The sequence below is a fragment of the Gastrolobium bilobum genome, unplaced genomic scaffold (genome assembly GCF_033153095.1).
Source record: "Gastrolobium bilobum isolate Gb01-03AN ecotype WA unplaced genomic scaffold, APGP_CSIRO_Gbil_v1 utg68007, whole genome shotgun sequence".
Taxonomy (NCBI): domain Eukaryota; kingdom Viridiplantae; phylum Streptophyta; class Magnoliopsida; order Fabales; family Fabaceae; genus Gastrolobium; species Gastrolobium bilobum.
Window position 1 is genome coordinate 1 of NW_026898787.1, and position 60424 is coordinate 60424.

Genomic DNA, 60424 nt, shown 5'->3' on the forward strand with positions numbered 1-60424 from the left:
TACATAATAACTTTTATGATTAAAAAATTCATGTATGAATTTGGTGATAAAAATGATTAATTATTAGATACGATTGGCTTATTTAAGTAGGATTATTAAAATAATAATAATCTATTTAGCTGGCTGATATAACACAAGTTTAGGGGCTTTTTGACCCTTATGTCCCTTAATTAATAATTAATTACCAAATTGCCCCTCATTCAAAACTATTTCAAAAATTTACCCTCCCCAACAAACATAACACCAATCTGCCCTGTTTGACCGTTGACCACGAAGCCTACATGGGTACACCATTACCTACCCGGGTAAATTTTGAAACTTTTTATCTACCCGAGTATGTAGGGGTGTACCCGGGTAGAGTTCTTGAATCTGGGAAAATGTTTGAATTATTTACCCGGGTACGGAGCAGTGTACCCGGGTAAATCGCGTCCAGAAACCCCAATATGTATGGGTTTCGGCCATTGTTGCGAGGTATAGGGTTTTTGAAACCCCAAATTGGTTCCTATAGTTGTTTACTACAATGGGAGGCATTTTGAAGGTCCGAACGGTGTCCGATTTGAAGGAAAAACAAAAACGATGAAAATCAAAGTGGGCACTACATGCAATGAACTGAAGGAGAGAATTCTTCAAAAAATGGGGTCAGAAGGCATACATTCCATCCACCGCATGATAGCCAGGTTAGAGACTGTAGTGGATATGGATACAATATACTACATTGGAAACGATATAAATGATGATGAAGATGTGGAGTTCGTAACAGATGCGTTTGTTGAATGGAAAGTATTAAAATATATTGAGATATATGTTGAAGTTGATGTTGGACAATCTTCATCTTTACCGGTGCATACAACCACTACTGCACACTGTACCGGTCAAGAAGATACAGTTGTACGATCTTCTGCACCTCCTCAGGTAGCATGGGATGAGGATGAAGAGGATGAAGACGAGGACTATGTGGACAGCGAAGATGAGGGAGAACCTGAAAGTGCTATTCCAGAAGGTGATTCGTCAGACACTGACGTGGACGGTAATTTTGAGGCTGACATGAGCGCCGTAAGTCTCGGTACCCCAGCCTTGTCACCACTTCATGTCGACCCAGTCAGTAGTGGTAAGTTATTAAATTTGAATATTTGCTTTAGACAATTTATTATTTGTGGTAAGTTATTAAATTTGACATGATCTTTAGATGCAGGGTCTGAGGAGCCATTCTGGAATGAAAGCCAACATTATTCATTCATTAACTGGGCGCACCCTAATGACGAGTTGGAGATCCTATATGGCGATGATGACTTGCACGGAGGTTGGAAGTTAGGAGATCCGTTATTTGTGCAACAAGAATTTGGGTCCAAACCAGAATTGCAACATGCTGTGAAAATACATTGTATGAAGGGGCGCAGGACAGCCATAGTTGAAAAAAGCGACGAGTCAAGATTTGTTATGAAGTGTAAAAACCATGCTGACGGTTGTCCCTGGTATATGAGGGCAATTAAGCCGAAGAAGGGAGCTAACTGGGTGGTCCGTAAATGGGGTCAAGGTCACACATGCCTAAATCAAGGCCTAGCACAGGATCATAGACAGTTGGATTCAAATGTCATTTGTGCGGCTATAATGAGTATGTATTCTACTGTTTATTTAATGATTCAGATTAATTGAGAATATGGTAAAGTTAATTTTTTTTTCCAGATATGTTAAAGGAAGATCCATCCACAAGACCAGCTCTGATACAGGAGAGGATACAGGGAACATATGGATACAACATAACGTACAGGAAGGCCTGGAAGGCAAAAATGAAGGCCATCGTTAAGTTGTTTGGTGACTGGGAGAAATCGTACGCATTCTTGCCAAATTGGCTGAAGTATATGACGGAGGTGAATGTGGGTTCTGTGTTCAAACTTGATACAAATCAATGTTTTGATGAACGTCGGGTTTATACAGACAGGGCCGTATTTCAAAGGGTTTTTTGGACATTTCACCAATGCATTGAAGCATTCAAACACTGCAAGCCTATAATTCAAATTGACGGCACTCATCTGTATGGGAAGTACAGAGGTATTCTATTGATTGCAACATCTCAGGATGGAGATGGATTTCTGCTCCCTATTGCCTTTGCTGTTGTTCCTCCAGGTGAGTAAATAATTTTGCTTTGGGGTATGTGAAAGCATGTGACCCTTCTTTGCCACTTCATACTGTAAATAATTTCTGAGCTCATCCCTATTGACTTTGTTGTTGTTCCTCCAGGTGAGAGGTTGGATGATTGGTCCTGGTTTCTTAGCCTTTTACGTTTTCATGTCACACATAGGCATGGTATTTGTCTAATATCCGATCGTCATCGAAGCATCATAAGGGCGGTGAAAGACCACGGAGGGTGGCAGCCTCCATATGCTTATCATGTATTTTGTCTACGTCACATCGGAAGCAACTTCAATACCCGTTTTAGGAATGTGGAATTGAAGAAAACATTGATGAAATTAGGTAATGTACGGTATAATTACTCACACTTTCAACCATTTGAAGAAAACGTTGATGAAATTCACTAACCAATGCATATGTCATGGTTTTTTTGCAGGGTACACATGTTCAAAGATAAATTTCGACATTAGGTACAAGGAATTTATCGAGAACAATCCTGAAGTTGCTTCATGGTTGGATGCGATTCCGAAAGAGCAATGGTGCAGGTCGTATGATGAGACAGGACGTAGGTTTGGTCATATGACAACTAACCTATCTGAGTGTGTGAATAAGGTGCTTCGTGGAGCACGAAATCTGCCTATATCTGCATTGGTCAAGATGACATTCAGTAGACTCGTTGAGTATTTCGTCAAGAGACGTGAAGGGATTGAAAAAGATATCTCACAAGGTTGGATAATTTCAAAGAAGGTTGAGGCAGCGTTGCAAAAAAATGATGAATTGGCTGGCACTTATCGTGTGAGGATATATGATAGTGAGCTGTTATTGTTTGAGGTTGAGGATGCCTACAATCAATCTACACACGAGGTCGGTGACATCATGAGAGTGGACTTAATCAATCGTACATGTCAGTGTGGTAGGTTTACAGCAAGGAGGTATCCCTGCAGTCATGTATTAGCAGTTTGCAAGGTAGCCAAGCTAAACCATTATGATTATGTGGATCATGTTTTCAAAATTCCAACCATTGCTAAAGTATATGCTGCACACTGGTTTCCTATTGGCAATGAATTGTTGATTCCATCCGTTGTTGGGCCTACTGTAATTCCGGATGCTCAGTTGGTACGTGCAAAAGGAAGACCAAAGTCTTCAAGGATTCAGAATGAGATGGATTGGGTTGAGTCTCAACCCTCTAGCAGTCAGAGCAGATGTAAGCATTGCAAGCAAGTTGGACATAACATTCGTACATGTCCATTGAGACTAAGACAAGCATGATTACGTATTGTTTTTGTGTAGTACTTTGTTTTGTAATGACAATCACTTTACGTATTGTTTTGTTTCCTTGAACCCTAAACTTTATCTTGTATTAGTTATGTATTGTGTTGTTGAAATGTTTTGTTGAACTGTATTCTTGTGTTGTTGAAATGTATCCGTTAAGTTTAGCGAGTCACTAGTTCCGTATTGTGCAATCCGAATGTCTACCATACCCATTTACCCCTTCCCCGAGTCAGTTAAGGTTATTGTATTGCACAACAATTACCAAGATGCAACAAAAATTGCCAAAACAGCATCTGCTACTGCATCTGCAACTGGTCTACCCGGGTAACTCGTAATGATATACCCGAGTACATCCTACCCGGGTAGACTAGTTCGTGGTACCCGGGTAGACCAGTTGCAGATGCTGTTGCAGATGCTGTTTTGGCAATTTTTGTTGCATTTTGGTAATTGTTGTGCAATACCTACATACGGTATGACTTGGGGGTGGATTGATTTCGTAGAAATAGGATGCAGTAATCAAGATGTGCGCCAATCAAAGTTGAACATGAAAATTAAAGTACTTTGGGTTGAATTGATTTCCAAATTAATTATGACAATATTAATGCAAGGTCTCATACTAATGCATAGAACCAACAAGTCTGAACGTGCGCAAAACGAAAATTTCATTCATTCAAATTTTGAACATCCAGTACAAAAACATCCATGCAATGTAGGTAAAGTTCCTAAATGTACCAAAATGACTACATTACATCAAACTAAATCAATTATATGAAACCCTATGGACACACTAATCCGATGCCGTGTCCTCCCCATTCTCTTCATCCGATTGTGTGTCATCCCCATTGTCATCATCCTCATCCTCCTCCTCCTGAGTATGGGCACCCTCGCCAATTAAACCCTCCAAGCGTGAAACCCTTGTGTCCAACCGTGCAACCCTTATGTCCATCTGGTTTCGCCACTTGCTCGTGCTCTGTCTATATCCTCTAAAGTCAGTAGTCAGATCATATAAGGATGCCATGACATGATCAAGTGTCCATCCACCCTCAGGAGGAGCTGGTGGTCGCCGACTGCGGGTGGGACGTGTCGGTCTGACATCAACCTCAGCAACGCCATCATCATCGTCATCATCATCAAGGCCTACATCATAAACCATGAAAAACAAACTTCAATACCACATTAAAAATTAAACAACACAAAATTGCATAAACTCATAAAGACCAACACATCACCTGCAGGTGCATCCTCCATCTCAGCATCGTGGTGGAATGGGATCTCAGGTGGTTCTGGTGCCTTCTTCCACGTCCAGATACCCGCTCTGTTCGGTAGGATCCCACACTGCTTCAGGAGCCTCTCACCAAATATAGCATTCCAGCCTCTGGCGGTCTTCAAGGTCTCTGTTGCCATAGGCACTCCAAATCTATGCAGAATCTTCTGCACCAGAAATGCAAAAGGCAATTCAGCCTTCTTTGACTTGGCTGCCTTCCACATCAGTATGCATATGTAATGCCTCCAGTTCACCTGCTGACTGTGAAGGAGGGCCCACAGGATGACAAAGTCCCCTTCCAGCACCTTTGAGTGATTATGCGGGCGCTGGAAAATAATATGTGTCACCACATAATGAAGAATGCGAGCAGAAACTGACAAGTTGCTAACAGGATAATGAGCAAAATGACCGGGCTCTGCGTCTGCCCTCCTAGTCTCTGTAACAATGGTCTCCCGGTTATAATCACCAAATATATGATGGCTGTCTCCATCATATAGTGCTGCTCCTGTGACACCATCAAAATCGAACCCCAGTAGCTCCGTCCAGATAGGAGCAGTCATGATGATATCAATCCCGCAGACACGGGAAGTCAGCTCGCCTTGCGAGTAGCCAAGGTTCTGGTAGAAGGCTCTTACCATAACCTCCGAGTATGGGCACCGCATCTCCGCCAGGTGAAGTAAATGTGTCTGCTCAAGAAGCGGCACAATGTCAAAACGCTCTAGGTTGAAGAATGCCGAATCCAGTGATTTCGGTTCGCAGATCTTCCGGGTCATGAAAAACTTCACGAACTTCTCGTGTGAAGGAATGTCATCCTCAAACAAATATCCGAACGTCAAGTCCGGAGCCTGACTCGAAGCAGCCTGGGGCTGAGAGGATGACGACCCATCGTGACGACTCTTGGTTCTTCTCTCGGAATGGGTCACTGGCAGCTTTGAAACGCGTCGAGAGGTCATTGTGTCACACTATTAAACTGAAAAAATAACCAAAATCAGAAATTAGATACATGTTAGGGTTAGGGTTAGGGTTAGGGTTAGATTCAGGGTTAGGGTTAGGGTTAGGGTAAGCGTATGACATACAAATTGATAAAATAATTCGGACAGAATCAAAAGATATAAACGAAAATACAATGAATCAGAACAGAAATCATAACATAATTGAAAAAACTGAAAAAAAAATGCACCTTTGATCGATTTCAATCGGTAGAAGGCAGAGAGGTTGCAAGGTCCGCGAATGATGATCACAAACAAGACGAATTAGTGCAAGATTATGCCTGAAATCGCTCAAGATGACACTCCTCCAGCAGCTCTACTCGGGTACCCCTTTTGTGGGTTTTCGAAATGGGGCTGCTGGGGTATTTTAAAACCCTACCGTCGATGTTTACCCGGGTACACTGCTCCGTACCCGGGTAAATAATTCAAACATTTTCCCAGATTCAAGAACTCTACCCGGGTACACCCCTACATACTCGGGTAGATAAAAAGTTTCAAAATTTACCCGGGTAGGTAATGGTGTACCCGGGTAGGCTTCGTGGTCAACGGTCAAACAGGGACAGATTGGTGTTATGTTTGTTGGGGAGGGTAAATTTTCGAAATAGTTTTGAATGAGGGGCAATTTGGTAATTAATTATTAATTAAGGGGCATAAGGGTCAAAAAGCCCAAGTTTAGGTATAAATGTGAAGGAGAGCCTATATTTATCAATAATTAAATTTATCATTTTTTATCAAATCAAATCAATGATTGTCATATGATATAATTTTTTTTTCTCTCTTCTGTGATCTTCTGCACTCTCTCTTAACTTTCTCTTTTCATTATGTTTTAGTCATCATTATTTAACTTATAAAAAGGGTTCGTTTTTTCTGCAGTAAGTCCAATACAACATTATTTTGGGACGGAAATCATGGTGTTTTTATAATTTTAATTTATTTAGGATTATTATAGTCTTTATAATTATATTTTTTTAATCTTTCAATCTCAAAACGACGTCATTTTGAGAGTAAATACAAATAACTTATCTGCAATAACTGCAGAAATATTTTTTTGTTATAAAAAATGATAAACTTAATTGATAATAGGGTAAACTTCATTTTCACCCATTGTGGTTTTGTGATTTATCATTTGACCCCCCGAGATTTTAAACTTATCACTTAGACCCATTGTGCTTAAATGATTTATCATTTAACCCCTCGTGATTTCATATTTTCTCTTAGACTCCTTGTGGTTAAAAATATTTTCACTTAGACCCTTGTGGTTTAAAAATAAAAATTATAAAAAATAAATAAGAGGAAAATAAATTTTCCCTCTTTTTTATTTTATATCCTCACCAAATGCATTTAAGGTTTAAAAAATAAAAATAAATTCTAAAAAAATTAACTTCTTTTTATCAAGAAAATAAATTCAAAACTCAAGTGTGGTGGCTTAGTTGGTGGCATGGGAACTGAGTGGTGGGAGAGGACCTCGGTTCGAATCCCACCAAGACCATCTGAGGAGGGACATAAGTACCGTAATCCTTGGACTCGCACCCGAACCCGTGGAGATACCAGGTGGTTCTGATTCGCTTCAAAAAGGTAATTATGATCAGTTATCAAAACAAAATAAAAAAAAGTTCAAATCAAATATTTTTATTTTGTCTATTTAAAGAAAGTAAATATCTTATTTTGATAGTACATGTTTAATTTATCATAAATAATATTTTTTTAATTTCATCTTAAATAATATTTTTAATTTCAAATATATTTTTAAAATAAAAAAATTAAGATAATTTATAAATTAATTTCAGAATAAATAACTTAAAATATTTTCCAAACCCTAAATGCATTACGTGAGGATATAAAATAAAAAAGAGAGAAAATTTATTTTAAATATGCTTTTAAAATGTTTATTTTTTAAACCACAAGGGATTTAAGTGAAATTTTTTGTAACCACAAGGGGTCTAAATAAAAATTTGAAACCATAGGAGGTTAAATGATAAATTATTCCAACATAGTGGATCTAAGTGATAAGTTTAAAACCACAGGTCAAATGATAAATCACAATAGATGAAAATAAAGTTTTTCCTTGATAATAAGTATAATCTTCCCTTAAATATCATTGTGTAGTAGTTGGAGATGTGGAAATGCTTCCACTCCATGTAGTTGTGGTTGTGGTTGGATTTTCGATCAATATTTTTTAGTAATAAATAAGTCTATAAAATTTTAGTTAAAAAATAAAATGGATAAATTGAGAATGATTATTACAATTTTTTTTAATTAAGGTTTAGCTTTACTAAAGTTACTTACATCCAATTTAGAGTTCATATAAGTGAATGTGCATATTTATTGAAAATTTTGATCTAAATTTACAAATAAAAAAGAGGGTGAATAAGACATAAAGCCGTATAACTGTATAACCAATTAAATTTTATTAATTTGTGAGTGTAGTAGGCATGTTTGTTGCTAGGAGAAAAATTAAAGCGAAGAAAAAAAAAGAGCAAATTATCTTGTACAAGGATGAAGATATATATTAAATGAGCAACATTTTAAGAACTAAAAAGTGATAATTAGAGTGCAAAAATATTGCTTTGTTCGTGAATTTTTGTGTCAGTATAATTCTGTAAAAAAAATGAAAAAGTAATTTTAAGTATTATAATGACACAATCTCATATTATATTATATTTTATACAGCTGATGGTAGCATGCGTCTAAATGCACTGAACTGAGGACAAACTATGTTGAAGTGATGGAAAATTATTGCTCAACCTCTAACATATAAAATAAGTAGATTATAAAGTCTTAACGGCACGGATTTGTGCTCTCTTAAGTCAACTATCCCTTTGCTACGTAACATATGAATAAGTATTTATCTTTTTAAATGACATAATTTATATTATTTTATTTTTATAAAAAAGTAGAATTTATAGTTTTATTTTTTTGTCAACTCCCTTTCCTTCATGATTTATCTCTTTCTCTTACTTAAAATGACACAATTTTACGTCCTTTAAAATAATACACACTTTTCACGTGACATATAAAAAATAAGTAGATTATAAATTCTCCCACGCAATTCTCCTATTTAAAATGGTTTCGATTACTATACTTTTCTTTCTCTATTTTTTTGGTTATGGGTTCTTATATTTTAACCTGTTTGAGTTTTCTTCTTACTGTCAAGGTTTTGGTTGTTATATATTTTTAACGGGACAGATTATATTTATAAATTTTTTGTTTAAAAATTCTTACATATTACATTATTTTCTTCCAGAAGAATACTAAGTTTCACTATATTCTCCCAGGAGAAGATAATGTAATTTGTAAAAATTTGTCAAAAAAATTTGTAAATGGATCATTCTTCATTTTTAATTATTTAAATTTAAATATTTTATGTTTTCTTATTGATATATTAATTAATCTCTATTTTATTTAAAATGATTTTTTATAATTTTAATTTATTAAAATATTAATATTCAAATAAGTAAAAATATATGAATTGATATAACAAATTATAAAATCCCAAATCTGAATAAATAAAAAATTATAAGAATCAAATATTATTTAAAACTCTACAATAAATTAAATATCATAAAGGGCAAGGACATGCATGGGTGTTTAATGATTCCATTCAGTCATGTTTGATCTTCTCATGAACTAAACCATTTCATAAAGATTGCATACGACCGGTTAATTAATGTGATCCATCTAATTCATATGAATGTAATGCTTAAGACTCAAACTAATATAAAATGCTACTAATCCGCAAACACCCCAGCTTAATTGTGTTATACAAAACTACAATCTTCAACTAAATTGCTTTTCATTAATAATTCAAAAGTATTTTCAAAGGACTAATGCTTCAAACCAAAGAGGAAGTAAAAAGAAAAGAGTGCAACCAATCATTACTGCACAACGCATTACCCAAATTCTAGATATTTTTGCATGGTCCTCAAAAGTCAAAATTAACGCAAGCCGCATGCGCATCACTCCGTCATGTTTTTTGTTCCATTGTAAGAAAAGAAGGAAACAAACAAGTATACACTAGCTCTTAAGAAAAACTAGTACTCCAATATCAGCATTAAAATGAGGAGGGCCATCCATGGGTTCACCTATATTTATTTTGTTATCATCCTTGCGAGCATTGTTATTAAATTCGTCTCTGCCGGACTGGGTTGATTCAAAAATCGGTGACTCGGTGATATAATTGGTTCGAGCGAGTTAACAGATCGGCCATGCAATAAATTTAATATGAATTGATGCAACTTGATTGATTTTTGACAAAAATCGTCCGATTTTCTTTAAATTGGTGAGTCAATCAATTTTCACTTAAAAAAAAAATTAAATTTTGTATTTTGTGCTAGTATCGCGTGTTTTTACATTTGTATCGGCAACTCAAGTTCCTAAATTGCAATATACATATGTATATTTAAGTATTTGAATATTTTTGTTAAAGTTTGAGTACAAAATATAAATTTATATATATTTATCTAGGTCAACTAATTTAACCAATGACTCAGTAAATCAGTACTTCAATTGAGTTGATTAACTGACCGGATTTAATAAGATATGGCTTGCAAGAACGGTAATAGCCTTGTTCATTTCCCGAATGGAGAGTGAACCACAAAGGTAACGTAATTTAACATTACCTAATGGATGTAATAATATCGTGTTTGGATGGACTGTGTGATGTTCTTTTTAAATTTTTATTTTATTTTATTTTATATCTAATGGAATAAATTAATATACTATGGAGTTACTTTTTAATTTTTAATTTTCAACTATTAAAATCCGAGTAAATTAATTGATGAAATTTAAATAATAACAAGAACTTTCATTTTTCTTTCTTTGGTATTCCTTTTCGTGGGGATAACTACATGTACATTTGACAAGGATATGCTTACTTTTAAATTGCAGAAAGTTGAGGGAAGCTTCAACAATATACAATTGACAATCGAAACAAGTTTAGATCCAAAAAGCCCCCACAAATACTTGCTTTTGAGAGGTTGCTTTGAGCCATTGAAATGGTTGGAAAATGGAACAATAAACGAATACTGCATCGAGAATTGATGTACAAGCTACTTTTTTCTTTCAAACAACATATAATTAATAATAATGAGACAAATGATCCGTTTGATAAGTCTTATTTAGAATATTCAAGACACTATTTTTTCAATATTCATATCATTGTTTTGTCATGTATGCTCTTCCCACCACAACTACTCAAAAAGGTTTGTATCGGTGAAGTCAACCTTTTGGTTCCCATACTTTACCAATCTTTACTCAAACACTGCCTTTTTGACAACATAAGGTTACTTCTGAAATCTCACCTAAGCTATAATTAGGAGGCATATAGAAAGATGGAGATTATATACCATTACAGTTAGATGATGTTCACAAATATATATAAGATACGAAAATGATGTTTGGAAATAAAATTTTGTACACTATTTTTTTTTTTTTAAAAAAAAAAACTTTAGTTAATGGCATTTATTATGTTACGGTAATTATTACTTACCACATTATACCCGCCGCATTGCTAACTGATGTAAAAATAGTATATAAGAATTAGTGTGCATATATGATTGTTGTATAATCAAAGACCACATTTTTTTTATTTTTTTATTTTTTTATTTTCTTAACCCAATTTTGAAAAGGAAAGATTGACAAACGAGTATGGAAGCACATGACTTCAATCAAAACGATAAGCACGTATTTACCAGCCAAAATGAAAAATAAAATAAAAAAAATCATAAGCATGTGGAATATTTTCTGTGCAGTTTATTTGTTTATATGTATTCCAGACAATAGGGGCGTTTTTCTCCAAGTGAAATGATGGATTCTATGTATTATAGTGTTTGACAAATGTTGTATGTCCTATCTATATGGCTGCCACTTCACAATGGTCCCATAGTTTGGTGGCTGTTGCACGTAGTGTTCAACAATCGTAGCCTGAAATGTTTGATTTGGATTGTTCAAACTTACTACATACAAGTATTTTTATTTCTCCCATTTCTAATGAATGATGATGCATGTGCTGATTCACACAAAACCCAATGTGTAAAATAAAGTTTAGCTTTCAAAGTAATAGCTATTACTAATTAGGATTTCAAATTTTCAATGTATAAATCTTTGATAGAGAAAGAACTAAGCTTTCCACACATACATCCACTTTGAAGCAATAACCATCATCCAATATTCCAAGGTTCATGTGTTAAATTATGTGGCTTAGGATCACATCAAAATCAGGTCTCTTTCTTGGGAAAACAGAATCACTACCGATTATTCCTATACCCATCACGAAGGGGAATTAGCAGGGGTCTTGGTCACTCATTGGCCATTGGCCATTGGCATGGGTTAGTTGGTTGGTGGCAAAAAAGTTGGGATTGGGAACTCGTTATGTTTTCAACGAGAGAAATAATATATGAAGAGATAAGAAGTTCACAAATGAAAAAAAACCTTAACAAATAGTGATGTGAAATGATAAGATATTAATTTGACAGTCTAACTTGAAGGATCAAACTTTTTATTTTAATTCAGATATAACTATTGATTGAGTAGGACGTGTTCATTAAAAATTTATAGACTTATAGGATGTTCATATGACCGAGCTTATAGGGAAAACCTTTTAATTTAATTTCATTATTTACCATTTTTATAAGATATTCAAACATCATTTTCTTCTTCGATAAGGTGACCCATTGCATTCATCAAGTAATTTCCCTTTCAAGATATAAACATTTCATTTCATAACGTGGAACTAGAGAAATAAAAATTTTCACACTTATGTTTAAAATTAACTCCAACAACCATTCCCATCTTTCATCGGCATTTCCATCACTGCTCTGAATTATAATACTATCATAATAATGGTAGTTAAAATTAGGATTTTACTTAAAATTGAAAGGAGGATAAAAAATCATAAAATGTAAAATCTTAACGTAAAAAAAAATATAAAAAATCATAAAAACATTTGAAATTTTGATAAAATCATTTTCATTAAAAAAATCATAAAATCATAAAAACACAAATTTAAATCAAAATTTTAACTACCAAGATCATGATTAAAGACATAGTGTACATATTCACCTTTTTGTTATGAAAGTACATGAGCGAAATGATAATGATTTTGTATTGTATGTAAGCCAATTCAGATGTGGGCTTGAATAATGTGATTAGTCATAACTCATAACCTCGGTGCCCATCATATAGAGCCCATGGAACTGCTTAAAGTGGGCCATTGTGGTTCACTGGTCATTCTTGGACTTTTATTATTTTGGTCCCTATAAAAAGTTCATACATTCAATTGTTCTCTGGAATGTCTTCAATACATTACAGGACTTCTATTTAGCAAGAAAAGAAAAAGAAAAAAGAGTCTCATTTTAAATGATATAAATTGCATCATTTTATAAATATAAAAAGTGTGAATCCTACACTTTTTTTTCCCAGTAAGTCTCACCTCTTTTGTGTCTATGAAATGTTTGTCAACTTGTGTCGTTTAAAATGACACATCTTTTTTCAAAAAAATTATATATATTTGAATTGGACTTTGTTTCGAAGATGTATTACCTAAAGGAGTTGAATCTTTTACCATTTCCTTTTATAAAAATAAGAGATAGTTAAGCTGGAATATTCGAAATAAGGCAAGTGGTGCTATGTTTCATTATTGACATTAACTAGCAGCCTTTTGTGTTAATGTGACATGGTAATACGTCATTTTTACATGAAGAAAATTAATGAAAAAAACTGCTACATCATCAAAATTTACTTCACGTGAAAAATATTGCCATATTGGTAAAGCGAGTCTCTCGTTAACATCAAATTAATATGAAAACTTAATCATATTAGTTTAAACATGGAAATAATATTGCAGTAGTTGAAACAAAATAAACTAAAATCAAATTTATTAAAAAAAGCGAATAAAGTCAGAAAATCAAAACTGTAATTATGAGTAAGAGTAAGTTTTATAAATAAATTTTTATTTATGCATGTTCTATCAAGTCGAACATCCGTTAAATACTCAAATCATTATTTGATATGTGTAAAAACTTAATTTAAAACTACGTGCACTTTTTTTAAGGTAAAGTTCAAATACCTTTTATGTGATTTTTTTTCGATTTATATTCTGATTTATAAATGGAAATATGTCAAAATTACCCCTCGACGATAGCATATTATTCAAGTACCTTATGTATAGAAAAGTGTTTGACTTGTTTGCCTTTGCCATATTTTGGTAAAAAATCAAGTATTAAGACTCTTAAGAGTAACAGTTAGAATGGAAGTATTGGGTTAGCCATAACTTCCTATTAATGCAAATTATAAATAAAACAAAGAGAGACGAGGAAAAAAATCACGTAGAGAAGGGAATCTTTTTCCAGTATCAAAGTATTGGGTTATATAGCTACGTCTAAAACCTGGCTAATTTTCAAAAAAATTGAAACATGAATTTCTATGTTTATTTACTTATGCTTGAAACGTGGTTAAATTAGTCAGTGCCAAGGTACCTGCTGGCACCAACATAGCTCCGTCACTGCCCACAACTAATGCTTATATAGGGAGGAAGAAGGTTTAGGGTTTTTTCAAACCCCTTAATGGGCCTTGCACATTGAAGTAGAAATAGGCCCAACAATACTCGTGTTGCACTTCTAACGTAGTTGAGTTGGACCATCTGAGTTTGTATTAATTTCCAATTGAGTTTCTAGGATAAGAAAATAAGAAATGGAAGATCTCTTGGTTCCTTTATGCAGTATCTACTAAGTTCAAGTTTCGAATTGATATTTATTTCCTCATCTACTCTTTCTTTTTTTCTTCTTCATTTCCCTACATCACATCTAGGGGTGCTAAACGAACCAGGGACGACTCGGCTCGTAAAGGCATGAGCTTACATGTCTAAAATTGGTTGTTGGAATCAGACTTGGACTTGTATAAAAGCTCATTTAATAAAAAAGTCTCAAGCTTTAATTCAGAAACTCGACCTTAGAGCTTCTCAGGTTGGCCTAGTATATAAATATTTCTTTTATATTTTTTATACTTCTTGTAATAACCCTCTCTCTCATCAATTTATTTCACCCCATTTTATTAGTTTAACAGACTTTTTGAATGATTTTGTTCTATATTATGCTGTTTGGATATATATTGAATTTATGAATATTTATGAAATTACTAGTGCGGTTGATTGTATATTTTGTTTGAATAAATTTTTGTTGTCATATTTTTTTTAAACAAGCTAACATGCTAAACCATACTTTTATTTTTGGTAAATAAGGCAGGCCATAGGCCGACAATTATATTTATAACAGATATCGGGATTAGTCAAGCTGACACATTTAAACACAGTCTTAGCTTTTTAAGATCAAAGCTCAGCTCGGCCCGTTAATACCCAAAATTCACATCCCCTTTTGAACTTTGTTAGGTGTAAGAGGATAGGTTATTTTCCACCAAGGATGTAATAGTTATAAAATGAGGCACAAATATGATGAACTAGAACTAAAATGAAGGATCAACCGTTTGAGGTTTCAAATAAGGGAAATGATAGTCTCATATTACATAAGATATCTATCTCATGTTATACATCCATAGAATTTTGTGCCAATTTTTTTTTTTTTTTTAAATTATGGACCTCACATATTTGTATCACCCACGTGAGATAATACTCTCATGTAACATGAGATTAATAAACCCTTTCAAACGTGTATAGGGCATGGTTTGGCTGTGTGGGTTTGTACGTTGTAGTTTAGCAAAGTGACAACAATAGAGAGAGTATGGTAAAAAAGATGGCCTCTCAACGGAAGAGAGAGTTATATATAGCGTGGGAAGGATTTCGTGGCTTAGAGAGAGTAGGCCAAAATTATTTTGACCTATGAGCCCCACACTGATCTGAAACAATGTAGGTATGAAGAGGTTCTTTGTCCTCTAATGAGAGTGGAAGGTTAGACATGTTGGATAGCTCAATATAACAACCACTCTTTCTATTGTGCTTAGTGATATAACCACCTACTTTGAAATTATCTAAGAAAAATAAAGCCAAGAAAAAAAGTAATAAGGCTGAGTTATGAGAAGCTACAAAAGCCAAAGTATTCGGTAGCTTCACTTGTCCTCCATGTCTTACAAGAACAGGAATAAAAAGAAAACTATACTAAAGAAAAGGAAGTGTAACGAATAAGGAAAAGAAGGTAGTCACGCATGCTTTGAATTTCTATTCCAAAGAAAAAAGATATATAGCGAATTAGAAAAGTAGATAGCGATGCTTTGAATCTCCTTTGGAAATAGCCTTCTATTGTCCACTTTTGTTTACATTTTCTAGCTTTAATAATATGGTTAATTCAACTTTGTACAACCATTATGTAATCAAGTTCTGTGTGGCCTAGCTTCTTTCCAGTTGGGAAAAAGCATCTCTAATTCTTAATGGGAAATGTTATAGTTACTACTTTTTTTCTTACTACTTGTTACTACTAAATCTTAACCGTTGATTTCCGTCAATCTAACGGTTATAATTTATTGGATCACATTTATTAATTAATTATTAATTCTAGTAAATTATAACCGTTAGATTGACGGAAATCAACGGTTAAGATTTGGTAGTAACAAGTAGTAAGAAAAAAAAATAGTAATTATAACCTCTTCCATTCTTAATTATTATAAAATATTTTTAAAAGAGGATAAAAAGTAAAATAAAAAAAGAACGCACATATCTCTCGAGCAAAGCTACTTCTGGGTTCCTAACAAAAAACACGATCCTCACTTTCATCCCTTACAAAAAAATCAATTTTTGATTTCTCTACAATTCTAGTTCTTTGAAAATGTGATCCTTCACAAATTCAATAAAAATCTAATTTAATCCCTAAAAAAAGATTAATATGGATATTTTTTTTGCAAAGGACAAAAATAAGAACCGTGTTTTTTGTTAGAGAACCATTTGCTGTAGTCAACATGGAGACATGTAAAGAATTAAAGAAACATGTTCTCAAAGATGCCTTGTGATCGAGTTACCTTTTCATCTTTTTTCCCCACTAGAAGTTTCATTGTTGCCCTTGTTCTAACATCCACCATAGAAAAAGCTGCATAATCCGGAGATTGTGACCAAAAAGCTTGTCTTTATTACCTTCCTCAATATAATCAGACCAAATATTTTATCAACTTGTATCGACATTGCAAAATCAACGCTTAAATTAATGTGGCCCATTCATTATTTTGATTTGTATTGACTAATGTAAGGTTAGGTAGGTGGTATTTTCATAATTTAAAAGGGCCCATTACAATAATTCAAAAGTGAAACACAGTAGTCTTTTTGTTCACATGTATGAATGTTCTACTAACCTGCATACAAAGAAAGCTTCACATCTGAGTCATAACACCAAAAATAGTTTGTGTTCTCACTGCCTTGCCTCCATGGAATTGGACATTGGAGTCACTCACTCAGATCTGACTCTTGGTATATATATGCTAATCCTTTTCAGAATGTTACCTTTTTATTTTCAATTTCCTTTTCTGAGTTTCACTTGTTTCCAAAGAATGCTACTAGCTGGCACCATTATTTCTACTTGTTTATGATCTTAATTTGCTTATTATGCTTGTATGTTGTTGCTTCAGCAGAGTCCTGGTTTTCATCTGATACATCTACTGGTTACCTTGAAGATGCTATTGCTGACTGGGGTATTTGGTTCAATCAAAACAACTTACCATCCTACTCTCAAGATCAAAATGTTAACTATGTATGGTTTCATGTTCTCTACATTTGCTCAATTGTTGTTCCCAATTTTCTATTGTCAACTTCTTTGAAACTTGATAAGATATTCAATTAATGACAGAAAAGCCAATATTTGGTAGAAGTTGATAAGGAAGATCTATTTCCAACTTTTGCTTCCACAACAACCCAAATCCTTCATGGTATGCCCCTGGTATCATTTTCAGTCTTGCTTGATTTGGGAAATAACTTCATTGTTAAATGTTTATGGTAATTAATCTAGTCCAATTTTTCTTCTTCTATTCCTTTGCATTTTTCCCAAGACTGTTTGGCTGCAGATTCTGTGGCCATAAAAAAAGAGTCTATAATTTGCAATAAATGACTTACCTATAAGTTTCAATTGTAGCCTACAAATTTGTTACTAATTTTGGTAGAAGTGGTAGTAATTGAAACATACCCATCACTGACACTGCAGATTATTGCTTTACAGATCATACAAAATTCAGCAATAGGAACCCATCATCATCACAGAATAATACACATGCAGCTGCAGTCAAACATGATACTTCTCATAGGAGCTGTGCATCTAGAGTGTCAGAAGAAAATGATGCTTCAGTTTCAAGTATCACATTCTTTTTACTTGATTTAGTCATTTCATGCCTCTTTCCTCTTTATTCTTTATCTTTCTTTCTTCATTTTGTTTTCAAAGCAATGGCTCACTCAAAGTGCCCTTTTGTCCCATTTTCATATGGTGTTATCAAGGGGGTCATTGGAAGAAAATAGCTTATCCCTTTGAGTTGGTGAAGCCTGGAGGAGTTGAAGGGGTAACAACCCTTAAAGATATAAATCACCAGCTGTTGATGAGCCCATTAAAGCCAATTCCACATCCTGTGGGAGACTCTATAACTCATCCATGCAATTCAGCCAGAGGTTTTGGTATTACAGGAAAAGCAGTTACAGCCCTTACTAGGATTCACACCCAGGGTAGAGGCTCCATTACCATTATCAGAACCAAGGGTTGAATTGAAATGAAAGCTCATGGATGTATAATATAAGTCCTTGGTTTTTGTATTATATTCCTAGTGATGCTTTGATAGTTTATACCAAATATGCAAAAGAAATGTACTGAGTAAAAAAGTCAAAGGTGTTTATTGATGTATAAAGTTAATTTGAAATTCTGAATGGTGAGTTATATTGATAAAAAAAAAAGTTCCCCTAGCAATTACTCTGTTGAACTATAAGGTCTTTGGGAGTTTTCAACAAGATAGAACAGGGCATTTCATATCATTGGCTACATATTTTTTTTTTTTTTTTGATAACAATTGGCTACATATTTAGGTTTCTAAACTTAGATCAGCCATTAAGCAGCCAAGGGATTAGGTCATGGAGTCACAGGTTCAATGAGTAGTTCATTAGTCAAATCGTATATGTAATAAATAATAATTAATGATAAAAATTTAAGTTATTTTTGTGAGGTGTGAGCTGCTAACATCTTAATTTGTAAGAAAATGGATAGTTTGAAATACTTCAATATCCTTCAATTACTGCTTCGATACATATGTATCATAAAAAATTCAATGAATTTTTTTTATATAAAATATTATCAGAATTAAAATTTAATTTTTTTTTAAAGTATTACTTCATCTGCAAGACTGCAACCACTGGAGTTACTCATAAGTATCTAATTTTGTGAAATTTATTACATGCCAACATAGATTTAAGATTAATTTTCAATAAGTATGCAATTAGCCCATATAAATTAAGCAGTATTGAGTATACATTTTCTTAGGCATTTTGTCTTTTCAAACACTGAATCATACAAAATGTATATGGGAATCTTTCATTGGGATTATATATGTGGTATTGCAGTAGTAGTTGTCTGAGTTGATGCATTAGAGCAAATATATCCTGAATTTTACTACAAGATTCAAAAAAAAATCCCTATCTCTATAACATAAGCTAACAATTTTACTACAACATTATTACCATATTTGTAGCTCACCAGTCACTGTCATGAAGCATTCTCGACTGTGTTTGATGCCAAAAAATCACAATTTGTTTGTACAACACATTAGTTGCCAAAGAAAAATAAAATTGTTATCATTAAAATAATATATCTTTATCATTACCAAAGAAAAATAAACTTTTTAGCAGAGAAACTTTATCACAAAGGCTTCAGAATGTAATAATGATATTTTAGGGTACATTTGGATGGATTTTTTTTTCTTCCAAAAGCTTCTTTTTTTCAAGAAAAAAAGCACTTATCATTTTAAGTTCGTTTGGATGTCTACTTTTAAAAAAAGTAGAAGTCACAAAAAAATCAAAAACTAACTTTTTTTAGAAGCTAAAAGTTTTAACTTCTAAAATAAACACAAGTCAAAAGTCAAATATTTTTTTTAAAAAAAATTAAATATTCTTATAAAAGTATAAATAGCTTTAACTTTTGTAAAAAGCAATTTTAAAATAAGGTACAGATAAAAGTTATTTTTTCTAAAAGGCGAAACAAACATGTACTTAATCATAGAAAAGGCAATATGATAGTACTCTTTTCACCGTCAAGTCCTAAAATGCTGACTATTGTTTTCAACATAATAGAAAAAGATTTAAAAAGAAAAATGTATTGAGACACTCTGTTATAAAATTTAATTAAGAAACATTTTTATTCTTAAAATAAACATTAACAAACGCAGCCAAATTATTCATGCATATATCTCCATGGGGGAAGGATCCGTCGACCGGTCATACATTTTTGATTGAAATATAACTGGTCATACATAGTATAGTTTGTAAACAAAATTTTTATAAATATAACCAATCATACTTAAAAAAACTATTACTATTAAAACCTTCCTCGTCTCCATCATAGGTCATCAAATGTAAACTATTACTTAACTTACATCCAAACCAAATCAGGCCGGGTTTAAACGGATTAAATTCAATAACCTATTTTCCGGCCCAGCCCAGCCCAAACCAATTTGGGTGCACATTGGATAATACGGGAGCAAATGGCTTCTATTAAATGGATCATAGTGTGTTTCAACATATGTGCATTGGGTTATGGGTTAGACAATTTAGGCAGGGTTAAGTATGAAATGGATTGAGTTTAGAGAAACGGGCTTGTGTTATGTGAATTTTATTTTATTTTTTAATCTTAATTATTACCTGATTTTAAAATTGTCTTCTTTATTAAAAAAATTTGGACAAAATTAGGTGTTCAACCATGTCATTTGCATTCTCATAACACTTCATTGAGAATTTAATAGCTAATATATAGCTATACAAGTAATGAAACTTTCTCATTCGGTTTTAATTTTTTTTTTTGACCTTTTTGTAATTCATATATTGAATTGTTTACGTAAATACATATATCTTTATATTTACGAGATCAAACGTCATCATTGTTTCAAATTAGTTGGGATCCGCAGTCAAATAAATACAAATAAAAAATAAGAAAAAATTGAGTAAAGAATTAAATTTATATATAAAAAAGAGATAAAAATAAATAAATATAATAAAAAAGACTTATCATATATGAGATATAAAATTAATACAATATACCTTATCTATTCGATTTTTAGATCGCTCCTTCAATCTTTAAGATTAAATTATAATATTGGCAAAGGAATTTATGAATTTGAATTTGCTAATAGAATTTGAATTTGCTAATAGAATTTTACTTATTTCTAAATAAATTTCTTTTCCTTTTGGTTAACGTGTTATGAATTTACTATGTATAAATTAGGACATGACCAATTTATACCGGCGTAAAAATAAGAAATTTCGTACTAATTCTTAGTTGTTGATTCAATTTTATCCAATAAGTCACATAATTAATCAATTAGAAATATTAGATATAGGTAGGATGAATACGAATATAAAAAATAGAACTTACACTCCAATAAAATGATTATGTCACTGTTTTTTTTTTGGTAATCTGTCACTGTTTGTTTTATTATAAATCCAAAGTAGTTTGTGGCTATATAAATTAGTATTTTTTTAATTAATATATTCTATTCCATTATTTAACTTGTTTTTCGTATGAAAAAAAAAAAAATAGGGTGAGGAAATGTTTGCCCTAGGCTAGAATTTGGACAGTCTCATGTTCATTTTCGTAAGACTTGTAAATAATCTAACAACAAGAGACTCTTAAATTCAAACACAATTAATGAGTTTGTTATTGGCCGAGAGTAATTGGTGTGACAACTCTGATTGGCCTTGTTCCAGTTTAGTTTGTTTTACTTTTTGCTGGTTTGATATGCGTAAGCTAAAAGTACACCTTACACATACACTTTGTCCAATGCCTTTCTCAGCCGAACAACAATAAAGTTGAGAGCAATACATTCATCTAATTAAAAGATGGAAAAATGTTGCGGTGTAAATGGGTTACGTCAGTACAAGGGCCTATAACTTTGTTTATATTAGGTTAGATTTAATTTATTACAAATAATCAAATATAATAAGTTTAGGTTTAAAAAAAAATCTATTTAGAAAACAAGCCAAAGACTTTTTTTTTTACATATCAAGCCTATAAGCTTAGAGGCCAACCTGTATCATATTATTTTTTTTAAATAAAATATATAAATTTATTATTTTAATAATTTTGAATGATAAAATAACACTAGTTATTTTTTTAATTATGGAATGTTTAATAAGTTTAAAAGGCTAACAGGCCCAGGTCAAAATTTTTATTTTTTAAATATAAATTAGACTAGATTTGTAATTTAGGCCTACACAGGCTAACAGGTCATGCCAGACCTAATTTTTTTTTTATTTTTACATAGACCTGGCCTATTTAATCTAAAGCCAAGTCTAGCCTATTTACATCCCTAGAAAAGTGTACACAAACTTAGGTTATTTTCTTTTAAGAGAAAGATAGACATAAAAAGGTGCGGGTTTTATTGAAAAAATAAAAATAAAGATGTAAGTCTTATTTTTTTGTGTCCATCTCTTTCTTAAAAATATTTAAATTTGTGTTATTTAAAATGACATACACTTTTTCTTTAAAAGATAATACGTGATATGTATGATACTTTGTTATAAAATATATTGTTTAGTGTATTATCCTAACAATACATAAATTCTTTTTGGTTGTTCAAGAATTGACTTGGTATAATGACCCTAACTGGTAAATCTTAGTTAGAGATTTAATTTAAGAATTTAAATGCCATAATTAGATTCGGTGAGCGATTTCGAGTATTTTGACTGTAATCATGACTATGTTATGAACAGTGCGTTCTGCCGGAGAATTTACAGTTTTGTGAATTAACCGGTAGAGCTTAAAATGAGCAAAATAATTTTAGGAACATAATTTGAAAATTCTGATGACAAATATGAGTTCAGAACCAAAAATTGTATAGTCTGGCACTTTCCGTGAAAATCTCGTGAATAGTGTTTCTACCGGGTATTTTGTACTGCTGTTTAAGCAACCGGTAGAGTCCAGAAATAAATAATTGATGAAATAAGAATAAGAAAGTCCAATATATGCCAAGCAAGTCAATATAGGCCCAAGAAAATGATAAGTTTATAAGTTTTAAGTTTCGTAAGTAAAGGAAGTACAATTAGTGATGCACAGTGCATTTCGTCAAAAACGGTGCAAAAACCATACTGTGAATTATGAATATTGTTCCTTAGGAAATAAAAATTAATGTAAATGATTTTAGGAAATAAAAATATGTTTGTAGCTTTGAGTTAGTTCCGGGTCAATTTAAGTTAAAATACGCGATAAAAAAACATCCGATGAAAATGGCCACATGTGCCTATATAGCCTTGTCACTTAAATGAAACACTATTCATTTCAGATTTTCTTCTTCTCTCTCTTGCATGGCCGAGCTGCACATGGAGGGGAAGGGGCTAGGGTTTCAAATTTTCCTTCTTTGATTTCTTCATCATCCATCCACCAAATCCAATGACCCACCACATGAAATTGATTGGAAACCACTCAATGAATCCATTCCACCTATCCATTTGAGCTATAGTTGAGTGTGTGAAGAGTTATTCCTCCTCTCATTTTCGAGTTACTATTCATTGGAGGAGAAAAAGTGAGTTTTTGGATGGAGCTTGGCTTGGAGATTGCTCTCTAGGTTTTGTACAAGTGTTTAGAGGTAAGAAACCTCTATTTCCATGATATTATTTTGATGATTTAAGTTATGAAATTGATGAGCATATTTTGTTGGGAAATAATTGATGTTAGAATGTGAAATTTATGATGGATTATTGTTGTTTAGGAAGTTATAGTGTTGAGTAAGCATCCACATGTGATATAAAAATTTAAAAGTCCTATTGCATATTCCTCCTAGGTTTCGGCCATCATGGAGTGAGTAGGAGTTATTGTGGAAAAAATTATATTATGTATTGTGAAGGTATAGTGTGTTGGAAATGAGTGAAAATGATGAGTTTTGAAGAAAAATAGCATGATTTATGTGGAAAATTCCTAAGGGAATGGTTGATTAAATTAAAGAACACCAACGGTTATAAAGAGGTCTAGACTTGTGTATTGGCATAGGATTGGCAAAAATGCAAAGAAAGGAAAATAAGCGATAAAATGTATGCTTATGAAATAATTATGGTATTGCATCATTTTATTGATGCATTGTAAATTATTCTCTAGGTGTGCCTAGGGATTGAGAAGGATCGGAAATCTCTTGAAGCGATAAAAGTAACTTGTTCCACAAGTAAGCGTATTGGTAAAGCTTCAAGAGGTAAGCTCTATGTTTAAGGAGTCTTTTCCTGCTTGAGTGCTCCACCATGGTTAGTGAACTATGGTTGGACTGTATGACTGTGATTTAGATGCTTTGTATAGATGCATTCATATAGAGTTATTTGATAACATGATATGTTTTGCTCTGATATGACTTCTGTAATTTGATTTCTGTAACAATCTCTGGCCATTGATTGTATAGTACCCGGACGTCCGCTTTGGGGTCCTCCCTCGGGACTGATGGTGTACTCCTCTGATATGTCTGGTTCCGCTTTGGGGTCCTTCCTCGGGAACACGTGCGTTGATTTCCGCTTGGGGTCCTCCCTTGGGAATGACGGCGCACATCTCTGATATGATATGGATATATGCTCTGTTCTGTTATGATATCTGTTATATGTTGTATTTGTATACTCTGTATCTGACTTTCATGCAGGAGTGAGCCAGGGGTATGGAGAATTCTCTATAAACCTGGAGCTTATTGAGATTTGTAATCTCACCCCTCTTTGGGGACACATTTTCAGGTGCCCAGATTTCCGGTGAGTCCTCACTAGGCAGGGACACGACACGTGGCTGAGGCAGTTGACAGTCCGGATTTTGAGTGGCTGTAGGCTGCTACCTTTTTGGAGTGTTTGATGTATTTTAGTATTTTCGCATTTGATGGATCATGATATTGATCCTTTATTTTGTATATGGCCTGTATATGTTTTGTACATGTCTGTCAGTTTGATGCATGTACATTTGAGTATTCAGGAACGTTATATGATGATGTAGTATTCAGATAGGTTTATGTTGTGATGGCATGCTGTTAGATTTAGTGGCACGGAGCCATGTTATGCATGCGCCCATGTATGGGTATTCGATTATATTTGGATATCTGGTATTTCTGAATTGATATGTTGTATAAACTGTTTATCAGGAAATGCTTCTGAGTGGGATTGGAAAATCCCCAGTTGTCCGATTTATAGAGGAAACTCTGCCCGATTTTCGTTTACGCCGAGAAAGAATTAAGTTAGAAAAAGAAAAAGTTAGCTCATACTTTCGTAAGTTAAGTCTTCCGCTGTTTTCTGTTTTATCATATGTATGTTAATTGAACCGGCTCGAGACGGGGATGTTACACTTGGGACTATAATCATACGAAGTCTTAAAAAGGAAAAAAAATACATTACTGAGACAAACAAACACGTGATTTATATTATTACTTATAAACCGTGATTGTCACAATATCAAATCATATATATATATATATATATATCTTTCTTTAATATTGAAAAAAAATACGGTAAGTGCTTATTGTATCATCATGCGATATGAACCACATATATGATAAATGAGACAAAAGTAAACAGCATATGATGTTTTCTGGTTGTTGGCTGTAAAATTCTGCAAATGCTTATTCCAAATTAAGCAAATAGAAGAAAAGGATGAAATGTGATAAATCTCTTCTGTTCATTTCCAATTGGTACAAGGCATGGTATGTAAAGACCCAAGACAATAGGACACACAAAAAACACGATTTATCTTTATTTGTGACAAAGAAAACATCAAAACATTTCACCCCTAATTAAGTGGAGCTAGATTATCGCATGGTATAGTACAAAACTCTAGATTTCTCTATGGCTAGTGTACAATATGTATGAAATACGAAGATGGGTACATTTTACAGGCTCTTTCCCACAACCGTATAAAAGCTTCAACAATTCTATTTAATGGGCTTAAGAGCTTGATGACCACAATGGTGCAAGTTGTAGAATTCATTGCCGTATGTGCAGCTCCAGCACTTGCCACTCATCATGTGGAGGCATGATTCTTTTGGAACTGTCCTGCTTGATCTGCAAATCAAAATTTAAATGTGGTTCTTTAAATTTCTCATAATTATTACTATTTTATTTAGTCATTAATTAAGTTAGTTAACCCATATATATTGCAATTCTACATATCTAAGCTTTTCTTATTCCATTTCAAGTTAACTTTTTAGGAAAATGCCATTTTGTGGGATATTCCAATTCTACATAATTTTTTTTTTTTTTTAAATTTCTTTTCATTTGGATTCATTCTCCACCGACCCGAATAAGTTTAAGGTAAACGTGTTATTGATGTTAATGTTGATTTTATATTAGATATGTTTTCACCTTTACCTTTGTGGGGAGAATGGCTTATCAAAGTAAGGCATCAATTGAGCTCTTGGAACCATTTCCTTCCTTAGCAAACGAATCTCTTCCTCTTCAATCATCTGCTCCATATTGAGTTAATTAATTTCATAAATATAAAGTTCTCTCTAATATTACTCTCATTCTCATAATTAGAACCATTTATCTTCATTATTATGTGCCTACCTTTAGCAACCTCTCCTCTTGTTTCTTTTGCAGCTCCATGAGATAGAATTTTGTTGTGACCTGTGCATATATGCAAAATCACATTCATTAATCACAAAGCAAATTGCTAACTTTAGCAATGATCATTTACTATTTCTTACTGCATAGTTGAACATTGCACGTCTAACTGCTCTTTCTTGAGTGTGGAGTTTGAATTCTTGTGGTTTAGTATTTTCTTTAGGAGGAGACTTTCGTGAAGCCTAGGTAGAAACAAAAATAGCTTACCAAATTTGAAAGAAATTGATATATTAAGTCGAATAAACTGTACCATTTTTACTTACCTTAGTGTTGTCATAGAACTTATCTTTGAGTACATCTTTTGTCTGTGAAACATCCAATTATGCATATTTAGGTGGCAATCATGACTCACGTATAATAAATAAGCTAAAAGAGTTTTCAAAAAAACCAATCATGTATAGAATAATGGACAAGAAACAGAGAGAAGAGTGATAAAGCATAATAATAATGAAATTAGTATAGAGAACTAGTGTAATCATCAGGGGTGGCGATGCACTTATCTAAGTTATGGAAAGGGACCTCATGGTTCACCAGTTTAATCTCAGTGAAAAAAAATAGTGGTCCAATATGTCTGAACAACTTGGAGAAACATTATATTGAAAAGTTAAGCGTATAAGCCCTGGACAATGTGTGCATGCCTATGATAACCAAGTAAAATAAGACATACCAATAGAGTCAATTTTTTTTTCAAACTAGGTGAAAATAGGAAAACCCCTTTCTATTTATAGAAGTAAACCAAAAGTTTTAGAAAATATCAAATGAGAAAACAAAAACAACAAATATGAATTTTGGAGTACGTCTTGAGGGGTATGCTTTTAAAAAGGAAAAGAAAGATAGAACTCATTTAACTACATACTATATGCCTTTTATGTGAGACTCCACAATATTATTTAAGGGTTTAGTGTGTGTAATTCAAAAGGACACAAATTGTGTCCTTTTAGTGATTTACATAGAGTACGAGTCGTACTCTGTGTAATTCTGAAAAGTTACTTTTTTTTTTCACTTTACACGTCAGCGATGTGACTGGGGAGAGAAAAAAAAAAGCAACTTTTCAGTTTTACACAAGGTACGACCAGTCGTACCTTGTGTAAAACACCTAAAATGACACAAGCTTATGTCATTCAAAATGATACTTCTTTTTCCCAAGAAAATTGAACTTCTTCAGGTGGAAAGTTCACAAGATTTAGTTATGGCCTTTTTTTGTTGTTGGGAAATCTCTCATTGGATGTAGCATTTTTACTTTTTCAAATGATAACAAGGAGAAAGTTGCATGGATAAACTTGTTTGGTGGATGGGGGAATTAAGACAACTCAAATGATAATATTTGAAAAGGTAAAATGTATTACTCTTGCTTCTGACATCTGTCATGTGCATGAATGTCTAAAATGGCTTTTATGTAAATTATCATTTCATATATATATGTGTGTGTTAAGAGTACTGATAATGACACAACGAGTAGTGACACACACAAAAGAACACATCCGTATGCATATACTAAACTTGTGGCACAAGGTGGTAAACCAACTTGCTGCATACATATACATAGGTGTGCTTTTCTCCAAAAAATGGTTGTATCACCATCTAGTGAAGTATTCAAGATGTGATGCAGTTGACAGTTCCTTAACTTTTAACCTTAAGTAGAGTATGAACAGAACAAGTGCAGGAGAAGCTTCAAGCATGGAAGTTCAGTTTTCATAGGGAAACAAAATGTGACAAATGAAACAAGGAGTGGCCTTTTTAAGGATTACATGTGAAGGTAGAACAAGCTAGGAATCTCACCATTTCTCTAGAATTAGTACTACTCCATTGAGATGCAGACTGTGAAGTGTTCTTCACAAACTTTTGCCATGGAAAATTAGAAAGATGCAAAAGAATTGAAAGAGTTAGGACATAGTACTCAACTAGTAACTAAGAGGGAACAGAACAAAACAACATAAACAATTAAACATCCCAACCTTCAAAGCAGATTTAGTACTTGCTTTCTCCATGTTTAAGTGGGATGTGTATGCAGCCGTTATTGAGCTGAGAGGACTATATATAAAGAGTAAGAAAATATGAAGTTTGGAGGTTGGTAACTGTCTGAAAATTTTCTTTTTTTGTTGCTACATCACCAACATGCTCTAGGATTTGCATGCTCTCTTGCACCAAACTTTCTGATTAAACCTCTCTCTCAAGCATATATTTGTCAAACCCTTCTATGTTCCTTCAAAATTCCACTTGGCTTAAATGAGGGATAATCCCTGGTTCTCATTAATTAATCCTAAGTTTACTGGCATGTTCAATTTGATCATGTTAGTTGATTAGAAATTCGTCTACTAATATTAGTTGTCAGTGTCAATTTAAGTACAGAGTAGAACTAATGTTCGTTTATGAAGTCACTTAAACAACACACGCAAGTTGATTGAATACTAAAAAGCAGAAGTTCAATAGTATTTTGGAAAGAGAAAATTTGCATGTTTTTATTAAAGTGGTACACTGGTACAATTAGCGTAATCAACTGTAAGTAAAGCATGAAAAAAATCAAGAGAAATATTACTCTCCTTTTACATAAGATTACTTTTCTCCTACTCTCTCACTTCGATTTCCGCACCTCACTTTTTTCTTTTTTTTCTTTTTTCTTGTAATGGTGGGACCTACCCATTTTATCTCTACAACATAAGATACTTATCTTATGTTGAAGGAGAATAATAAAACCCAAAAAATCAACTTCAGCTTTGGTTCGGGACGGGTCTGGATTAAGGTTTTAAACTCCTTCCAAATATAGTATTGGGGAGAATTGAACACATGCTCTCACTCCCATTTACTCAGCTCTCATGCACCAATTGAGCTACCATCATTTGTTTCAAATCTCGAAATTTTAACTCACGATGTAAGTATCATTGATTGCTTGACATATATAGATAAAGAGGAATATCTCAATTTACAGAAGTTGTATGTAATTGACCGTATAGCTTAGCTCACATATATACTAATCTGTCATTACAATAACTTCTGTATTAGTTACTAGAATTAATCTACATCTTACTTTCATGCACAATGATGAATAAAAACAACCCTTCATAGGAAATGCATTTTTTATTTTTTTTTATTCATCTCAAATAGAACTTAGACTTATTATATATATGTGAGCCACTTTCATTACCACAGCAGACAGAGTACAATAGTTTTGAAAGAGCAAAAAGTAATGAACCAAAAGGTTGTTAATAGCCCGCTTTCAAATGTTTCTTGTTGAAGCCGTCAAACCAACCGAAGACACACTCCCATGCCATCCTTCAATCTGTAGTAATCCAAGCACTGGCACAGCTTCACATCACTGCTCTGTCATTTAATCCTTCATACTGTCATGAACTATTTTTTTAGAAAAGCTTCAACTATTAGATGAAATAAAAAAAGAACTTAAAATATTAGATGAAAGTATATAAATAATTTTTATTATTTTTCTCTGCCTATTGATTAGTTACCCAATGAATTCATGTAGGAAGCAGCTCTTCTAAAACTATTCTGAAATTATTGAAAGTATATAAACAACAAGTAGCATATCACTTGAATCAATAACACTTTATATAATCTTTTCATTTAATATATTTGTTAATATGTTGTATTTTTAGTTTTATGAATTTTTATTTTTTTTATAAAAAAATCATGTTTGTTGCTTAGTGGAATCTCACACTAAAACCATCAAATACATGGATTAACTGATAAAGATTATTCCAGCTTAATTAGTGGTCTCAAATTCAAATTTTGAATATACAATTGTGTTAAAAACTTGATAGGAAATTTTTTCCTGCTCTTATGGTCCTATCCAACACTAAAAGATGTCCACGAAAGTTACTAAAGAATACATATATAATAATTAATAGAATTTATTGGTCCCAAAAAGTTTGAGAAAGAGAGAGAATTAGCAATTTAGGTTCTATTTGAATATTATCTTGTTTTTTTTTTTTGTTTTTTTTTTTAAAAAAAAAACTGTCTTGAATATGATTCGATTTAAAGTTATAAAGAAGCAATATTTATTTACAAAAATTTCATTAATGAACTTTCATATTACTAGATTGAAACCGTAAAATACTTTGAAATTGAAAAAAGTTGTATTTATTTACGAAAATATCATTAATAAATTCTCATAATTATAAAATTGCCACTGTAAAAACAAAAAAAAACAAAAAAAAACAAAAAAACAATTTTTGAGAACACCTCTAAGTTGTTCTCAATTTTTAATTTTAAAAATTAAAAAACAGTTATTGTTTTGGGAGTTATTTTATAAAACAATTATTTACAAACTAATTTTTTTATATTTTATTCTAAAAACTAAAAAATTATTTTTAGAAACAGAAATCAAACGGGCCTTAATTCTTGAAATTATTCTCCATTTTATAGTTTACTCCCTGAATTTAATCATATGTACAGATGAGTTCTTAAATTTATAAAAACTCATTAAACTATAGGTGAAAAGCAATTTTAAAGACTATATATTAACTAGTTTTACGAAACAATTTAGTCTTTTTATTACACTAATGTGATGGAAAACCAATCCATTCAGAAAAGAAAGAATACTATAGTAACTCCCATATAGTTACCATTTTCTTTTTTTTGGTATTTATGGAGTTACCGTTTTACGAAAGTGTAATCAATGATGCCTTATGGTATGGGCAATTCTTAATTATAGAAAGTTTATTAAATATACTGAGAAGGAGAAAATTAATCAGATGCTTTAAAGTGACAAAACGACAATATCTGTAGTTGCTGCTTAACTAACATACTGATAACTTGGGTAACACTCATTATCTTCTTAATCAGTTAGTTAATCCTCATGTCACTCAGATTCAATGAACAATATGTGAATTCATGTCTATTCTCTTATTTAATTCTTTCATTCTCCAATTCTCAATCAATAATTCTCTCACATGGTACAACACCATTATGGATTAATATTGAGAAATTGTTCCAACTTAATTAACCAGTGATATTTTAAGTTCGACTTCCTAAGAATTCATGTGTTAAAATTTGATAAAAAGAACTTTGCTGTTTTGTCGCCCATATAATCCTATCTGATTTGAATTGGAATAATCGAGTAATTAACCAATCGATAAATTATATAAAAAAAATACAGGGGAAGGATATTGTAACAATCAATTAATGTTACTACCAATCAATTTCACCGTTACATCGATTATATTGATCCAACGGTTATATTTATTTATGGTTATGATTTTTCATATTTAATATTTTATATTTATTCTCCCTTTGTATGGTTATGATTTTCCATATATTTAATGCTTTTACATTAAATATGGGGAATCATAACCATACAAAGATGGAAATAAATATAACCGTTGGATTAACATAATCGATCTAACGGTGAAATTGATTGGTAGTAACACTAATTGGTTGTTACAATATCCTACCCCAATATATATTATTGAGAAATTGCATGGCCAGTCTTTTCAATTCCAATTATGCTTTATCTTGAATCTAAATTTTGTGTTTCCGTTTCGACTTTTGAATACTTGTACATATATATTTTCCTTCCTTATGTATGAAGGTTTATCTGATTGACTCTGGCACAGTTAGACCGAGTCATTTTCATTTCCACAGCAAGAGATCGAGAGACAGCTCAAAAAAAAAAAAAAAAAAAAAAGGCCAAAAGGGTTGTTAATAATAAGCTTTCAAATGTTTCTTCTTGAAGCCGTTAACCAATGGTGGAATTGATTTTGGCTTTGTTAAGGGTAAGCAGAATGTCATCCAATTCGTTAGGTTGAGAATCGAAAATCAACCTACTTACTATAAGGCAATATAATGCTTCAAGTTGAAGTTGTGGGGAATCCATGATAAAGCCTTCAACAAGACTTTAACAAATTTGTACACCTCTCTCTCCAATTTAATTGACAATGGAAAAGACACCATTTTAACTGAACATGACCACAATGTCTCAACTACCACACTCAGTATCACTAAGCAATTTTAGTTCACCTCTCATTAATTAGTGAGAGTCAGTGCTTAATCTGGTTTTCTTGTACTTCAATAAGGCCAATACATCTTCGGTTTGTTGGTCTCAAACATCTTGTGTGATACGAAGAATGAAAATTAGTGGTTGAAAACACAAAATAAACGCTGAATGTCACCTGACTCATTCTTTATTTGATTTGAATTTGTATTTTGAATGTTCCGTGTACATTCAATGTAGAAAATATTGCAATCCACATAAATAGACAAAACATGCAAGCTTGTTTATTATATTGGTTACAAAATTAATGTATATTAAGAATTTTAAAGTTAATGAGTTTCTTCTTGTTTATAGTTCTACCGAATCAAATCACTTGTTGCCTTTTACTTTTGGGTTTTAATTTTCTTATATGATAAAAGATAAAATTATTGTTTACATACACATAAAAGTGTGTAGGCTCATGAGAATAGAGAGAAAGAGAAAAATTAAGCCTCACACATTTTTATATGTAAGATAATTTTATCTCCTACAAAATGAAAAATTTTAAATGCTTTGTTTTTTTTGTTTTTTTTTTTTTGTAGTAATTCAAAATCACTTGTACCCTTTATCTGTCTGCTTCCCTGTCCTTTTAATTGAAAAATGATAAATTGGTACAAAATGAATAATATAACACGAGAATTAATTTTCTCATTTTACATGAGCAAATTTTCTCATGCTACACTCACAATACATGAATGGGGTCCACAAAAAGGTGAGAAGACAAAAAAGTCAAGATGAGATCCACTTATATATTGTGAGTGTAACATGAAAAAATTTTCTCATGTAAAATGAGAAAATTATTTCCCATATAACAACTAGGGATTTTGTTTTCTTATGTGGCAGCAATACTATTCCTTCTTCCTACACATACATAGGATTTTGCACCAGCTTTTCTTTTTAATTTTTTTTTTATTTTAAATGATGGCCCCCACTTATTAATGTCTCTGTAAGAAAGTATAGCTTCTCCCCTGCAACTGATCGAAAAGCATTTCCCTAACAACTATAAGAGAAAGTTTTGGTATTTAAGAGAGAGATATTTTTCTTTCAAAAGTGTCATTTTTTAATTGGAGAGACAAGGGGAAAAAAAAAAAAAAAAAAAGGAAATTTGAATCTATAGTTCTCCATGTTCAACTGTCAAATTCCTCCCTTCTCTCAATTACATATGATAATTATGGTACAAAAAAAAAAGGTGCCTTGAAACAAGAGATCACAAGAGTGTGTGATTAATGAATGTGATTTTGCGTATACGCAGTTATGCACAGTAGCACGGGTCACAACAAAATGCTATCTCATGAGCTGCAAAATAAACAAGTGGATAAGTTGCAAAAGGTAGGCGCGCGCGCGCACATATATATATATATGGGAAATACTATTCTCATTTTACATGAAGTAGTTATCTCCTTTTTTTCTCACTTCAAAAATCGTGCCCTTTTTTTTTTTCTTTCTTTTTTTACTTTTAAATAGCGAACCCTACTTGAATTCTCTTTGTAACATGAGAGAACCACTCTCATGTTACATGAGAGTAATTTTACCCTATATATATATATACATACATACTTTATCACAGGTTGGTTATTTGAACATTCAATCTAAGTTTTTAACCATACTTGTTGCTTTAAAGTTCAAGGGTGCATTGCAATTAATTTGTTCGTTATTTGAACAGCTTCCTCAATCCATTCTCACCTCCCCAACTTTAAAGCAATAAGTATGGTTAAAAATATAGATAGTGGTTATAACTTATAAGACAGTTGTGAAGCCTCAAAAGGGTTGATGCCTAGAGCTTTAAAATTATTGTATTCTTCTTTTTTATACAAGTGAGACTTGAACACATAACATAATATAAAATACTCAAGCCCCTCACCACTAGACCAAATCTAGTGACTTAAAATTAATGTATTCAAGCCACATAGAAACTCGTCTACTTTGAAATTATTGTACCAAGTTTCATTAGAATCATATGTATATATATATATATATATATATATATATATATATATATATATATATATATATATATAGGTTTTATTTTCCTCATGTTGCATGAGATAAATTGTCTCATGCAACACAATAAAAAATGAGTGGGACCCACTAAAAAAAAGAGAGAGAAAAAAATGGGTTCCATACACTTTTTTGTATGTTCATGAGACAAATTGTCTCATGCAACATAAGAAAAATAAAATCCTATATATATGAGGTTTGTTTTTCTCATGTTACATAAGAAAACAAATCCTTCTTACACATACCATAAAAGGTGTGCCATTCTTTCTTTCTTTTTTTATTATTTTTAAAATAGGTGAATCCCACACTTGATGTATCTATGACATAAGATTAAGATTTTTCTATAACATAAGATTTATTTTTCCATATATATATATATATATATATATATATATATATATATATATATATATATATATAGGTAAAATTATTTATGCCGCCGCTTTACGTACAACAATAACAGGTGTATGGTTATGATTCCCCGCATTTAATATTTTTATCCTTTGTATAGTTATGATTCCTCGTATTTAATGTTTTCAAATATATATACGGCAAGTATTTGATTTTTGCACGTACAACAGCTGCAGAAATATAAACCGTATATATATATATATATATATATATATATATATATATATATATATATATATATATATATATATATAGGCTTATCGTTTCTCAAGCTGCCGGAGATAATTTTATTTCCGGCTAATAAATTATAACCGTACAAAGATGGATCAATGGTAATGAAGGAATAGAGAGAAAAAAGAAATCATAATCATTCAAAGGTGAATAAATTAATATAAGAAAATAAATAAACAAAACGACGTAGTTTTAAAGTGGCTGGAGATAAACTTATCTCAAGTTGTCAGAGAAATATTTTTCTCATATATATATATATATATGTGTGTGTTTTCTTGGGAAACACTCGAAACCGAACCATATAAGATTAAAGAAAAGTCTCAGTGACTGCTTTCAATGGAATAAAGAATTTTCTGTAATGAAAGGAAAACACTCTTTTGGAGTGTTATTTATTTATTTACATTTTTGTTAAATATAATATTATTTCAAAATAGAATATCATCTATTTGAGACGTTATGCTGTTTTGCTTCCATAAGCTAGTTTTGTTGAATTGAATTGACTAAAAGAACACATAATGAAATAAAGGGTTTTATTTTTCTGGAGCAGTACTAGAGAAACAAATAACTGTCATTGAGATAAAAAATCAAGATCTACTATTTTTCTTTTAAAAAAATAATAATATACAAAACGATGTGAGAGAAAATGCAAAAAACTTACTGCATTTGATGCAGAAACGATTTTCTCTGAAATAAATTTGCAGTTTATTCTTAGCTGAAAGCATTTAATATTACATTAAAAAGAAAAGGGTGAATTTGCCACTTCATCATGTATAATTATAGATTCGAATTACCTATTTTTCATCTATAATATTTTTTATTTTGTTTTCATCCTTGTCTCTCCAATTAAAATGTAACATCCCCAGCCTCGAGCCGGTTCAATTAACATACATATGATATTTATCAGAAACCGCGGAAGACTTAAACTTATGAAAATACGAGCTAACTTTTTCTTTTTCATAATCCATTTTCACATGACCTAATCACATTGCACATTTTTCCTAGTTCAATTCTTATTCGACGAAGACGAAAATCGGACAGAGTAACCTCCGTAAATCGGACAACCGGGAATTTTCCAATCCCACTCTCAAAAGTTCCTAATAGATAGTTTATACAGAATGTATTTTCAGAAGTACTAGACATCCAAAATAAAATCATATATCCATTCATGGGCGCATGCATAACTTAGCTTTGTGCCACTATGTCTAACAGCATACGTATTTCAGCACATGCACATATCTGAATACACAAATGTACATGCATCGAATATGAACATTATACAACAATACATCTTTTTCAAAAATACGTCTAAAAGAAATAGTAGCCTCCAGCCACCCAGAACTCCACATCCTCATACTAGTACCTCTAGCCACAGTTTGTGTCCTTGTCCCATGAGGCTCTTCAATTAACTGTGTTCCTGAAATCATATCCCCAAACGGGGTTAGAGACGAATCTCTAGTAAACTCCAGGTTTATGGAAAACTCTCCATACCCTGGGCTCACTTGCATGACACTCAGATACATAATATACAAAACATCATATAAGCAATTATCATAACTGTACAAAGCATATATACATATCTTATCAAAGACATACGCAGTCATTCCTAAGGGATGACCCCAAGCGGAAATCAACGTACGCAACAAATATCATTTACAAAAATCATCACAATACTCACATCAGAACAAAACGTGTTATATTAGAGACGTACGCAATCGTTCCCAAGGGATGACCCCAAGCGAAAATCAACGTACGTAACAAATATCATTTACAAAATCATCATACGTATCACATAAAACATGTCATATAATCAATTATCATAACTAAACAAAACATATACACATATCTTATCAGGGACGTACGCAGTTATTTCCAAGGGAGGACCCCAAGCGAAAATCAACGCACGTGTTCCCAAAGGAGGGCCCCAAGCGGAACCAGAACATATCAGAGGCGTACGCAGTCATTCCCAAGGGAGGACCCCAAGCGGAAATCAACGCACGTGTTCCCAACGGAGGACGACCCCAAGCGGAACCAGAACATATCAAAGGCGTACGCAGTCATTCCCAAGGGAGGACCCCAAGCGAAAATCAACGCACGTGTTCCCAAGGGAGAACCCCAAGCGAAACCAGAACATATCAGAGGCATACACCGTCAATCTCAGGGGAACCCAAGAAGACATCAGTGTACCATACAAGTCAATTCTAGCCAAAGATCAATACAGAAATCATATCAGAACAAGTCATATAACAAATGTGTACACAGTCAATTCCAGGGGAGGACCCCAAGTGGAAATCAGTGTACGTGTTCCAAAGGGTGGACCCCAAGCGGAACTCAATAAAACATATCATATTAACACATATCAAAGTAAACACATCAAAACAAAACATATCATATTATCATATAGCTCTATATGAATGCATCTATATCATATATCTCATACATATCATACAACCTGACCACAGTCCGTACACTATGGCGGAACACCAAGTAGGAGCGAACCCCATAAACATAGAGTTTACCTCTTGAAGCTTTTTTTTTTCAATCCGCTTACTTGTGGCACAAGTTACTTATATATCTTCAAGAGATTCTGATCCTTTTCAGTCCCTAGGTACACCTAGAGAAAGAATCCAAAATACAAATCAATAAAATGCTATCATGCCTAGATTTTCATAAGGCATACATTTTCTCGCTTAGTTCCGTTTCTTTACGTTTTTGTCAATCCTATGTCAATTCACAAGTCTAGATCATTTTATAATCGTTAGCGTTCTTTAATTTAATCAAGTGTTCACTTGAGAATTTTCAACATAAATCATGCCATTTTTCCTCGTAAGGCCGTGGATACACATAAAGGAAACCAAGATTTCTTTCAACAATTTTTAAGTCATTTCTCTTCTTTAACTCATTCATTATATACCTTGGAATGAACACATTTTATTAAAATAAAATGTAACTAAATCTATCCCTATATCACCCTATAGGTCGAAATCTATAAGGGAATATCAAAGGGTTCTTTTCTTTTTCAATTTATTTCCTTCACTTAATTTTTGCAACTTACACACACACACACATATATATATATATATATACATGACCATAACGTCTAATTAAATTTTAAACATTAGACTCCTCCAAAGTCTATTATGGCCGAAAATATGTGTACCACACCATAGTATTTTTCTCTCTTTGGTATTTTCTTTTTCCTTACACATAAGTTCACTTACACCGACATACCACTTTCGCAATCCATGACCTTAAATTTTTTTCACCATGAACCCTATTTAACCATCATGGTCGAACCATGAGGGACACAATACCAAGGGATTTTTTTTCCAATTCTACACATATACAAATGCTTATTTTACCTTCCTATATCCAAACAAATCAATAATCCATCATCAATTTAATTTTTAAATTCAAGGTTTTCCCCACCAAACATATTCTAAATTTTCCAAACTTAAATCATGAGAAATAAACCATAGAAATAGAGGTTTATTACCTCTAATAGCTTGTACAAGGTCTAGAGAGCAACTTCCAAGCAAGGCTCCATCAAAATTTTCATTTTCCTTCCTTGATGAATAGTGAAACGAAAGGAGGGTGAGGAAGAACTTCCTCCACAAGCAAAATCAGCCCAAATAGAGTGGTGGAATGGATTCCTTGAGTGATTTCCTATAAATTTTGTGTATTAGACTTTTTGATTTGGATTCTTGTGTAGAGAGAAATCAAAGAAAAAAAATTGAAACCTAAACCCCCTTCCATGGAAACGCTTCGGGCATGGAGAAGAAGAAAAGTGCAGCGTACGGGTAGAAAGAAGGGTAGGAAGAAGGAATATAAAGGATTATATAGCATGTAAAGTTAAGTTACTTTAATTGGGTAACAACTTATTTATTTATACACCTCTGTTCACTATCAAACTTTATCTAATGAATTAGAATATTTTTCTAGTCATATTTCAAATTTTACTTTCACTTTTCAGGTAACTATGCTTACCTGCATTTTTTATTCCTTAACTGTCATTTTAACTCCTTTTTCATCAAATGTGACTTCATTTCTTTTACTCTTAATTATTCTTCAATATTAAATTCACAACTACTAACGAGGGTTATCATATAAAACATATCGCTTTAACCACAAAAAAAAAAACAAATGACAGTTTAGAATAACAAAAATCTGTTTTAAATAGCAAAACTTTCTCTTATTGTTGTTATTTCAACTTCTTCTTTTTTACTAAATATCATTTTTAAATTAAAAGGACAGGGAAGCACATATGAAGGGATAAAGTCATTTGATTCCGTAGTATCTACGTACAACAAGAAACTCAGCTTTGAAATTATAAAAATAATTAGAAAAAATGTTATTTGATCATTAAATTTTGATTTGAATAACAGTGTTATTTTTTTTCGTTTTTTCTTTGATCGCGGTATGCGTTTTTTCATTTTGGAGAAACAGATTTAGAGAGAAGGGTGTGAGAGGAAACGATGAGAAAGAAAGGAAAAAAAAATTATTTTATTCTGCAGATATTCATCGTTGGATGAGATTGTAATCTAACGATGTCAAAAGAGTAGGCAAAGGTAAGCAGAGTACGTGTAGGTAGAATAACTTATCTCTTTTTATAATTCTGATTTATTGCACGATTGTATTAATCTTTATCATATAATTTTCTAATTTTACAACTCTAAAACGACATCGTTTTGGCTCACAAAAAATAATTTTATCTCCATGATACATACTTTTCCAATAAATTATAGCTGTAAATAGGTACAAAGAAGTAAGATTTTAAATGGAGATGAGTATATATAAAGGTTATTTCAACTAGTTAAATTGTAATAATAAGAATGAAAACCAATAATTAAGTGTATTATAATAGCAATTTGAATATGTAATAAATTTATTAATAAATAAAAATGAAATATTTCTCCTGTGACATGAGATAAAGTTATCTCCTAGAAATCTGGAACCCCATTTTGAGGTTTAGAATAAAAAATAAAAGATATTTTAGTTAAATACATATTTCAATAGGAAAAGAAAATTTCTAAAATATCATTTATTTTTTATTTTAAACTTCAAAACGACGTCGTTTAAGTTATATATGTAACATGAGAAACATTTTTTCCAATAACAATGTGAGAAAATTAATATACATTCATTATACAATAAACATAAGTACATAACGAACATCAGTTCATCTTTTGTCTATTTATGTGGATTGCAATTCTATATATAACCTCTCAATTAAATAAAATATATCACTTAGTGTAACTAGTTTAATTGAAATGGCTTTCTAAAAAGGGTTCAACGTGGAGGTAGGGAGGCATTATGGTACCCTCAATTTCACTAAACATTTATCTTAATTATATTATATTAAGACGTAAAAGAAATGTAGTGCAGCATAATGGGCATGACTCAACCAATTAAGGGATTGTATGTTTAAAGAAACAAAAATTTAAAATTTAATAGATTATGATTAAATCAAAGTCCAAAAGAAGCCGCATATATGATTTTGATTTATTTAACAAAACAAAGCAACAAATTTGATGTGAGTTGAGATCGATCTAAAATTTATGATATGTTTTGAATGATTTAATTATAATAATTTAGTTATTAATTTATAGAAATAGTTATCGTTATATTTATTTTTAAAATTTTGAATTTTAAATTATAATTAATATATAAAAAGGGGCTTGAGTCTTGACGCCCATTTAATAGGAGTTGAATGTTTTTTATTTAGATAAGTTGATAACAAAAGCGCATAAAAATATCTAAGATAATGTGAATTTTACCTTCTTCGTCTCATCTCACAATTTTCTGACTTTGTCATGGACTACTGAGAGCTTGAGAGTACAAATACTCAACCTCTCCGTTGATTAATAATAATTAGGGTGTTTATCAACCGATTCAAACTGCGACGATCGTATCGAAAAATCGATAACCGAATAAATCAAAAATTAAGAAATTGAAAATCTAAAAAAACCCTCACAATTTTAATTGGATTGAATTGGTTTTCAGTTTGGTTGGTGAAAATCGATCAAATCCAAATCGATCCAATATATTAATTCCTCATTATCTATTTGGGTTTTCTGCCAATTATAATCCAAAAAATTCTAAAACCAAGACCCATTAACCCATCAACTAAACCCAAGAAAAAACTTAGCCACATCCCATTCAGCAAAATTTCATCTGTGTAGAGTTTCATATCTCATTGCCAAAAAAAAAATTAGATTATCATTTACTGATATTTTTGTATTTCAAAAAATAAAACTTTACAAAACCAATACATACCAAAAAATATGTTATTTGCACAATAATCATACAACAAATTTTAGGCTTTTCAAAAAATCGAAAACTGATCCAATACAAACCAAAAAAAATTGGATTTGATTGTCTTAAATAGGTCAGATATGTGTAAAAAATCTTAGGTATGGCTTGGCCTGTTAGCCTGTATAGGCCCAAATTACAAGTTTGACCTCACCTATATTTAAAAAATAAAAACTTTGACCTAAGCCTGTTAGCCTGTTTAAACCTATTAAACATTTAATATTTAAAAATATAACTAAAATAATATTATTTTATTATTCAAAATTATTAAAATAATAATTTATTTATTTTATTTAAAATAAATAATATAATATAGGTCGGCATGTAGGCTTATAGGTCTGATATGTACAAAAAAAACTATGGCCTACTTTCTAAATAGGTTTTTTTTTAAAGTCTAAGCCTATTCGATTTGACTATTTATAATAGGTCAAGTTTGACCTAATATAGGCTAGGTCATATGCCTTTATAGGTTAGCCTAACTCATTTACACCCGAGGACAATAATAACAAGAGCAAGTGAGCAAAATGTTAAACAAACAAATAAATTAAGTTTTGATTTTACATGGAAAAATGACTTCTCGATTAACAATTGGGAATTGAGTTTCATTAACAAGACTTAATTATGTACAACTCCATTGGCAAGGAACAGTTTGAATTTGGATGGTCCCTAATGAGAAGAAAATTTGTGGGAACTATGATAAACGAAGAGATAAATAAGAGGGAAAAAAAGGAGAGATTATATTAAACAGTTAGGTAGTAATTAACTATAATAAAGCAAACCAAAAATAGATTACCAAAAAAAAAAAAAAAGCAAACCAAAAATACAAAAGGAAAAAGTGTTTGTCCTTTTAAATGACACAACTTTACATCCTTTAAAATGATACACATTCTTTCTTCATTTAATCCACTTTGTTTGGTGGCACGGTTTGTTTTAGCCAAAAAAAAAAAGAATAATATTAAAAATAATTACTTAAAAATATTTTCCAAAATAAAAAAATTCTAGAAACTGTCAAACCTAAATTAGAAAATAATGGGATTATCTCCAAAACAAAATAGGAAATAATGGGATTTAGTTATATTTTAATAAATTATAACTGTTAAATACATGGAGATCAACATTTAAGATGTGGAATAAGATTTCTTATTCTTACACTAGAGTTAAAAAATACCTTCATGTCTCTGACGGTTTAATTAATTTTAAATTTATAATAAATTATAACTGTCGGATGCATGAAAATTAATGGTTAAAATGAGGAATAAGACTTTTAATTCTTACACAGAGTCAAAAGATCCCTCCTTATTTGACTCTGGTGTGAGAAAAAAAAATCTTACTACTCATCTTAATCGTCAATTTACGTGCATCTAATTTATTAAAATATATCCATTAATTACTTATAAATCTCTTATAAATTATAACCGTCATATGCACGAAAATCAACGGTTAAGATGAGTGATAAAATTTTTTTTCTACTCATCTAAACCCTAAAATATAAAGATACAATGATACATGTCTCATTAAACTTGCCACCAAATTCATAGGTTTTTTTGACCATTGTGCCCCTAATTATATTAAAAATTACCACTATGCCTCCATTTTAAACTATTTAAAAAATTGATATTTCCTCTAAACATTACACTAATTTGCTCCCGTTTAGCCGTGGACATCACACTCGAGTACGTAACCAACATGATCTAGTAACCTTCGTGGGATAAGGCTGAATGTAAGCATGTTAGGGTTTAACCCCTGATTTGCATAACAGAGAAAAGAACGAAGAAGGTTTCTGATATTTCATTCAATGAGAGAATCAATACAACTATTACATCCTTTATTTATAGACTAGCAATGGCTAATGAAGCTTCCACTACTTGCATAACGTAACAATTCCACGTGACAACCCTTTAAGCTGCTTCTCACGTGCTACTATGCTTCTTGTAACAAAACATCATTTGTTTATACTCGAGTACGTGACTAGAATACTCGAGTACTCGGGTATGGAAGTATCTTAGTAATCCTTGTCCAACATTCATTGAGGAAATTTTGATGTTTTATGAAAGACCCAAAAAAAGAAATAAATTTTGGTATTGAATCACGTCATCAAACCCGTAAGCAAATAACATCTACCCGATACAATGTTCACCAGCAAATCAACCACCTCATCATTTTCCCTGAAAAAAAATTAAAAAAAAAAACTCGCCATCTCTCACTAACAAAAGGGAAGTTGCTCTCTGTTATTCAGATCTTGCAAAATATATTTCTTCCTATTATATTTGTTCCCAGCAGATGGTATCTTCAAGTTCATAATTTGGTGTGTTTTGATTCCCTACCTTGATTGCTGTTTTATTTCGGTTGATTTTGAAAGGCTGGCCTACAGTTCCTTTAAAGAAGGAATTTTTTGATATACCAACTAAATTTATGATTGGGTTAAAGTAATACTTATATTCCCATTTGTTTTGGCCCTAGAAAAATGTATTGGCATGGCACTATTTGCTTCTTAGATTGTGCAGTTGCAAGAAACTACACCTTCCCATGACTTATTTTTTTTGCTGTGTTCCACATTGAACTTGTGTAATGAAAAATGATGTGATTTCCCGGAGTTTGCTGTCAGGATCGCTAGCATACAGTGATTACTTCCCTCTGAATCTTTAAAAAGGTGATGACATTTCGTGTTTGCTTTTCGGACTGCTGCAGAGTTGGAGAAATACTCTAGTATACAACTGGGTATTCGATTACATCATTTTAAAAAACTCAAATCACGAATAATATTCAAGTATACAACTCAAATATATTATGCTCAAATCGAGTACATAACTCGGTCAACAATAAAAAATGGACAGAGGTATAAAATGTTTTGGTATAGGATAAAGCGGTAATATTTATTTTAATTAAGGACAAAAGGATTAATCACCCCAAATTCATTCCTTTCAACTATTCATAGATGTGATCGGCATTTTGCTATTTTGCCAGGATCTCAACCTTTTACTGTTCTTAGACGATCATGATTTTTCAAAGAATTTTAAAAAGCAAAAAAAATAATTCATCTAAATGGCTACTTTCAAGAGGTCCTTCACCAAATCTCTGCTGCATTCCACATGGCACAGTAAACTGACTGAAAAACACTGCTTCAGCAAAGTAATGTAGTAACTCAACTATTCTACAGGCGATTACCAAGCAAAGTGATTTTGAAAGATCACACGCAATAATTTATACAACAGAAAATCAGCATAATTCACAACTTCATGGCATGGTATGTTGAACCTTCAAAACCTGATCACTGGTCGGAAACAGCCAAGAACTTAGCAAGCATATAGGAGAAGAGGTAACCTTATCTTTATTTATAATGTTGAGGGAAACAAATTATAAAATGAATTTTAGTCCTTCACCAGTCACCAAAAACAAATATCCATAACTTGAGCTTCATGGATGTTCTAGGCATCTTTCACCCTTTGAAAAGGAGGGAGCTTGTTATTTAAATCTCATGTGAACATTCAAGTTGGTCTTATTCTTCTGAAACCTTGAAGAAAGTATATGATAATATAATGTTATTGATACCATCCATTCTAGGATCTGTCTCAATTTCTGGGTCAATATAAAAGAATACCTACAGTACAAGCAACACAATATTTAGATGCATGTACATTATGCTTCCACTGAAATTCAGTTTGAAACCACTTACAGGCATGTCAATCTGCTCTCCAGGAAGAAGTCGCTGCTCCTCAAAGCAGAAGCATTGTATTTTATTGAAGTACACTGCAGCCTGTATACGAAAATTTGTAACTTGGACAATTTTTGTAAAAATAATTCTTCAAAGTCAAGCTCGTCAATAGCAGAAAAGAGAACTCAAAAGGACTTCCAACAGGCAGACTTATGTTTGGATTAACTTTTAAAAAAAGTTACTTTTATGCCCTGCTTATTTTAAAAGTGCTTTTTAAAAAAGTTAAAACCATTTAGATTTTTTTTAAAAAAAAGAATTTTTGAAAAAAAATTGGCTTTTGACTATTGCTTTTTTGAGAAGTTAAAATTTTTAGCTTATGAAAAAAGTAGGTTTTTGACTTTTTTTATGACTTCTGCTTTTTTTTAAAGCAGTCATCCAAATGCACTTTACAATAAAAGTGCTTTTTTTTGGGAAAAAAAGTAACTTTTAACTGGAAAAAAGCTCATCCAAACGGGCCCTTAAAAAATGATATTGTCATTAGCCAAAAGACAAGGTTTTAATCAAGAAGTAAAAACTTTGAAAAATCTCAGGTTCTCATAGTAGATAGGCCTGTGAAGAGATCAAGGACAACCTTTGTTATACAATAGAACAGAGTAAACATCAGTAGTCAGTACCTTCATAGGAGTGACATTATATGTAGAAACACCAGTTATCGGAGTAGAACTTTTGTTTTCAGCAGTATAAAATGCGAGGGCACTTTCTCCGGGCTTGACCCTAACCTGGTAGAACAAATGAATAATGCTACGTTACAATTCTTACTTTGACTTTCTCCTTTTCCCCTCTGGGTTCCAGGGGATGCGTACAACATCCAACTTATTTAATGACAAATGAAAATTTGCAAGCCAACAGAAGGGTTCAAACACACAGTCAAAGGTGCAAGTGTAAACTAAGCATACAAATATAATTGGATTTGAAAAATACAATCTGTCCCACAAAAGATTAAATTACGACAACCAAGCCTTTCAAAACAAAAGCTCAGAGCTATATCTTGACTGTTAGCAGCTCTCTGAGTTGCCATTATTAAATTATCATGGACAAATATAAATAAATTCAACAGTTTCAAGAAATAAAATTAAAAGTTATCTTACATAATACTTCACATGTAATTTTATATATTTTTATTTTTATTATTTTTGTGATGGAAATGCAGCATATTTGATGTAAGGTCCAGGATGTTAAGTAAAGAACCTCTCTCTGTGTAGGAACAAATTTCCATTGCATTCCATCAGCAATATCAGCATTGAACTGCACCACAATTTCCCTGAAAAAAAAAAAAGGTAACTCATCAACCTATTACAACTGCGCTAAAGCTAGCTTCCAAATCACCACACCCTAACTGATATTTATTGAATAATGCCTTGTAAGCAGATCTCTTACTGAATCATTACTTAATTGTCCCTTGACATACCAAAAGTAAAGTCCTACTGCTGATAAGAGAAATATGTTCAACGGTTCGGAATAGGCAAGTTTTATGCAGTAAAATTTTCTCCTAGTACAGCATTAAGCTAAACAAATAAATCTGTAGGTTAATCTTCCGTTGCATAGTTTTTTAATCTAAAGAATACTATCTTGTAAGAATGCCTAGTAAAATGAAGGAGTACAAAGCCCAAAGAATTGAAACCACAACGTTATAATCATGGAAATGGTGAAAATATGTATTTTTTTAAAAGGCTTGGAAATTCAATAACTACTTCTATTAACCATGCATTCATCAACAAGAGAAACAAGAAATTAATCCTACTACAACTAATGGTAAAAAGGTAACATCTAAGAAGTAAAAAATAACACCTTGTGGTGACTGTTTTATCACTATCATGTCGTGCAATCTTTTCTTCAACACTCTGTAAAAATATAAAATTTCGTAATAAAAAGAAGTAAAATTGCAATCAATTTGATGAGAAAATAAAAAACCATTGAAAACAAACTCAAACACACCTCACGCCGTTGAACAGTTCCCCCATAGCCAGTTGCTTGACAAAATCTCCTGTAAAGGGGAACTGCAGCATAGCTGCATCCAACCATTGCAAAAGCCAAGCCCGTCAAGTATAAAAGCATCTTTTGTGATTTCTGTTCTTTGGATGCATGAGATGAGAAGTTTCGAAAACCAGGCATGGAACATGTCCTTCCAACATAACGTGAAGTAAAAGCTGAAGAGCGGTAAGACTGATGGAATGACTTTGTACTCAATTCCTGCTTAAGCTTTGATAACCGTATTTTACAAGTGATATTGTGCTGGAATCTTGTATTACAATTAATGAACTTGTAACTTGATCCTTCAGGAACAATAGATAGACACCTGAATCAAAAACAAAAGCATCTATAAATAACAACTCATTAAAGTTGAAACTGATTTTCCTTCATTTTTTTCTGCAAGTCAGACTTTGGAGAGGCAAAAAGGTATCTCTGCAAACATGTGTATCTTTTCAATTAGAACGGATCACTGTAGAGAACATTTGGTTTGAGAAGTCTACTCAAGTAGTAAAGTACAATTTTATTTCTTTTATTACAAACATGCTTGGTTGTGTGTGTGTGGGGGGGGGGGGGTTCGAACTTAGGAATGACTTTAGCATCAAGTTACCTGGATTCAGGAGAGGTATTTTTCAAAGCCTTAAGGTATGGCGAGAGATGAATTCTCCTACTTAGCCTTGATAACATCATGTTTAGCAAGACTAAATTCCCTGCAATAACAGGACATTCAGTGCTATCTGCAAAAAAAAAAAAAAAACGCGTGTAACTTATGTGAAGCAGTGTTTAGAAATGTTTGGGTACTGCAAAATGGAAATAGATGAAAATAAATATTAAAAAAAGGCTTTAAATGTAAAGTTTGAACAAGGACCAAAATACATTAAACAAATCATTTTTATTAATTTTAGCAGTAGGAATTCGGAAAAGAATCAAAATGTGAATATATCAATCAATACAGACAAACACAAAGTGGAACTCTAATGCTCTTAAACAGTGTTAGCAACAAATAGACATTTTATTGAATTTTTTTCCTGAAAAAGTAGTTTATTGCAGAATTTTCAATTGTTTATTTCATAAGAGAAATATATATATATATATATATATATATATATATATATATATATATATATTTTGGAATCGGATTGCATGAAATTTTCATTCATAAATTTTGTAAAGTTGTTTACTTATACATAAATAAATTAATAAAATTAGAATGTAAAATAAAGACTTAAGGTAATAATCCAAAATTTATCAACAAATTGAAGGCCTTATAACAGTAATTAAAATCTGGCATAAAACATCGGCAGACAGCACCTGGGAAGGAAGTAGTCTTCAAACCAAGTCAAACTCATCCACAAAATCAACCCCAGCAAGCGATCTTCAAAATTGTTTATATAAATTCACTCTTGTTGTGATCAGTCTCTGTCACTAAACATATCCTGACCCCCAATTATACTCCAAGGAACTAAGCTTCTACCCTTGTCCTAATAATAGTAATAAGCAAAATGGTCCAAGTATAAGCCAAATAACATTTTTTGTTTTGGAGATTATTCCACCGGTAATCCCATAGGTTCTCTATGGATTACTCCAGAATTCGGGGCGGGTCCAAAATTTTCCAAAGGTGAACTGGGAATGGTCGAACACATGTTCTCACTCTCACCTACTCAGTTTCTATGCAGCAACTGAGCTACCATGATTTGGTTTGAGTCAAATAACATTAACATAGACCTCGGAGGAGGAAAAATAAAAAAAACAACAAAACAAAACAAAATCCTCTCTTATTTTGGATCAGATTTTATTTAATCACTCTCCCAAAAACCAAGCAGAAGTATGAAACTCCTAACCTAAACAAACCGAGAATGATAATTTCAACACAAACTCATGAGTTTTGATTCAAAAGGTGCATGCTAGCTCAACCAAGCACAAGCAACCATAGAAAACAATTCTTAACCTCGAAATAAAATACAAAATAAAAAAAATAAAGAAAGGGGTTAAGCCTTCCAAAGTCAAGGACCCAGCCATTCAGAATTATCACTTCATTGGGGCATTTCATCGAACAACACGAGGACACCACAAAATTGGTTCCTCCTGGAAACCGTAACCACCCAAAAACGAAAAAGAAAAAGAAAAATGAAGAGAGACCCAAATCATATATTAACATAATCTCCACATTCCTTCAACCCAACCAAGCATCGAGATAGTGGGTAAACTTTGAAAATGTAGTAACTGTAAGAGTGTTGTACCGCAATTGTCGAAGTTGATGACGGAGGAGCGGAGTTGAAGCCTTTCTCAACACCGATCACGGTGGCTGCTGGGTATTGCAAGCGATGCAGCCATTCAGGAGCTCGAGACTTTGGCGTCGAAAAGATTGAATATTATCAATTTTAATAATTTTTCATATATATGCATAATTTTTTCTATTAAAATAAGGAAAGGATATTATAACAATTAATTAATATTATTATCAATAATTTCATTGTTAGATCGATTATGTTGATCCAACGGTTATATTTATTTTTATATTTGTATGGTTATAATTTTCCATATTTAATGATTTGACATTGAATATGAGGAATCATAATCATACAAAGATATAAATAAATATAACCGTTAGATCAACATAATCGATCTAACGATGAAATTGATTGGTAGTAGTAACATTGTAATAATATTAATTGGTTGTTACAATATTCTGTCTCATTAAAATAAGGGTAAATGATTTCTCCAGTCACCGGAGATAAAGTTATCTTCAGTGAGCTCAAAACAACGTTGTTTTGAGACAGAAATCAAAGTGTTTTTGTAATTATAATATATTGTAAGGTTATATTAGTCTTTGTCATTATAATTTTTTAATCTTATAACCCAAAAAACGTCGTTTTGAACTCACTGGAGATAACTTTATCTCCGGTGACCGGAGAAATACTTTTCCCTTAAAATAAATATAATAAATGTTTTTTTGGATATATTTATAATTTACGGTCAGTAATATTCACAAAATTAAAAACAAAGAAAGGATCTTGCAATTTCAAAATTTGAAATAACATACTAATTTAAATTACGTAATTAAGAATGACAAAATGAGTTAATTCACATTGAATATAATTGATATTATGAATTATTTAACCCCAATCATACTTAAATAATTAATATTTAAATTTGATATTTCACTTGTTAGTATTACCAATTACTTACTTAAATAATTGATATTCAACATTTCATTAATAATGTTATAAATTGACCCAATGGGTGCAGCTCAGTTGGTAACTTGGCGCTGAGTTAGTGAGGTTGGATATGTGTTCGATTCCCGCTGAATGCATTCTTGGGGAGGGGGCTGAACCTTTAGCCATCACTGTTCCCCGCACTCCGGATTAGTCCCATAGCCGGCTCAAAGAGTCGAAGCTCGTGGAGATAGCGCAGCCAACTCGTCTCAAAGAGATAATTAGGGTTGAGTAACTCCAAAAAAAAAAATGTTATAAATTGCTTTAAAGCAATTTCAAGGTGTTTTTTATTTTTAATTTATTTTTTTCAAAAGTCTAAGTCTCATCCTATGTAATTGTTTGGTACAAGAGTCCCCAAATGAGGCCTTGAAGCCTACAACTAGTCTTCACTGAGCCTACAACTCAAGTTGGATCATTTCATAAAATTACTGGCTTTAATCCAATATGCAAAGTCCATTTCTGATTGTTGCATTCACTATCTGTTTGGCCCATGAGGGCGATCAAGAGTTCATATTTATAGCCCACAAGTGATAGCTAGGTGTTTTTGTTTTTGGGGCCATTTAACTGATAGGTAATGAATGCAAATGGCTTTCATTACTTACTTGAGTAGAAGAAAATGTCAACATAGAAATTAGTTTTACACTTATATTTGGTTTTTTGAAAAAAAAAAAAAAAAAAAAGGGATGAGAATGTTAAGATTGTTGTTAAAGAGAAATGACCTGTTTACAATTTTTTTTTACAAATTACACTAAATATGACCGGTCATACACTCTTGATTCCGGTCATATTTAGTGTATTTTGTAAGAGTTTGTAAACAAAAAATTTGTAAATATAATCTTCCCGGTTGTTAAAACTCAAAAGTGTGCCTGAAGCCTAAAAGTTACTCTTATACGCTTTTGATTTCTATATATTTTCGTTTTGAGTGGGGAGGGGGAGATTTTGCTTCACCATGTTCAAAGTTCAAACCTGCAGTAACTTGGCACACTTTTTTCAAACACTGAATAATTGATTTACAATGCATTGGGTAACTCGACGAACAAATCGAATTCTTTTGTACTACATGATACATAGGCCACTTAACCTAGGAAATGTTTTCAAAATAGGATGACATTAATTAAAGTATTTTATGGGTGACCTATCTGATGATACTCCAATGCGGTTAGTAGTAAACACTAAACAGCAATTGAAAAAGGTTGGACTTTAATATATAGTAGATCATATGTAATACACTTAACTTTATGTTTAAGCATGCTGTTTTTATTTTATGTAGATGTTATGTTTATGGATTTTATTTTATTTTTTGTTTATACGTTTTGGTTGATGCATTAATTAATTCTACCCTTTGGTAGTTGATTTTGATTTTCTAAAATATTGAAATTTTCCTTCAAAAAGAAATATATACAAAGTTTTAAACTCCCAAAAGAAAACGAAAAAAAAAAAAAAAAAAAAAAAATGAAGGTGAGAAGGACTGAACAGGGTGATTCCTTATAAGCCAAAACCCTAGCTAGTTATAGAGGCTTCTATTAAGGACCATCTCTTCTGGTAGACCCTAGTCCCAAGAGCCCCATATTAAAACAAATATATCAGACTGATTTTCCTTTATGCCTTATTCTATTCTCAGATATGTTTGATACATTGCAGTCCCTTCCTTGACCTAATGTGTTAGAAATTGTTCATTATAGATCTTAAATTTTCCAACAACTTGTGGGTGAAGACAGTGAATCCACATAGGTATTTAGAGATATACCCCTAATTGGTATATACTATTACCAAGGACAAATCTCACTCTATTTAAGATGACCCTGCAATATAGATAGAAAGTAATAGGGACTGACGAATAATCTTGATGGTTGAAAACACTTGGTGAGATAATTCTAAGTCCGTTATTATTGTTGGGTCTGGGTCCAGCAAAGAATTGGACCACCCCCCATAAGTTATCTACCTTCTTGGTCCCCATTATTATCTTTAAAAGTTTGGTTTAACATTAAGTTGAGAAGAAAAAGCCTATCTCTTTTTGTTCTATTTTTTTTTTTTTTTAAATTGTTCAGCTCTTATGAGTTATATAAATTAATATACAAGAGAAAGGACCACAAGAAAGTGTTTCAATTTAGATTAGCTCAAGTAATTAATTTGGAACATGAGAAGGAATTAATTGTAAAGACACAATTGCAAAGCATTAAAGCAAAAGGACAAACACATGGGAGAGAGAGCAATAAAACCCAAGTTCCAAGGATCGATATAGGACCTCCTAAGGTCTCAACCTTAATGGCAGATCTAAACTAGTAACCTTTTGTTTCATCTTGTAACCCGTCCCACCCACCTTCAGGACATAATCTCAGATGACACATAATTGAACTGAACTTCATTTTTTCTATTATGGTACCCAACATAATAGAAAAATAGCTTTTCACTGTACGTATAAAACCATATCCAAAGTTAACCTTATACAGGCCTGCTTGAAATTTAGCTCTAATTAAATGCATAGTGATTTAATAAGGGAAAATGTTCGCTATTGATGGTATTGACCTTGCATAACTGCATTTTATTTCATGGACAAAAGAAACATGCTTTCCCCAATCCCATTTCTGTTAATGACAGAATGTTCAAATTAATGTGGGCATAAAGCAGACCAGGTATGCCATAATTTTTATAAAAATAATATTAATTCTTGAACACCATAGTATATTGGGTTATTAGCTACTGTTAGAAAGATATAACACTTTGCTTCAACTTTTATGATGTGCAAATAATTGTGTGAGATGTGGCTCCTATAACTCTTGCATTGCAAATTTGCAACTATAGAAGGGTATAACCCAAAACACACGCACACGTTTATGAAGTGCAACTTTCTCAATACCTTGGCCAATGTGATATGAGAAACAAAACAAGAAATGTGAAGCAAAATACAATGGGTGGTATTGCTATGGACCCACTTAATAGCCCATTAGCTTTGGATAGTATACCTTACCTAATATCACGTAAATATCTCTATAAATAAAGGATTAAAAAAACTCTAACCCGATGGTACTCAAATGGAATTTTAATTGTTAAGTTATTTAACATTTTGTTGTTTCAAAGTAATAGTTAAAGAAAAGAAGAAATAAAAAAAAGGTTTAATTTTCTTATGTTATACGAAATAAAATTTATCTTTTACATATACATAAATTGCATAGGGCCCTTGTAAAAAGAAGAGGAAAAAAGAAAAAATATGAACCCAACACATTTTAATATATGTATAGATGATAAATTTATCTCCTTTTACAAAAAAATACGGGTTTGTTTGAAAGTGATAATATACACTTTAAGGTTTATATTATTCTCTAACACATTTCCTCATGTAAGAGTCCTTTGGGATTGAAGCGTGGATATTGCATAGGCACAATTTTTTATTTTAAAATATGCTTATTTAATTTCACTAAAAAGTGGGGAGCTGGTGATGATCGAATTCGTGACCTTATGATTACTGAAGCTTTGATACCATGTAAAGTATCACTTCAACCCAAAACCTTGAGGTATTGGGTGAAGGTCTTTGAAATGATTTATATTATTCTCTAACACACTTATCATCACACAAGAGCCCTTTAGACTTGAAACGTGTATATTGTATAGGCATAATTTTTTTTTTATCCTATGCTTATTTAATTCCATAAACGGGGGTAATGAGGATCGATTTTCATGATATGATTATTGAAACTTTGGTACCATATAAAGAATTATTTTAATCTAGAATATTAAAATATTAAATAAAAATCTTTTTTAATAATTTATATTGTTTGAGAGTAATAATGTAGACCGAAGAGATGATGGAATGGTGCTATATGGGATGAAAGGGCAATGCATAGGGTACAAACTACAAAGATACAAAGAGTTGGACATTACAGAAACAGAGCGCGCTTTAAATGCGGGGCAGACAATAGAGTCAGCGACTTTTGTGAAGGACATTGTCAGCCTCTCTCTCTCTCTCTCTCTCTCTCTCTGGCATGCCCATCAACACACGCCCACAACAATGCATACCAAAATTACACACATATCCTACCCCTTCTTATTCTCTCTCTTCCGTGTTTTCAGTTTTCACTGCTTTGCTATCAGTGTATAGCTCTAAGCTCTATAATAGCAATAGAGAGAATTTTAGAGTAACAAAATTGATGGGAGGAAAAAAAATTCTAATTAGAAAGCACAACAATGTGTCCTTTAGCAGCATAGTACAAAGTGTACTGCATTAAACAAGCCAACTACACCATGCATGGCCTGCATTGTTGATCATATAGTCATCATAACCTCATAATTAATTGCTCCCTTCTCTCTGATCACTTTTCTTGTTATGTCAGAAGTTGAAAAAGTGAAAGTTAAAATAAAGAGCTTTACATTAAAATAAAAAAAATAAAAAATAAAGTACTTTTATTTTTCCTGCACTTTCTTTCTCTATCTCACTGTCAATTGCATACTTTTTCAATGTTCATCAATCATAAAGCAATCGATTACAAAATCATTTCCTCACCTCTCACATCAGAACTTACATTTCTGTTCTGCCAAAGAAGTTCTGTATCCTTCTGGCCATTTGCATTTATTATTAGCTTTTCGAGGAATGGGCCATAATAGGGTTATCAATTATCCCACTTGAAAAGTCCTTGTATAAATTTAATGTTTTTTTTTTCGTTGCACAAGATTAATATAAAATATTAACATGTTATTAATTTTTACATATTTAATTTTGTATGAGAATTGTTTTCTTATCCTAAATCTTAAAATTTATACACAAATTAAAAGATCACAACATGAGAAAAGATTTCTCGTGTACATGCAACATGAGAAGTGTTTTTCTCTCATTTTTATTAAAAAAATATATGAGATCTGCTTTTAAAAGCTTGAAAGTGGAATTTTTGAACATTTACACTGTATAAGTGTTGGATATATGATCTTTTGGTCACTAAAGTCCTATTGGGCTTCAGTGACACTTGAGCCCATGAGGCTTAGGGTTGAGTTATGTCTAAGACCTAAGGTATATATTCACAGTTTTCTCCTCTTGTGCCTCTAAGGTGAACAGATCATTAGAAACAAACCCAAGAGTTCATCATCTGAACGGTTGCCCACACAACCATCTCATCCTCCTCGAGAGATAGTCTAGAAGATCGATCATAGAGGGAACAACTATTGTTCGTGGTCACACAACTACGCCCTTCCAGGTAATCAAAACGATGAAGGTTAATCTTTTCCCTCGTCGTGTCGGTTCGATGCGCTTCCGCGTTTCTGATGGTATACCTACAATTGGTATCAGAGCCGGATCGCGATGAGGAAAAGAACCAGTTTTGAAATAAATTCATGTGATTGTTTTTGAAAATTATTTTTTGAAAATATGGCATCTTTTTCTATATTTGTTATTTATTTCATGGTGATCATTCGTTTATAATTCTCATTCGATATTGCTTTTAATTTTAATCGGTTAATCGCTTTAATCCATGGTTAGATTCTCTCGTGTATTTCTTGATTTGTAACAAGGAGGCTAATCCCATATGATTAGGTTTCCTCCTTGCTGTTTTTGTTTTTTTTTTCTTTTTGGAATTTCTATGTATTTTTCGAATTTCTGTAAAAATTGGAGATCAAGAAATTGCGAAGAACATGAGGATTCAACACTGTCCGAAACTTTTCGTGGACCTCTGGACCTCGAAAGTGGACGATCCATATATGGTTGGAAAGAGGACGGAAAGTCGATCAAAATGAAGGGTGGATCGCCGCCGTTAGAGCCTCCACGCGCCGCCACGTGCCACCTCAAGTGGCTGAGAGTGGGCTTCACTCTCCGGGAGAGATGCAGAGCGTGGGGGCGCGTGCCACACCCTTTTTGGGTGGTTCCGTCGGCCGTGTTTTCGTCTCCCCGTGGCGGTCCTTCCCCTGGATTTTCGTGTTGAGATGACTTCGGCTAACGGCGCGGCAAAACAGTTGGCTAGGGTTCCTTTTTTGTCTCCTAGGGTTTCTAGCAAAGGATTGGGTCTTTGGGCTTGTGGGCCCATAGATACCCTAAAGGGGCTTGAGACAGATACTAGGGGCTGGATGGAAAAGGAATTTCAAAGTTGTAATTTTATTTATTTATTAATTATTATAGGAAAGCCATTGATTAAAGTTATTTATTTATTATTTAATGCTTTAATTGAATGGTATGAATTATATGTGCGATTAAACATGATGTATGAAATAACATGTCATATAGAATAGGAAGATGCCATATTGTTGCATGATCACATGTCATTACTGCATAGTAGCTATTATGTCTTGAATCGACTAGTATGATAGTTAGTATGCGTGATTATTTAGGTTGTCCATTGGATTAATTAATTATGGATTTAAAATCTAGATAAATAATCCAGTTAATTTCCTAAGAGAAAATTGTTTTTTGAGAAAATAAATTTTTGTGGGTTTTCTGAAATGGTCATGGAGTAACACGTGTTGACGCAAAGTGACCGGATTTCTGAAATCAAACAAATTTTTTTTTTTTGAATTAAACATTTCTTGGAAATTAAAAATTCTAATTTTTAAAATATTGAATGGGTGAAGGTTTTAAATTAAATATTTAATTATAAAACCTACGGGCTCCAATTGTGGGTTTATTAGTGAAATGATTATCGCTGAAGCCCCATCGGATAAGGATAATCGGATTTCGCTAGATTAAACCTTAATATCTTCAAAATTTTGGTAAAGTTTTGTACGGCCCATCGTCGGCAACGCTTAGATACTAAAGATAATTTTGATAATAAACAATGGTTAAATACATTCAACTTTAATAAAATTGTTATCCCTCCCATCGAGACTCTGGCAATGGAACTGAAGGCCCTAAATAACAATATTAGTTTTACAAGTATCTTGCCCATCGTAAGCCTTGTAAAGATAGCTAATGGATTGTTAAACAATAAACGAATAGTAGTTATTAGAATCTACTAGCGTTATATCTGTTTGTTGTTTTTTTTTCGAGTTTGTAAATAATGTGTGTAATTTGATTTTCAGAAAAATGTCTTCATTCAATCCTTTAGCTACTATTTTGAGTCAAAAACCAATGGATGGTACAAACTACAAACAATGGAAAACAAATCTGGATATTGTTCTTCAATATGAAAAGCTCAATTTTGTTCTGACCACCCCTATACCGGCGCAGCCTGCTGAAGATGCGCCTGAGGCAACAAAGGCCCAATTTCAGCAGGAGAAGGAGAAATGGGAGAAGGCAAATTGGCAGTTCGCTGTTACATTTTAGCCAGTCTTGCCAATCACCTTCAGGAGCAGGTAAACATGGTTGAGAGTGGAGCAGCTATGCTCCAGACTCTTGATGGCATGTTTGCTACGTCCAGCAGCTCTGCTAGGCAGATTGCGCTGAATGCTGTCACTAAGACAGTAATGTCTGGAGGAAGTGTGCGGGATCATTGTTTGTCAATGATTGCAAACTTCAAGAAGGCTGAGGATCATGGGGTCAAGTTTGAACAAGAAGTAAAAGTTGACCTTCTCTTGCAATCATTGCCTGAATACTTCACTCAATTCAAGATGAATTATAATATGAATAAGATGAATCTTAATCTTACTCAACTGATGCACGAGCTTGAGAGTGCTGAACAGTCTCTAGTCAAGCAGGGCAGTGCATTTTATGCTGGTGAAAGTTCTGTGAAACCTAAGGGGAAACCCAAGGGGAAGAACAAGAACAAGAAAAAGAAGAAATCAGGTATTCCAGTTGCCAAACCAGTTGCAATGAAGCAACCGAAAGGTAAGTGCTTCAAGTGCGGACAAAAGGGGCATTGGAAGAAAAATTGCCCACGCATGAATCAGCCAGTTATGGGTAATTTACATGTGATTGAGGCTTGTTTAGTGGAGAATTACAATGATAAATGGATCATTGATTCAGGAGCCACTAACCATGTTTGTTACTCTTTGCAGTGGTTCAAACATAGCTTGCCTTTAAGCGAAGGACAAAGGTTTTTGAAGCTTGGAAATGGGGAGCTTGTGTCTGCACTAGCAGTGGGACAAGTTATTTTATCTTTTAATAATTGCAGAACTTTGGTTTTAGAAGACTGTTTATTTATTCCGGATTTTAAGAGGAATTTAATTTCTGTTAGTTGTTTGTTTAAACATGGTTTAACAGTTCAGTTTAATTCCTCAGTTTCAATAAGGAGTTCGTCTTCTTTTGTTTGTTCTGGCGTAATGTTTAGTGGTCTTTATTTCCTTAGTCCTGTACCCTGTGAAGTTTATCATGTTGAATTAAGAGATGTTGAGGATATCAACTCATCAAAGAAAAGAAAAGTTTCCAACGAAACTTATCTTTGGCATTTGAGGTTGGGTCACATTAACTCAAACAGGATACACGGTTTGGTTAAAAGTGGGATCTTAAAATCCCTGAACTTTGAACCAATACCAGTATGTGAATCTTGTTTAGAGGGTAAAATGACTAAGAGATCTTTCAAGGCCAAGGGAAATCGTGCCACACATCAGCTGGAATTGGTGCATACTGATGTATGTGGACCAATAAATGTCCAGGCCAGAGGCGGGTATCAGTATTTCATCACATTCACTGATGATTACTCTAGATTTGGACATGTGTACCTGATGCGTCATAAGTCTGAAGCTTTTGGAAAATTCCAAGAGTTCAAGGCTGAGGCAGAAAAACATCTTGGTGTTCAAATTAAGACTCTTCGGTCTGATCGAGGGGGTGAATACCTATCTGGAGAGTTCAGGTCTTACCTGACCCAAGAGGGGATAGTTTCACAATTATCTTCTCCAGGGACACCCCAGCAGAATGGAGTCGCTGAAAGGAGAAATAGAACCCTTTTAGAGATGGCAAGATCGATGCTCAGTTATTCACCTTTGCCTGATTCATTCTGGGGATATGCCTTAGAAACTGCTATGTACCTTTTGAACTTGGCTCCATCAAAATCTGTTCTAAAGACTCCAATAGAATTATGGAAAGGGTGTAAGCCCAGCTTGAACCATATTCGGATTTGGGGTGCTCCGACACATGTCTTACAACAGAAGCCAAATAAGATGGACTCTCGTACAGAAGTGTGCATATTTATAGGCTATCCTAAAGGAACCAGAGGCTGGTTATTTAATAGTCCGAAAGAAAAGAAGGTTTTAGTGAGTACACATGCGACTTTCTTAGAGGAGGACTATATGGAAAATCACAAGCCGAGGAGTACGGTTATACTTGATGAGCTAGACTCGGATCAAGTTTCGCCTCAACCTCAAGGGGTTCCAGTTTTTATTCCTGTATTTGTTCAAAGAGGGGAAAATATGCCTGTAGTTGAACATACGCAGGAACCAGAGACAGAACCAGAAGTTCAGCATGATAATCAACAAGTGGAGTTACCACTTGTAGAAGAACAAAATCATGAAATGGTTTATCCAGAAATAAATGAGGGTCCTCCTCAAATTGTTAACCCACCAGACTTGAATCATCCTGTAGATGCTCAGCAACAAGTGCAACACAGTCGTAGTGGGAGATTGATTCGTAAACCAGCAAGATATCTCTTGTTGGGTGAATCGAGTCAGGATGTCATCATTGAGAATGATGATGATCCCACTAGTTATGACAAGGCACTAGAAGATGTTGATGCTCAGGAATGGCTTGAGGCTATGAGTCGTGAAATGGATTCTATGTATTCTAACTCAGTTTGGTCTCTTGTAGATGCACCAAAAGGGGTAAGACCCATTGGGTGTAAGTGGATTTACAAGAGAAAGAGAGGATCAGACGGAAAGGTTGAAACCTTCAAAGCTAGATTGGTGGCGAAAGGGTACACCCAAATAGAAGGTGTGGATTATGAAGAAACCTTTTCGCCGGTTGCCATGCTCAAGTCTATCCGGATTCTCTTATCTGTTGCAGCAAATCTAGATTATGAGATTTGGCAAATGGATGTCAAAACTGCTTTTCTAAATGGAAATTTAGAAGAGGAAATCTATATGCAGCAACCAAAAGGGTTTATAGCCAAAGGGCAAGAAGAAATGGTATGCAAGTTGCAAAGGTCCATTTATGGACTTAAGCAAGCATCCAGATCATGGAACATCAGGTTTGATCAAGCCAGAAATTTAGACAGAGGTATTGTTAGGAAGCCAAGCATTTTGATATGAAAGATCTGGGGAAGCCAATTATATTCTTGGTATTAAAGACTGCGAGACCGGAAGAATAGGGTTTTGGCATTATCCCAGGTTAATTACATCGACAAAATACTTGCCAGGTT

The 60424-nt window shown here is 32.7% G+C and overlaps 4 protein-coding genes and 1 long non-coding RNA gene across 9 annotated transcripts; 2 read left to right on the forward strand and 3 right to left on the reverse strand.

Moving 5' to 3' along the window:
- The first annotated feature begins 1435 nt into the window (after positions 1-1435).
- On the forward strand, positions 1436-2132 carry LOC133284134 (uncharacterized). Its single transcript, XM_061481125.1, has 2 exons — positions 1436-1612; positions 1684-2132. The coding sequence occupies exons 1-2, from the start codon at positions 1438-1440 to the stop codon at positions 2130-2132; spliced, it is 624 nt and encodes a 207-aa protein (XP_061337109.1). The 5' UTR covers positions 1436-1437.
- Positions 2133-16904: 14772 nt separating this feature from the next.
- LOC133284139 (uncharacterized) lies at positions 16905-18518 on the forward strand. 3 transcript variants are annotated; one of them, XM_061481134.1, is made up of 5 exons: positions 16905-17056; positions 17215-17327; positions 17433-17511; positions 17799-17930; positions 18071-18518. In XM_061481134.1, the coding sequence occupies exons 1-5, from the start codon at positions 16921-16923 to the stop codon at positions 18328-18330; spliced, it is 720 nt and encodes a 239-aa protein (XP_061337118.1). In that variant the 5' UTR covers positions 16905-16920; the 3' UTR covers positions 18331-18518. The 3 variants fall into 3 exon arrangements, with proteins under 3 accessions (XP_061337118.1, XP_061337115.1, XP_061337116.1); XM_061481131.1 differs by having other exon boundaries at positions 16906-17056; positions 17215-17336; XM_061481132.1 differs by having other exon boundaries at positions 16907-17056; positions 17218-17336.
- A 6939-nt stretch (positions 18519-25457) lies between these two features.
- Positions 25458-28397, reverse strand: LOC133284137 (microtubule-destabilizing protein 60). The gene is made up of 7 exons (XM_061481130.1): positions 28351-28397; positions 28175-28234; positions 26659-26700; positions 26479-26577; positions 26339-26398; positions 26141-26235; positions 25458-25834 (listed from the first exon to the last, which is right to left on the reverse strand). Exons 1-7 carry the CDS (start codon positions 28381-28383, stop codon positions 25705-25707), a joined length of 519 nt encoding a protein of 172 aa, XP_061337114.1. The 5' UTR covers positions 28384-28397; the 3' UTR covers positions 25458-25704.
- Positions 28398-36157: 7760 nt separating this feature from the next.
- LOC133284138 (uncharacterized) lies at positions 36158-38811 on the reverse strand. Its single transcript, XR_009747866.1, has 3 exons — positions 38512-38811; positions 37535-37629; positions 36158-36432 (listed from the first exon to the last, which is right to left on the reverse strand). It is a non-coding gene; the product is annotated as an uncharacterized LOC133284138 (long non-coding RNA).
- Positions 38812-44340: 5529 nt separating this feature from the next.
- Positions 44341-49363, reverse strand: LOC133284135 (cytochrome c oxidase assembly protein COX11, mitochondrial). Of its 3 annotated transcripts, none has more exons than XM_061481126.1 (8): positions 49248-49363; positions 47618-47744; positions 46975-47335; positions 46828-46880; positions 46228-46300; positions 45654-45758; positions 45001-45081; positions 44341-44925 (listed from the first exon to the last, which is right to left on the reverse strand). In XM_061481126.1, the coding sequence occupies exons 2-8, from the start codon at positions 47695-47697 to the stop codon at positions 44824-44826; spliced, it is 855 nt and encodes a 284-aa protein (XP_061337110.1). In that variant the 5' UTR covers positions 47698-47744; positions 49248-49363; the 3' UTR covers positions 44341-44823. The 3 variants fall into 3 exon arrangements, with proteins under 3 accessions (XP_061337110.1, XP_061337111.1, XP_061337112.1); XM_061481127.1 differs by having other exon boundaries at positions 47618-47717; positions 49248-49362; XM_061481128.1 differs by having other exon boundaries at positions 47618-47740; positions 49248-49300.
- Between the last annotated feature and the right edge of the window lie 11061 nt (positions 49364-60424).

Bases quoted from the DNA above. Each gene is read 5' to 3' on its own strand.
- LOC133284134 (XM_061481125.1), top strand. From the start codon at position 1,438: ATGAAGTGTAAAAACCATGCTGACGGTTGTCCCTGGTATATGAGGGCA. The intron at 1,613-1,683 runs GTATGTATTCTA...TTTTTTTTCCAG, and splicing joins CATTTGTGCGGCTATAATGA to ATATGTTAAAGGAAGATCCA.
- LOC133284135 (XM_061481126.1), bottom strand. From the start codon at position 47,697: ATGATGTTATCAAGGCTAAGTAGGAGAATTCATCTCTCGCCATACCTT. The intron at 46,881-46,974 runs GTGTGTTTGAGT...ATATTTTTACAG, and splicing joins GAACTGTTCAACGGCGTGAG to AGTGTTGAAGAAAAGATTGC. The intron at 45,082-45,653 runs GTACTGACTACT...TTTCGTATACAG, and splicing joins ATAATGTCACTCCTATGAAG to GCTGCAGTGTACTTCAATAA.
- LOC133284139 (XM_061481131.1), top strand. From the start codon at position 16,921: ATGTATGAATGTTCTACTAACCTGCATACAAAGAAAGCTTCACATCTG. The intron at 17,057-17,214 runs GTATATATATGC...TTGTTGCTTCAG, and splicing joins TCACTCAGATCTGACTCTTG to CAGAGTCCTGGTTTTCATCT. The intron at 17,931-18,070 runs GTATCACATTCT...GGTGTTATCAAG, and splicing joins AAATGATGCTTCAGTTTCAA to GGGGTCATTGGAAGAAAATA.
- LOC133284137 (XM_061481130.1), bottom strand. From the start codon at position 28,383: ATGGAGAAAGCAAGTACTAAATCTGCTTTGAAG. The intron at 26,701-28,174 runs GTGAGATTCCTA...GATGTTTCACAG, and splicing joins GTACTAATTCTAGAGAAATG to ACAAAAGATGTACTCAAAGA. The intron at 25,835-26,140 runs GTAAAGGTGAAA...TTTGATTTGCAG, and splicing joins AAGCCATTCTCCCCACAAAG to ATCAAGCAGGACAGTTCCAA.